At 39.2% G+C, this 72,089-nt stretch overlaps 1 protein-coding gene and 1 non-coding gene across 5 annotated transcripts; both read left to right on the forward strand.

Moving 5' to 3' along the window:
• Positions 1-2,543: 2,543 nt before the first annotated feature.
• On the forward strand, positions 2,544-36,234 carry FZD6 (frizzled class receptor 6). 4 transcript variants are annotated; one of them, XM_005563851.3, is made up of 7 exons: positions 2,544-2,661; positions 3,614-3,935; positions 21,975-22,171; positions 27,874-28,891; positions 31,655-31,803; positions 32,991-33,401; positions 34,695-36,234. In XM_005563851.3, exons 2-7 carry the CDS (start codon positions 3,759-3,761, stop codon positions 34,861-34,863), a joined length of 2,121 nt encoding a protein of 706 aa, XP_005563908.3. In that variant the 5' UTR covers positions 2,544-2,661; positions 3,614-3,758; the 3' UTR covers positions 34,864-36,234. The 4 variants fall into 4 exon arrangements, with proteins under 4 accessions (XP_005563908.3, XP_005563909.3, XP_073855340.1 ...); XM_005563852.4 differs by having other exon boundaries at positions 2,544-2,595; XM_073999239.1 differs by lacking the exon at positions 21,975-22,171.
• Positions 12,468-12,510, forward strand: LOC135964876 (small nucleolar RNA ZL63). Its single transcript, XR_010577620.1, has one exon. It is a non-coding gene; the product is annotated as a small nucleolar RNA ZL63 (small nucleolar RNA).
• Positions 36,235-72,089: the final 35,855 nt, after the last annotated feature.

Below are 72,089 nucleotides of genomic sequence, written 5' to 3' on the forward strand. Positions count from 1 at the left end.
TGACAGGAATACCAGAAGGAGAAGAAATAGAGACAGGAACAGAAGAAATATTTGAAGCAACAGTGACTGAAAATTTCCCCAAATTAATGTCAGTCACCAACAATGTTAGACCACCTCTCTAAAATCTCTTCCAGAAGATAGAAACAGAGGGAATACTTCCTAGCAGCATTGCCCTAATACCAGAACCAGACAAAAACATTACTAGCAAAGAAAACTATAAACCAATACATCTCTAGAACAAAGATGTAAAAATCCTCAACAAAATATTAGCTAGTAGAATCCAGCAATGCATAAAAAGAATTGTACAGCATAACCAAGATTTATCCCAGGTATGAAAGGCTGGTCCAGTATTTGAAAATTCATTCATGTAATCTACCATATGAATAGACTCAAGAAGAAAAATCACATGATCACATCAATAGATGCAGAAAATGCATTTGACAAAATCCAACATATTTTCATGATAAAAACTTTCAGCAAACTAGGGACAGAGTGGGGAACTTCCTCATTTGCTAAAGAACATCTACAAAAACCCTAAGGTAACATCATACTTAATGATGTGGAACCTACCTATAGAGGAATAAAAATAAAGAATGACATCCAACTTCTCAGAAACCATGTAGACAAGAAGAGAGGTGGAGTAAAACTGTTGAGAGAAAAAAACTACTAACCTATAATTCTGTACCTTGCAAAATTAGCCTTCAAAAGTAAAAGTCTGTTTCTTCTACTTTTGGTCACCACTGTCCCCTAGCATCAGCCCAGAGGAACAATGCAAAGAGAAAGAGAAGGAAAATGAGGAAAACTGTCAGATAGTTATTTACAGATGAAGAAACTAAAGAGGATCTGAATAATTTGCTCAAGTTCATACAGCAAGTAAGTGCTGGAGCTAGGTTTTGAACCCAGGGGTTTTGAACTCCAAAGTTTGTGTTCTTAATCTCGTACCATTGGGATGAAATTTGTACAGTGAAAGACAAGCAACGATATAGATGATTGCCTAAGTATTCCAAATCCATCCTGACAAAAAAATTAATAATTCCAGTTAATCATTGCTCACTATATAATTAAATACAATTAAAAATAAAACAGGCTTTATTTCTGTATAAATCAACTTACTACAATTTTTCCTTCCAAATCATGGAACAAGTATTCACTTGAATTACAAAAGTATCGTTTTCAAATGATACTTTAAAAGTGTCGTTTGTAAATGATACTTTAAAAAGTATCGTTTTAAAATACTTTTAAAAGTATTGTTTTTAAATGATACTTTTAGTGATACCTCACTGCCTGGTAATTACTACTTTTAGCGATATTTCACTGCCTAGTAGTCACTAGAGCCTGATTACAAAAAGATTCATTAAGTTCGTAGAAATTGGAGAGAAAGAGTCTTCCGATGTAGAAACTTAGAAATTTAGGGGGAAATACTCTTCCTACATAGAAATTTACTCTGCAAGACATCAACTATCCAGCTCTTAATGATATTAATATTGCTTCATCACTACCTGTCTCCCAACATCAGTCTTAAGCTTTTGATAAAACTGGGGAGGAATTCCCCTTTCCAAGTTCAAGCCTTTCACCCACAGATTTCAAAACTCTTACTCTGGTTGTTCAGTGTTGTCCTTCTAGGTATGGCAATATGACATTCCTTTTCTGCAACAGGATGATTTATCTGACAAGAATAGCCTCCATTTACAAGTTACTTTGCATTTTTCAAAGTACTTCTACAAGTTCATTTGCTTCTCATACAATTCTGTTTCATAGGAGGGTCTTACAGGATAGGTGTAAACACTTGTAACGAACTTGGCACTATTTGACTTACAGCCAGGGCTCAATTAACGTTAACCATCACTACAACTATTGTCATTCCCATATTGTGAGGAAACTATGTCCCTGAAAGATTAAGGTAATTTATCTAACATCTATGACAGTGTTGGTACCCCAAACTAGGTTGATTTCTACGGCAGTTCAACTTCCTATTAGGGTTTGTATCAATAAAACTGTAGGACCCGCCAGGGCTGGAATCCCACTGCTACCTGAGCATACAGTTGGTGACCAGACTCCCCGAATTAATAAAAGGATTTGTTGTTGTTGTTTTTATAGCAGTTGTCCAGGAAGTATCTCCTTTCGAACTCAGGTCACTGGGCAACTGACTTTACAGAGCAAATTGGCCCCGTTTAAGGATTCTTGGCTCCTGAAATCCGCAAGGAAGTGGGTTCTTTTAGAGGGAGCGCCAAGAGCTTCAAAAAAAATCCTTCTAAAGTGAACCCCTCTGGACCCGGATAGTGAGACAGGGCTCAGCCTTGTGCCTCGGGGGCAGTAACAGACGGCAAGGTGGAGGGGGCTTCCCGGGCCCACAGCCGGACCTCGGCACCCCGAGCGCGTTCACCGGGGCCGGGTCCCGGCGGGCCGCGGAGTCAGGCCGGGCGGCGCAGCTCAGGCGGTGCCCGGGCGCAGGGCCAGTCCCACCGCCGCCGCCGCCGCGAGCCCGGACCTGCCCGCCCGACCTGGCGGCTCAGTCTCGCGGGATCGCTCAGCTCTCGCTCCCCGTGCGGCTCTCAAGGCAGCTTCAGTCCCGGACGCTCCCCGGAGCCGTCTCAGGTCGCTGGGGGGACGGTGGGCTAGACGGGGACGGGAAGGGAGAGCGGCCTTCGACCGCTGCCCGAGGTGGGGCTCCCACGGCCGGGACTGGGCAGGGGCCGGGCGGGTGCCGGGGGAAGCGGGGCGGGCCTCGAGGGGCGCGAGGGGCCGCGGCTGGGTGAGGCGCGCCGGGAGCCGCAGGTGCTGGGGAGGGGTGGCGGGACGGCCCGCACCCGAGTTTCCTCGGAAACGGGAGCCGGCTCTGAAAGGCTGGCTGTGCCGGGGCCCGGCGGCACCGCGCAGGCCAGGAACGCGCTGTCTGGCTCTAGGCCTGGGGCAGGTGCCCGGGTGTGGGGCGCTGGCAGACCGGCCATCAGTGTGTGTTGGGGCGCGGGTAATTCGTAATCCGGGGCCCACAGCCTTCCTCCCCCAGGGGACTGCCTTCGCCCTTCCCGCGGGACGGATTTGCGCACTTTCCTTTCGACGGCAGCGCTACACCCTCCTAGCCAGTGAAAACTGCAATGTTGCTCCTCCGCTGGAGGAATCCTAAAAGTCTCTCTCTAGTTGGCCTTTTGAAAAACGAGAAAACTAAGACTGCTACAAAAATTGACTCTTTAGAGTCTTTTACAAGTTTAAGAACTCTTTGGGTCTTAAGGAATTTCCCAGGGCCTTAGTTTTCTTGTACTTAATAAGCTTTCCAACAGGGGCCCTTAGATTGTATGCTTATATTAATCTTTTATGATTTACTCCGAATCACCAGCGTTCCTTTTTTCCTCCATCTCACTCTTGCCATTCCCCCTTTTAACCCTGTGTTCCATACAGCAGCAACCTCCTAGCATCGGTTTCCTAGAGGTGCAGCTTCCTTAGCAAATGATGCATTCCATGCTAAGGCAGGTGGAAGAGTATCTCGCTAGGACAGAATTTTCCGTTGTTTTTCCAGTGTTTGTTACCTGGGATGAAAATCTTAACTCTGCACTTTGACTCCACATTTGAGTTTATGACAAATGTTGCTGATACACCCTCTTGTTTGTTTTTACAGTAATTGACCCATTTTTAGGTTTTCCTGAAAATGAATAAAATCGTGAAATGAGGAATTTGAATATTTTATCTTTGGATGGGGATCTTCTGAGGATGCAAAGAGTGATTCATCCAAGCCATGTGGTAGAATCAGGAATTTGAAGAAAATGGAAATGTTTACATTTTTGTTGACGTGTATTTTTCTACCCCTCATAAGAGGGCACAGTCTCTTCACCTGTGAACCAATTACTGTTCCCAGATGTATGAAAATGGCCTACAACATGACATTTTTCCCTAATCTGATGGGTCATTATGACCAGAGTATTGCCGCCGTGGAAATGGAGGTGAGTAGTGCTTCATACCTTTATTGAAAAGTAGTTTATGCTCTGTTCTAGAAACTAGTAATGTGACTTATTTTTAAACACAGCCGATTTCTTCAAGTTGTGTACAAGTCGTGTTTTGAAAAGTCCTTTTGAAAATTAAATCCCTCTACTGACTTTTGTTTTATGTACATTTGCGGCCCGGTTTAGTAGACTCGTTTAAATAGGGTTCATTTTATATAATGAAGTATGGTGACAAATGATTTCTAAATACCTTGTACCTGGAAAATATTTTGCTTTCCTGAATCAAGTATGATAGTTCCTCTAAATGGGAATTCTGAATATTTTTCTAATTCAGTGAACATGTAATATTTATTGCCTGGACTAAAAGTGAAGAAATCTACATGTTTTTATAAGTAGTTGTAATATTCACTTGATACAGTTTTTCTGAAATAAATTATCAGAATATTTTGTTGCTGTAGACTGTATTTTAAGGTTATCACAAAGTCTCTGAAAAGTGACTTTGTTTTCTAAGCATAACACATATATGTTCTTTATAAGATACTTGTTAAAAGAAACCACTTGGGAGGAGTACAGTGACACTAAAGATTGCCTTAGGTGCCTTAGTTACCTGTCTCTGGTTTAGAGATATGCAAATTACTAGGGAGTGTGGGAAGAAAGCTACCTGTACAGACAGGAACCTGCCTTCCCATGCAGATTTGTTAGGTTGTTAAGTCTCCTGAAGGGAACTGGACACATGTATTGTTTTTGTAGTTTTTCTCCAGAAAAACTGAGAATAGTAAAGGCTTTTTCCCCTCAGATTGTTGCTAAGAGAAGAAATCCCTACAAATTTAATATATATACTCTTTTTGAAATTGATTAGATTTGATTTTGCAGCTTTGAAAGTTTTCTATTGTTGTTCAATTGAATAGTCGTCTGACTGCCTCATTGTGGACTCATGTCTGGAATAGGAAAGCTTATAAATACTAAGTAGATGTTATTTAAAAGGATAATACAGATTGTATTATTGTTATCTTTCAGTGTTTTTTTTCCAAATCGATGCAAGATGTCCTTTTGAACACTGAACAAATGAGGCACTGAGACTTTCATTAATCAGAACCATTTTGATGGTTCAGTCTGATTCAATATAAAGTGTATAAAGTATATAGTGAGAACACTGTGAAGCAATAATTACTTCATTCATTCACTTTTTCTCTGATGATGTTTTGTAGTGTTCATGTTTTGATAGTGTTCCTAAATTTTTTTAATCTGATTTCCTTTGTATGTGGTAACTACATACATTTTAAGGTTTTTGTTTTTTCTTTTAGAGATGCGGTCTCACTATGTTGCCCAGGCTGGTCTTGTACTCCTAGGCTCAAGTGATCCGTCCTGCCTCAGCATCCCAAAGTGCTAAGATTACAGGCATGAGCCACTGCACCTGGCCGACCATTTTAAGTTTGAATGCTAGAAGTGACCTTATAAATTCATATCATCTAGACTCAAGAGAGATACATCCCTGCTATTAAATGCCTATAATTATAAGATAGTAGCAACTAGCTTTGTTCTACACATGTAGAACCAATTGTTTTTTACTTTCAAAAAAAAAAAAAGTTACTTTTTAATTTACATAGCTTCTTTCCCAAGTGGTTTTGTGCCTGGATATTATTAAGAAGGCTTTTGGTTCTTACCTCTTTTATGTGATTGCTAACACTACCAATCTCTTCATTATATAATTTTCCACATGTAAGTAACTTTTCTCATAGCCTTTGCTAATGAAGGTTTTTTTTTTTTTTTTTTTTTTTTTGCTATAAATCTTACTTCAGTAAGTTTAAGGATACACAAGAAGAAAGCCCTCAAGCAGTCACAATACCAGCATTAACCTAAGTCTACAGAAGAAAGGAAAGAGAAGTGAAAAGGCAATAATATTGTCAACTTAGGTCAGGCTTTTAATCTCTATACGTAATATTTTAGTCTATACTGTTGTGTTTTTCCTACCACCCCATTCCTATTTTTCCTTATACAATAGTATTCTCTTTTAGTTACTGTATTTGAATGTCCAAAATCCTATAATTTGAGAGTTGTAAGTGACCCTAAAGATCACTTCTTAGCCTTTTTTATAAGCTTCTTAGCCTTTTTTGTGCCATTAACCCCTTCTCAGAATAAGTTTTAATATTTAAATAAATAAAATGGGTAGGATTACAAAGAAAACAAATTAGATTGAAATATACTTATAGCTCAGGTAAAGAACCCCTGAACCCTTCATTATACAGATGAAAAAACTGAAACCCAGAAAAGTTATGATTTGTCCAAGGTTCAGGCACTCCAATCTGATAGTCTTCTCTGTCTACATGGACCATAATGTCATCTTTAACTGTTTTTTTTTTTTAAGGCTCTCGTCCTTATTGGATAAACAAGATAATATTTCTTATGCTTTAGAATGCAATGTGTAAATTTCACACTTTGCTACTTCTTTGCAAACTTCATTTAGATAAAAATTAAACTGGGTGATTGTTTTACCTCTGTTTAGCTCTGTCTGTCTTTTTCCTTCTTACAAGTACCTTGAATACAAAGTCTTATTAGAGCAAAAATAAAATCTCTGTGTCACACACCTGTAGTCCCATCTACTCTGGAGGCTGAGGTGGGAGGATCACTTAAGCCCAAGAGTTGGAGGCTGCAGTGAGCTATGATCATTCCATTGCACTCCAGTCTGGGCAACAGAGTGAGACTTTAACTCACCAAAACAAAATGAAAACAATAACAACAAAAACAAAGCAAAAGTTAACTCCCTAATCTTCAGTCTCTCTAGTGGTGCCACAGTGATTTTACTATAATTCAAATTTGTGCAGTCCACTTTAGGGTTAAAATCCTTCATCATTTTCCCTAAAGCTGGGGAAATAAAGACCTGATTCTTGAGCACCCCAGGCCCTTCATGTGAGTCTCTGGCTTCTTGTCTAGTCTCCCATCTTGTACCATCCCACATTGCACACACTGCTTTAGCCAACTGACCTGTTTGGAGAATTCAAATCCATATTACTCTCCATCACCTCTGTATCTTTACACACACTGTATCCTCTGGTGAGCTGTCTGTCTACCTAGCTTTCTTCACCTGCTCAGTTCCTTCAGGTCTCAGTTAAAGCAATAACTGTTTTTAGTGAAGCCTTCTTTCACCTTTCTCCTGAGCATATTTAATCAGCCCACTCTACACCCTTACAGTACTTATAATGTACATTTGTTCTTATACTTATCATGCTGTTTTACAGTGATCTACATGTCTCTAGATTGAGAGTTAGTTGAAGGTAGGGATGGTGGGTTTGTTTTGGGTTTTTTTTCCATTTCTATCCCTAATACTAAGTACAATGCCTCTGAGCATGGTAGAGGCTCCATAGAAGCTAAATAAAGAAAAAGGTAGGATTTTATGTCCCAGTAAGTCAGCAAAGGGAATTTTCCCTCAAAATGTTTACCTTCCACTTCTATCATCTATAGTGTCCAAATCAAAGACATACTAATATTTTTAGGTGGTTTACATACCATTCTTTTTCATCCTGTCTGAGCCTAGCTTTAATGAAATTTATCAGTTGACATCCTCTGTTTTGTTTCCCACATTAGCTCTACACATACTCATTAGAATTTGTTTAAAAAATTTGATTTTTAACCATTTCTAGTTATTTGTATGAAGTAAAGGAATTCAACTTTTGATTGGACTGTTGGATTATAAGCTATATGCGTCTTTTTTTTCCCCAAACATTGTACTTTAGTCCTGAAGTGTATATTCCAATTGAGTACTAAAGTATAGCTGCTTGTAACTTGGCTTTTACTAAAAATGTGTTTTATAGCTTCTCTAAAGATCAGTTTAGGTTTTACACCTCCAACCCAATTGCCTTTAGTTTCTGCTGGTTCCTATTGAATTTCCAGGATTCACTGTGTATTAGTGTTAGGATGAGGGGCTGAAGCTGATGGCTGTGGCAATGAATTGTACTCTGTTAGCCACCAAGAATCCCATATAAGTCAAGAGATCTATCTCATTCCTTTTTTGTTCCTAGTTTTCATTTTGTAACAGCTAGCCTGTTCTATAGAATGTAAGCATTTATGGTCATTTTTAATCTGTGATTATATGAGATGGTTTAGAGCAATGGTTCTTAAACTTTAGTTCATAGACCAGCAGCTTGTGAGCTTGTTCGAAATGCAAGTTCACAGACTGCTACCCCAACCTACTGAATCATGATTGCTGAAGATGGAGCCCAGCTGTGGTTTCACAAGCTGCGCAGGTGTTTCTTATGAGTGTTAAAGTTCAAGACCCACTGGTTTAGAAGTTTGGATTGCAGATTTTTACTGTAAAAGACAAAATTATTTTGGTTTTCCAGACCATACAGTCTCTGTCACAGCTATTCAACTTTGAAATTGTAGCACAGAAGCAGTCACAGACAATATGCCAACAAATGAGTGTAGCTGTGTTTCAATAAAACTTTATTTACAAAAACAGGCAGTGTTCAATAAAACTTTATTTACAAAAACAGGCAGTGGGCTATATTTGAACCAGGAGCTACAGTTTGCTGAACCTTGGTTTAAAGTATTTGAAAATGTTTTAAGGATAGTGTAGAATGTAATAAGTGGACATTATGTGCATTCTTATGTTAATACATTACCTAAGTTTTATGTTACTTTCCGCATAAATTTTTTTAAGTAAAATTTATCACAAACAAAAAGGATCTCACTGGGATATGTTGGTTCTTTAATTTTGTTTCGGAGATTGCTTAAAATTAGGGACTTCAGTTTTTTCCTTATTTTATTATGTGAACCTGAAATCATTTGTATTACAAAGAGTTAATTTACAATTCTGCATAGTAACTGGGCTTTGTAATGAAAAGGATGTACAGTCTAACTCTCCCAAGTGGAAAAACAAATGGCTGCTGCTTTTCCATTGTGTCCCTTTTGTTTCATATCTAGAGCATTGTTTCACATATTGTGAGATTGAGGTCCCTTGAGAGACTGATTTCATCCCGAAAGAGCTGAGACTGATGTAGGGAAAATGGAAACAAGAATGTTGTATTTTTCTATTTCAATTGCCTTCATTGAGGTCTAGGCAAAAGCCAGGTCACATATTGTGTTTGGAACAGCAAGTGGTCATTCCCCTTTTAAACAGTCTAAAGGGAAGTGAGCCAAAAAAAAAAAACAAAAAACTTTCCTTTCCACCTGTTAATATGTGCTGTTAGAATGTCTCTATTCAGTTAAAAATAAATGGAGAAAAACTGGATAGACAGACTTTTAAGGAAAATATCTATTTCTGTTGCATAGTAGCTTTTAAGCATTTTTATTTTCCTGCTTTTCGAAGAGTCCAGTCCCTTCCTGCTTTCACCTTTCTTCCATATTCTCTACCCTTGTATGTCCATACACAAAGAAAGAAAATGTTTAGTGAGATTAACCTGTTTGTTTTTCAGGAAAGACTATCTGAAAATAACTGTAGCTATTCTGAAAGTAAGATATTAATCATATAAAATGAAATAAATACTGAGAAGTGTGCCAAGCCAGTTGCGTGTATAATGACTACTGTTGTGTTTTAAAGGTAGAAACCTTCCTTCATGATGTTGCATTGCAGTAGCAGGAAAAGTCCCTTGACTCCTTCTTTTGAATCTGCAGAATAAGGGCAGGCCTGTATGTGAAGAGAAAGGATATTTCTCCTGGGAGGCTCTGCTGAGAAGCACAAGGTTCCTAGCCCATTCCTTAGTATTCCACGGGAAGACTGTTGTGATTATTTCCTTTCCCCAAGAACGTGGCATGTAAAATGAAACTTTATTACTCTAGGTTATATATTTGTCATGTGTTCGTTCATTCATATTTATTGAATATGTACCTGAATATATAGCTTTCCCAGAATTGTAGTTTTTCAAGTTCTAAGGTTTACATTAAAAAAATAATTGATTCTAGATCAATTCCTTTGTAGTATCAATCAGTTAATATGTACATTTGTCTAATTTCCAAAGGAAATCTCTTTTGGAGAAATGATTTAAATTTTCTAATGGTCCCTCACAAGAAATAGTTTTAAAATAACAAGTTTTCCATTATGGAAATAATGTAAATTCCTGCTTTTTATTCTCTTGTATTCCAGGCTCCACTTTACATTTTTTAAAGAAGGTGACTTGCCTGGGATTGATCACATTCATGAAAATAAGTAACAAAATTTGCATCACTTTCCTATACAGTAGTCCATTGGCATTCTCAAAGAATTTACTCGAGACTTTTATAACCACTTTAACAGTATTTGCCCAGTGAAGTGTAACTGAAAACATTTAAGGGCCCCTTTACACTTTAGTGAGCCTGTTGTTTTGCTAAGGTTCATCACTTTTTTTCAACCACATTTTAAATTTCTTTCACTCAGTTTTCATCACCATCACTGTAAATCGACTTTGTTTTTGGTGCCAATTTAGAGCAAGAAATATAACTTTTCTCACTACATGGGAGTTATTGTGTATGTCACCATGAGTAGAAAGCACAAATCCTGAGCTTAGGATCAGATGCTTTGGAGTCACTTGGTCTTGTTCACTGTTGATGTGGCTTGCTTCCATGTACCAGTGGGATTCTGATTCATGCTTCAGAAAAGTGACAAACGTTTATATATCCCATATTTTCAGTACTCAGGGAAGCAAGGCACTGCCAAGATACTGCCACAGGACCACTCTGCTTAGGTTATGCTTTATATATTTTTAAGAAACCAAACAGTTCCTTCTTTTGATCCCTCTCAATTAAAATGCTAGCCCAGACTTTCCATTCAGAATCTTACAGTGCCACCTACCCCAGGCCCATATTATGGTTCCTTCCATTATGATATTATTATAGCATCAGGAGCTAGCTGGTCCTTTCCCTGTATATTTCACTGAGACCAGCTGGTATTTATTCATTCAACAAATATTTGAATGCCTAAATAAATAAATATTTGAGGCACTGTTCAGGTACTTGACATACAGTAATGCACAAACAGACCTCACAGAATTTATATTCTGGTGGAGGGAATGTAAAACAACCTGTTTTTGTCATTGTACCTTCAGTTCTACTTTTTGACAAAGGCTTATTTTCTTAGATTACTTTTTTGCCCTTGTTTACTCATTTCCAAAAAATACTTATAGACTTATTTTAATATTATTTTGCCCTGGTCATTTCTTCACTGGTTTTATATAGCTCTTAATTCTTTTAACTCTGAAAAAGGAGCCTCCTTTCCTTGTGTTCTAAGGTTTTTGGTTTTGTTTGTTTGTTTGTTTGTTTTTATTTTTATGTCCTTTCCACCTTAGATAGGGTACCCAGACTGGTTAAGCAGAAAAGGAATTGATTATAAGAGTAGCAGGTAGCTCATAGAATCAACAGGTGGGCTAGAATTCAAGCTCAGGCTGTAAGAAAACATGCTACAGCTAAGATGCTGGCACAGGTATAGTCTACTTGGGAACTTATAAGCAGGGGATTTCAGTGAGGACGAGTCTTGGATAGAAAAGATCCAGGATACTTAACCTGACACTAGATAGTTGGTTGATCCTGCTGGGACATGATACCATATTGAGGGCTTAAGATTGGTTACTGCTCTGCTTCTGGCAAATGAGCTACTCAGCAATAGCCAGATGACCCCAAGAAGGAGAAGTCTATGCTATTGGATCTGGGCACTCTTCTGCCACCATGACCAGTTTGTTCCTGAGCCTATTAAGCCTATACTGGTGTAACTAGAGAAAAGGCTGATTGACATCCACAGAGTAGATTATTTAGTCTACACATTTAAGAGCCTCCTCTGTCTTGGGACCTTTGGGTTTGCATTCACATGCAAAAAAAAAATTTTATTTTTGAGATTATAGGCCCATTTTGGAGAAGTCCAGTCACATACTGCTTTTCTGGACTCCTAATACCAGTTCTCTAGAACTCTTCCAAGCTCTTGTTGCTTGCAGGTCCCTATCTTGTTATACCATTAGCTATAGCCCATGAATCAATGTAACTTCTTACCTGAGACCATCTTTCTACTGATAACATAGACAGTGATTGAAGTTCTGCCTGCTGGGGTCACCTCTGAATGGAGTTATAATCCTATAGTAGCTCACTCTTGGCTGGGGCTAGCTATTGTAAGCCAGGCTGTAATTGTTTCGTCATGAGTCATTTGGTCAGAGGGAACTCTCCTTGAAGCCATAGGTGTGTTTTAAGGAAAGGATTGTAATATGGCAGAAGCAGGCATTCTGAGAATGTGCTACTTTCCCATATCTTTGAGAACTACCCGGCCACTTGAAGATGAATGCAACTGGTCCCTGACATCATGAGTTGGTGAGTTCAGTAACACTCAATTCATGAGAGGTAACTTGACTTGATGATCTCTAGATGTTCTCTCCTGTTTAGTTTCTATGAGGAACTAGTAGCAAAAGCCAAGTCCCTTTTAATTATGGAGGGTTAATCTCCTCATCTGCACTTGTGTCTTACTATGGCATCTAGAGTACATGTCTATGGCCTCATCATCTTTATGTCTTCGATAAGATAGATTAGTGTGATGTCCTGTGAAGTCGGTGATATGTTTCACTGACTGAATTTGAGGCACAGAGTTGAAGAGCTGATGTTCCCCTAAGGCTGAAGCTCTTAAACTTTGGTGTGCATCAGAATCATCTGAAGGACTTGTTAAAACACAGATCACTGGCTCCACCCCTGAGTCCCTGAATCAATAGGTCTGGGATGGGGTGGAAAAATTCCACATCTAACAAGTTCCTAGGGGATGCTGATGCTGCTCACTCAGGGGCCACTTGTTGGGAACCACTGCTCTAAGGCAAGTTGGCAAAGATATGCTGCTGTCCCTGCTGGGTGAGAACAAATTGCTTTTGTAGAAGAAAAAACTGGCTAGCTTAGAGAGGCATACAAGGTGCCTGAGCTTTACTATTTGCTACAGGAAAGAGACCACATCTGGAGAATCACCTTAGCCAATTGAGTTGAGGTTGCTTAAGACAATCCACTGGAAAGTTGAAATGAGCAGGTGGTGGGAACTGTTACCCCGAGTGTGTTTCTAGTGGTGTTGCCAATCTCTGAAAGTCCCCTTAATCTGCAGTATGGTTTTTGATTTTCTATCATGGTAGGGAGGGAGACCCTAATGGTTTTTGTTTGGTCCCTACCATAATAACATTTACCCAGGAAACAAATATGATGATTGTGCTTTTGCTAAATACAGCTATTTTAAGTGTACATACATGAACTTGGAAAATTGCAGTGGGTTGGATTTAGGTCTCACTGAACCCTTGTCAAAAGCCCATTTATCATCTTACCTCCAAAAGCCCAGTCTCTGAAGCTAGCACAATGAATCTAGAATCTCTGAGAAATAACCCTGTATCAGTATGTCTTAGCCCCATCTAAAATTGTATTATTTCCTCCTCAATTTGTAACCCTCAGAAACCAATATAAATTACAGTCTTACAACTAGTTTGTAGGTCTTTTTTTCAGATTCGATTTTGACTTGATGCTCCTAAGGCATGCTGGGGTGAAACTCTCGTTATAGGTTGAGACATCGAAGACTGGTGGGATGGGGCAGGGGGCTATTTATTTTCTTCTTACAGAAAGGGTCTACCTTGAGAACTGCAGGTTCTGAGCACTCTGTGATATCCTGAGCCTTGTCATGTGTCCCCACTACAGAACTCTAGGTCTCACTGTTTCCTAGTTACAATATCACCAGGTCTCTTACATGAATGGGAAGCACATTAAACTGATATAATTTAGCCACCTGCAGATCAAACTGCTTGGTTTTCAACTCCTTAAGCCTTAAGTCCTTTTAGTCCTTGTGTGTGTGTGTGTTTCATTTTTTTTTTAAAGACAGGGTCTCACTCTGTTGCCTGGGCTGGAGTGCAGTGGCACAATCATAGCTCAGTGCAACCTGGAACTCCTGGGCTCAAGTGAGCCTCAGGCCTCAGCCCCAGAGGCAGCTGGGACTATAGGGCTGTGTGCATCCAGAACCTGCTAATTTTTTTTTTTTAAGAGACAGGGTCTTGCTGTGTTGCCCCGGCTGGTCTTGAACTTCTGGCATAAAGCAGTCCTTCCACCTTGGTCTTCCAAAGTGCTGAGATTACAGGTGTGAGCCTCCGTGCCCAGCCTAGTATTTTGCTCCCCACCTTGAGTCAAAAATTCAGAGATGCCAGTTTGTTCTTCTCTTCCTAAACCAAGCAGTACCGTTAGAAGTCAACACCCTACCCTACAATCTGAATAACTCATGCTTTTTATATTATTTTCTGGTTCTCTGGCAGCAGCCACTCATTTGATCTCCCATAGCCTCATGTTCACGGGGCACATCACTCTAATATGTACAGAGAAGCTAAGCGAAAACCAAGCTAAGTGCTTACAAGGATAACTTAATTCACTTTGCCATGCATTGCCAGATTTCCATCTTTAAATACTAACAGGATGCTCACTGCCTTTGGCCTCAGACCAGAAACCCAGTTCTAGAGTTCCTCCTGTTTTGCTGAGATCACTTGCAAACCATTCTGTATGTTTTTTTTCTGTACTGGTTGGTCTTCTTGATTACAAACAACAGAAACCAATTCTGAATAAGGAGAAAATAGATAGATATTGGACAGCTTGTAAGATTAATGGGAAGGCAGGAGAACCAGGTTCAAAATGTAAGGAGGAGCAAAGGGAACTGGGGCATAGCTAAGGTCATACCACAGGATTAGTTTGTCACCAGTGCCAATACCATTGGATACTTCCTGAGCCATTGTCACTGGACACTTATTTGGCCACTGCAAGAATTACTGATCGCATTGCAGCTTCCTCAAATAATCTGACTATATCTGTTCTTTTGCATAACCCTCTCCCCAGGAATCACAATACCCAGAGTATACAAATGGCCAAGCTTAGGTCAGGAGCCTATGTTTTCATTGCCAGGTTGTATCCCTGAATCCCTCTTAGCTTCCATGGTGTCTTACCTACTTTTGGATTCCCCCAAATAGTAAATATTCACTCTAGAGCACAGTGCAAAACAGTGTTACTCTCTGGGAACAGTGATTCATACTTGTAATCCCAGAATTTTGGGAGGCTGAGGCAGGAGAATCACTTGAGCTCAGGAGTTCAAGACCAGTCTGGGCAACACAGACTCTCTCTACTTGGGAGGCTGAGGCCTGAGGCTCACCTGAGCCCAGGAACGGGAGGCTGCAGTGAACTATGATTGTGCCACTGCACTCCAGCCTAGGCCACAGAGTGAGAACCTATCTCTTAAAAAAAAAAAAAAAAAAAAAAAAGTGTTCCTTACCAAGGAGAAAATTTCACTGTAGCACCTACAGTTGTTGTGAAATTGATCTCCAGTTCTTCTACTCAATTCTTTGTTACCCTCTTCCTAAACTTTTGAGCCATAAATCTCCTTAGTGGTCATCTAGTTCATCACTCTCACTTTACTGATGGATACTCTGAGACTCAGAAACAGAAAACTACCTGCCAAAGGAAGCACAGGTAGTTAAATTAAATAGTTAGAATTAAAGTATTAGAATTAAAGAAGAGTTAGAACCTAGTTAGAGTTAAAATGCTGGCATTATTTCCAACGAAGGATTATATAAAATACTCCATGTATTTTGATTTTGATTCTCATTTTTCATTTTTCTTACTGTTGGCTCAGGCTGTTTTTCACGATAGAGATGTGAATTGCCTTCTCAGATGTCCTCTTCTTTCTCATCTCTGCCAGTACTAATAGTAACTGCTGTTTCCAGGGATTTCTGCCAGGGACTGACCATTTCCTTAAAGGAGCTGACCTTTTATTTCTTGAGTTTTGAAACTGTAGTAAATAGCACTGTTTTGGTTATTGAATGGTAGAATCTCAGAACCAACACTGATAGTTATTAGATGAGTTTTTTTGAGAATGAAATTTGAAAGGAGGAGTTTATAAGTGAGATCATGAAGGCACTGGGTTACTAAGAGTTGAAGAAGGTGGTATCACTAAAGGGGAGTAAAAGGAACAGACTGATGTGACCAGGTTTGATATCTACTCAATTCATGGATTTGCACTTTAATTCATGAGTTTAATTCACAGGTTTGGCACTTACCATGCTAAATGCTAGTTTAATAACATGATGAAATTCATAGCATAAAATTAAGGACATAAGAAATATCTCAATGTGTCATGTTAGATTTGGTTTCTGAGAATGGTACCCAGGACATTTTGAGGAAGAACATAAAATATTTCGATCATGATTTTTACTTCAAAAGACTGCAAATATGTTCCTCCTAGTTATGTTTCAACAGATTGGTATAACGAGTTCAATACTAGGCTGACTACCCATTATTTAAAGTGCTGTGATTTGTTCTGAAAGTATTCTATATGATGGAATACTTGCTTTTGCTTCACGAGATACATCATCATCTGGAATGTAATCAACATAGCTTGAGGTTTTATAGTGTTTGATATGTATCCTGTGAACATTAATTTTTTTAAACTGAAGAGTTTCTTTCATGTGGAAGAGTCCCAATCCTCTTGATATATTTTCTTCCCTTCATCCTCATTGGCATTTTTGCCTGTCGCTGTGCTTTGGGAAAGGGTAATTTTCAGGGAGAAACGGACAGCAGCACAGAGTGAAGGTTAAAGAGGACATACTCTGGAGTCATAGGGACATTAGTCCTAGTTCTGCTTCTTACTACTATTGTGACTATACAAGTTCCTTAACCTCTCAGAGTCTCAGTTGCCTCAGCTGCAAGGTGGAGAGAACAAGTTGTAATAAAGGAAAATGGTATATGAAAAAGCCCAGTGCCTGGTTTTTGGTAAGTACCAAATGAGCCAAAGCTCTGATTTATTATTAGTAGCCATAGAATTGGTAAAAGTAGCACTCAATCAGGAATAAAGATACCTAGCTTCTAATTCAGAGTACATTTTGGAATGTGAGTAACAATTTTAATAAGAAATTGGCTTCAGTTTTCTCACTTGATCCAAGGGCTTAGATTAGGTCAGTGGTTTTTCATCTGTGATCTCTGGAGGTACTTTGAGGTCACTGGTAGCAAAGGGGAATGGTGAGAGGTATCTCAGCAGGGAGAGCTTCCTTTTCAGCCCAAGAAACTGTGCTTTTATTTGTTTAGTATATCGGCCTCCTTTTAACTTCTTATTTAAGGAAAATGTTTCTTGGCAAAATGTGTATGTGTGCATGCACAGACACACATACACTTCGAAAATAATTAACTTAAAGGTTTTCTCTCAAGTCCCTTCCAAGTCTAAAATTCTTTAAGGCTCTTCATCTGCAACTGAACTTGGAAGTTGGTGGCCCACACTGGATCTGAACTGAGACTTGATTTTTCTGTGTGTGTGTGTGTGGTGGGGAGGGAGAGGGGGTCCTGTTTCAAATGTGTAAAGTACCAAAATCTAAAATTTGAGAAATTACACATAACAATCTAAGTTCTGTTTTCTTGGGAAAAATGGATATACCTGACAATTCTATGCCCCCATTTCCAAATAATAGTCTGCTGGGGTTGAGTAGCACTGCTTCTCAAATATTCTCTATCGTCTTACAGGCATTTGAGTTTACCTGGCTGGCCTCTGAAGGTATCTGAGTTTTCAGCATTCAGTTTATCCTCCACACAGTGCAGGAATATCAACGTTATTGGATTAGCCAACTTTGGCACTGTAGAAGAATTAAATTAGGGAAGTGACTTGTGTTTTCCATGTAAGAAAAGTGTTTTAGTATAACAAAAGTACATGTATTGCATTCATTTTGTCTGCCCTTGAACTAGATAATTACTTCTTAAGTGCTGACCACCAGTTAATCATGGCTTCTGAGTTAGAAGAACTAAATAAACACAGTGTGTTTTAATTCTTTCCACCAAAGGATCTGATTACCAGATAGTCAAAAAATTTAGGAACTAGGCTTTTTTGGGACAGTAAACAAAGAGTTTACTAGAGTTTACTAGTTGCCCGCAGCTCCCCTTCTGCTACCTCAGGTTCAGAGGAGGATTTGCACACCGTCTGGGCACTCTCTCCCCCTCACGATGGAGGAAACTGAGAAAAGTACCATGCTGTTTGCACTCCAAGTTCCTGTGAGGTGACAAAGGATCCAATCTCAGAGCATCATTCAAATAAAAGCAATAACATATGTCAACGGTGGCAACCCTGTCTCTGCTTAGTCACTTTGCCCTATCAGGACAGGAGAACTTCCCACTGGTCTGACATCCTCCATAGCTATTGTCCTCTAATTGTTGGGTGTGGGTTCTGTATATGCCCTTTAAGTCAGACTTAATTGTTAATTGTAGTCTATAATCAAAGCTTATATTTACCTATTAATTTTTGTCTGCTTGACCGTTCATTTACTGAAGAAGATATATTGAAATTTCTCATGACCGTGGAATTGTCCATTTCTCCCTATAGTTTTATTGCTTTTTGTTTATATGTTTTAAGTCTAGTTTTAAGATGTGTACAGTGCTCAGTAATGCATTTTAAAGTATATTTGTTGCACTTTATCCAGAACCTGAATGTTTTGTGGCAGGAGATATTTAATTGGCCATACTGATGAAAGAAGTTGTCATTCCTTTTTTTTATATTTCAAAAATTTCCCAAAGCTTATAGGGAGCCCTTTCCTTATTTTTTTAAATGCAGTTATAGATTTTGTTTTTTACCTTTAAACCTTTTCTTTCATTTCAATGGCATTTCTAGTGGAAGGACATGCTAATATATAGTCAGTGCATTTCCCTTGAATCAGAATTTTCATCTTCTCTCACTCTACTTGTTCTCCTTAGGTAGTTTCAGCCAATTATTTCAATTACCACTTTTATACTGATGACTTTTAAATCCATATCCTTAATTTAAAGTCTCACCTCTATATAGCTTTATTTAACCACCTGCTAGTAGATATTCCATACTCAAATGTCCCATGGGCACTTCAGACTGTCCATCAACTGGTAAATTGTTAAGAAAAGTATGGTACAGCCATACAGTGGAATATTACTCAGCAATTAAAAGGAATGAACTACAGATGCATCAAACGACATGACTGAATCACAAAACAATGATGCTGAGTAAAAGAAGCCAGACAAAAAAGAAAACATATTATATGATTCCACTTATGTAAAATTATAGAAAATACCACTCTGCAGTGACAGCAGGCAGATCAGTTGTCAGGCGTGAGAGTTACTGAGGGGCTGAGGAGAATGGAAGGGCGGGAGGGATGACAAGGGAGCCAGAGGAAACTTCTGATGGTGAGGGATATATTTATTACCTTGACTGTGATAATCATTTCAAAACCTATCAAATTGTATACTTTATACATGTTCAGTTTATCATACATCAGCTGTACCTGAATAAAGCTGGAAAAGAAAACCCTCAATACTAAAAGGCTTTGAACAGAAAAATAATAGTCCTTACCCACCTTTTCTATCCACATCCCAGTCCTGCCCTTGAGAGGCAGCCTCTTTGAACTCTTTTAGGTGTTCCTCTGGTATGCAGGCCACATTCTAACTAACAGGTTTACTCTGTTGGTTATAGATTAATCAGTTTAGAACTTCAGGCTGTTTCTGTTTATTCTTTCCTATTAGGGTAGTTGATAATTCATTTCTCTTACCCTGCCGCTTTTACTTCTCCTAATACAGTTTTTGATTAAATGAATAGTCACTGATAACCTTACTAGAAATATTAAATATTGCATACTGCTGAGTCAGGTAGTATACTTTGAGTACATTTATGTTTTTAATACCCTCCAGACAATTAACACAGTAGCTGTATTTTGCTTTGTTTTTTATGTAACAATGTCTGACTGTTTTTAGATATCCTAACAGACTTGTCATACACCTGGCAGCAATTTTCCTAGTGCTCAAAATAACATATAATCTGTCAATCTCAATCCCCACTCCTTTCCCTTGGAGACCTTTCTTCCTCAGCCATCTGCCCTTCTGTGAAATGTGCTCTGATTGCTTCTGGACTAGATTTGTAGTTGTCACACGGAGAATTTCTCTTGTCATTCTTCACTGTTGAATCAGCTAATTCCTGGGTCCCATATTATCTTCCTTCCTGGTTTATTCATATATTCCTTCAATTTATTTCAGGAATATTACATCTTCTAGTTGCTTCCTAAACAGGGATGCTTGAAAGTTTAAATTTTGTATTCCTTACAGCGCCAAAAATGTCAGTAGTCTACCCTCTAAATGTTTGAGTGGATCTAGAATTCTAGGTTGAAATGCATTTTTCTTTATAATTTTATAGTTATTTTTTCATTTTTTTCTAACTTCTGATATTATCAAATATTCACAGTTTAATTTAGTTACATGTATTCTGTTTTTTTCCCCCCTCTGGAAACATTTATGATCTTCTCTGTCTTGATGCTCTGAAATGTTTTATTGATATGCTTTTTTAGTGTTCATTTATTGTTTTGGAGAATCATGTATTTATTCTGTAATTATAGAAAAATGGCCATGTAGCAGACACTGTTTTAGGCACTGGAGCTAGAGCAGTGAGCAAAATAGAAAAAATCCTTTCCCTTTTAGAATTTACATTCTAGTGGTGAAGGCAAAAATTAAATAAACTAGTGCATAATGAAATGTCAGATAGTGATAAGGGCTTAAAAGAAATGCAAACCAGGGTAATGAGAAAGATAAGAACAGGATAATTTTAGATAGGATGGGCAGGAATGCCTTTTTGAGGTGAATTGAGCAGAGACTCAAATGCTCAAATGAGGGCACAAGACTCACTATCTGGGTGAAGAGGTGAGGGGAACAGCCAGTGCAAAGACTCTGAGACAGAAACACATGTGAAACTATGAAAAGCAAAAGTCCAGTTTAGTGGCAATGGAGTAAATAAGAGACAAAGTGGCCAGAAATGAAACTGGAGACATAGCGAGAAACCGGAAATTTAAGGGCTCCTGGGAATTGGAAAAGACTTTGGAATTTATTTTATTGGAGTCTTTGAACAAGGATACACTTACATTTTAAAGAATCACATTGGTTGGGAAATTGACTGTAAGATTAGCAAGTGTGGGAAGTAGTGAGACCTGTTAGGAGGCCAGTTTAGTAGTTGAGGTGAAAGACAATAGTGGCTTAGATTGGGTGGTAATAGTGAGAAATGGTCAGATTTGGAATATACTTTAAAGGGAGAGTCAACAGGATTTGCTGATGGGTTGGAGATGGGATGAAAGAAGAGAGGAGTAAAGAACGAGTTGTAAGACCAGCCTGGCCAACATGGTGAAACCTCGTCTCTACTAAAAATACAAAAATTAGCTGGGTGTGGTGGTATGCGCCTATAGTCCTAGCTGCTTGGGAGGCTGAGGCAGGAGAATTGCTTGAACCTGGGCGGCAGAGGTTGTGGTGAGCCGAGATTATGCCACTGCACTCCAGCCTGGGCAACAGAGCAATACTCCATCTCAAAAAAAAAAGAAAAAAAGAAGAAAAGAAAAGAAAAAGAAAGAAAAAAGTAAGTTGTAAGATTCTCGGCCTGAGCAACTTGGTGAATGGTGGCATTATTTACTGAGATGGAGAATACTAAGGGAGTGTTTGGGAGGCAGAGATAGGGTGAGATTGAGTTGTATTTTGCATACTTTGGGTTCGAGATGCCCATTAACAGCCAAATGGGGTTGTCCCAGAGCAGATGCTCATTCAAGTCTATGGTTCACGGTAGAGATGGAGGCTGGATGAGTTTCCCCTGAGAGTCAGTAGAGATAGAGAAGAGGTCTTGGGGACTGAGCTCTGGAGCATTTCAGTGATCATAATTGGGAAATGGAAGAGGACCAGAAAAGGAACAGCCAATGAGACAGCTAGAAGTCCAAGAGAATTTGTGTCCTAGAAGACAAGTGCAAAAGGGGCCTCAAGAGGAAGCTAGGAGCCACTGTGTCGATTGCTGTTAAGAGTTGAGTAGAAGGAACATTCAGAATTTACCATCAGATTTGACAATGTGGAGTTTCTTGGTGACTCTGACAAGTGATTTCCCTGGAATAATCCATGTCTTCTTGAAAAATATATGATTGAATAAAATTGTGTATGAAGAGTTCATAAGTCTGGTAGAGGGAGATTTAAAGATTCTTTTGGAGTATAAGTGAAAAAGTATATACTTTAAACAGTAAATATATTAATTTTATTCATCTATTATTAAAATGTTTTCTAACTGTATCTTGATGTCTTTAATAGCATTTTCTTCCTCTTGCAAATCTGGAATGTTCACCAAACATTGAAACTTTCCTCTGCAAGGCATTTGTACCAACCTGCACAGAGCAAATTCATGTGGTTCCACCTTGTCGTAAACTTTGTGAGAAAGTATATTCTGATTGCAAAAAATTAATTGACACTTTTGGGATCCGATGGCCTGAGGAGCTTGAATGTGACAGGTAAATTATGTTTTTCATGGAAAGCTACTAATGGTATTTTACTACTGGTACTAGCTCTCTGGGATGTTAGTGACAGGCTTTCATTATTTAATTCCATAAATGTTTATTACACACTTAATATATGCCAGGCACTATAGTGCTAAGTGTTGTGGACACAAAGGTGAGCAAAAAACAGACTCGGTTCTTGTTCTCAGGGAACTTACAGTGAGGTGAGAGGAACAGGCAGTAATCAAATAATTATGCAAATAAGTACAAAATTATGACTGTGATAGATACAACAACGGAAAGGTAGATAGTTCTATGAGAATATATAATGATAGCTTTGACCTAAACTGGGGAAAAGCGAAGGAAATGACTGTTGAGCTAAAGTATGAAGGGTAAGGGTAAGACAGAGGTAACTAGGCAATGAGAGGAGGGAAGAGCATTTTGGGCAGTGGGAATAGCTTATTCAGAGACCCTGCAGAGCCTGAACAGGGAGTGAGGGAGCATGGCATATACAGGGAATTAAAAAACTAGTATAGCTGGAGTGATGAGAGTAAGAAAGAATATGGTGCAAGATAAGGAAGGAGAGAGAAGCAGCAGTCAGACCATCCAGGGCCCATCTTGCATATTTTTATGCTGAAAGCAATGAGGTCTTCAATATTTTAGATAGGAATGGGTAGCACGATCCTGTGAGCTTCTGTATAGAGCATGGCACCTGTGTCAGTCTCCTGAGGGTTGGGCAGCACTCTGTGGCAGTTTCTGTTAGGAATCCAGGACACTTCCATCCTGCAACTCTGTCAGCCAGGTGGATGGGAGAGAGAAGGTAGAGAACCCACACCTTTTCTTGAGTGCCTCAGATGGGAAGTGTTACACCTTTTCCACATGCATTCCTGTTGGCAAGATGTCAGTCATGTGGTTATAACTGAAACAAATAATAAATGTGTGTCCCGAAGGAAAAAAGTATTCAAGGCAGAGGACATGTCAGGTGCTGCCAGTCAAAAAGAATATTACACTATGCTATTTCACTAGAGTGATTGGGGCAAAGGACAGATCACAGTAGGTGAAGGAGTGAGGAGAAAGTGAAGCCAGAAACAGAGTTCTTAGGGAAGTTGGCTATAAAAGAGGAAAGTTTATCAGTTTAATGGGAAATAACTATTTTAAGAATTACTAGGAAAAAGGAAGAGGCAAGCATATATGGGGTAGAAGAGGTCTTCAATAGTAGTTTTCTAAGAAGGAGGTAGGATCCCAAGCATAGATGACATTTTGACCGTGGATGGGAGGAACATCTGTTGTACCAGTAGGAAAGGATAGGACGGCTGTGGATATAGGTAGGTTTGTGTGTTTTGTAAGAGTTGTTGCAAGAATTTCTTTCTGATGGTTTCTATTTCCATTGTGACATAATAAGAGTCAAGGAGGTCCTCTGTTGTGAGTCTGGAAAAGAAGGATATGTGTTCAAGAGAAGTGGTCATTATGGAGCATAGGAGAATGAGTCAACTAGAGAGGCTTCATAACATTTCAGGTAAATCAGGCGATCCTGAATTTGTGGATCTCATCTGGCCTATTGAGAACTTCTCCAGCTGTGGTGGGATGCTTGGGACTAAGCACAGAGAAGGCAAATAGTTGTGGTTGGGGTTTTGTCAGATGGATTCAGTGCAAAGATAAAGATGCACTAAAAAATGAAGGATAATGAGAAGGGTGTTACTGAAACAATAGCCTATGAAAGTCTAAATGGATGGGGAGCGAAATGAAGAGAGAAAAGAACTAATGTATGGAGACAAGCTGGAGGAGATCTATCCCAATGAGGTTTGTTTTTTTTTTTAAGGCATAATGAGAATTTTTAAAAAAATGAATTGCAAGGATAGGAACTTGCAGACGAAGGGCAGGATGCTTGAGTTGATTTTTGGAGATAGTATGTACTTGCAGGTTGTGGCAGGGTTCCCTGTGTGACTTTGATTACGGGTGGCCACTGTGGGTTAGGGATAGTCACTGGAGATGAGGAGGCTAAATAGCAGAGAAGCCAGAGTGTGGATGGCTTGTTCTTGGTCAAGTCACCAAGGATGATGACAGCAAAAGCAAAGGAGAGAAAACTGATGATTCATTTAACTCATATTTCTTGCACTCTTACTGTGTGCCAGGACTGTTCTAGGCACTAGAGTTATAACAGGCAAAAATTTCTGCCATCATGAACCTTACATTTTAGTGGAGGGAAGAAGATTCAGTAAGTAAGTTATATTTATATGAGAAGATGGCGAGGCCTATGGAGAAAATACTTGCTCTTTCATTATAAGATTGCCTACTCAGTTTCAAAGCAGGGGAGGTTATAACTTGAAAAAATTTACGCTGGCATCTATGCTTAGTTTCTAACTCTGTTGGAGTTTTGGTCTTTGTAACTTGATTTTTTGAGAAACAGATAATTTTTAAATAATTAAACTAAATCAAATTTATTCATGTTTGAGAATGCTTGATACATTGAATTGGGAAGTAGAATTCATTTTTTAAAATTGTTTAAGCCCTACATTAAACCATATCCCATTAATATAAAGCAAACCCATAAACATCCTTTTATACAATGTTACTTGGGTCAGTTGCACATAAAAATAATTCTAGTATGGCCTATACTGGAGAATATTTTTTCATTTCTATAAATAAGACCTTCAGGCTTTTGTGGCGTCTTATTTACTTTGAAAACACACACAAAGAAAGAGGGGAACCTCTGATTAAAACATAAAATCTAGCTCATTGAAAGATTTCTAGCATAATGAAAGATTTAACATAACTGTGGTAAAAACATGAAGGCCGCATCTATTATTTGAGAAACAGCAGAACTGTGTGGTTATGACATGCCTTAGGCTCTTGGTTCCCCAGGAGAATGCCTTTGCCTTGGAAGAAAAAGGTGCGTTCATTCTTTGAGGTCTGTAGTTTCCTCAGCTCATCAGAGCACAGACACATTCTTTTCTACGTGAAGAGTTTTGTAAACTGAACTTTGTTTTCACTTCCAGCTCCAGCCATCCTCGGGTAGCTTGCCAATAGATGAATTCCACTCATTTGACCCATAGTGCTCCTTCTCTTCATTTCTCCCTCTTTCCTCACAGCAGTGCATGTCCACCATACCACCTGAGAGTCTGTGGAACCTTAGTTTCTGTTATACTTGTTTCCTTACACTCATTTTCCTGTCTTTATTATGATAGTCAAACTTTTTCTCCTCAAAGGTATAGCTGACTTGATTTCATGAAAACCACTTTCCTAATATGATTTATCAGAGGCCTTTCCATACCTCAGCCACTATGCTATGACAGATTTTATAATTAATAAGTGCATTTCAAAGTGAAAACGTTACAAACATGCTTAACAGATGTTTTTATAACATGAAATATTCTACTGCGTTAAGATCAAAATGCTGACTGTACTTGTTCCATATACCTTCAGACCAGTGTTAATGTAATATTTTGGCAAGGTGAATCGTCTTTTTTGGATATAAAACTCTTAGCATAAGCCAGGAATGGTGTTGCACAGCTGTATTCTCAGCTATTTAAGAGGATTGCTTGAGTCCAGGAAATCAAGACCAGCCTGGGTAACACAGCGAGACCCAGTCTCCATTAAAAAAAAAAAAAAAAAAAAAAAGAATCTCAGGCATATACAGGCATATATTTAAGAGAAATATTCTATCTGGATTTTTCTATGATAGTGAATAAACATGATGAATACTGACGGACTTGATTGTTTGCAATTAGAGTTCATGTGGAGAAAATAAGATTTTAAGCACAATTAACTTGTGAATGAATGTATCCATTCACTGACTGACCTTTTCCACATTAGTCTTGATTAATAATTTTTTTTCCTGTTCTCTAGACAGTGGAGGCTGGTAATTTATTCTACTGATACAGTGAGACCTCATATAATAAATTGGGGAGAGAAACTGGTTAGCTTTTTGTTTTATTTTTAGACTGAAGAAACTATAGAACCTATGTGGAACTTATACACTTCTGGTAGATACATAATCATTTTCAGGAACAACTTAGTAATATATAGTAAAATGGCAGATGCTTAACCCTGCATCCTAGGAAATCCCCTTCCATAGAAACTCTTACACAGAGAGTCGTGCACAAGAATATTGATTGTATATTCTTCCTAATTCTTTTAATGGGAAAAAATCTAAAAGTCCATTATAGAAGAATGATTAGTAAATTGTGATATACTTAGACACTGGAATACCACCATACAGTTGATAAAATGAATAAAGTTGACCCACATCTGTCAACATGGATAAATCTAGAAAATATAGTGTTAAATTTTAAAACGTAAGTTATAGCATGCTATATACAGCATGATGTCATTTATATAAAGTTCAAAACTTGAAAAACAATACTTTATAAGGTTATGGTTAGTAAATAATGTAATAAAAAATATTTTTTAAAATGCTTGAGAGTAAAAACTGAATTTGTGGTAATGAATACTTCTGAGGAGAGAGAGAAGGAAATAAGACCAGAAAGGGGTCCCCACTGTATCTATAGTGTTATATTACTTTATTTTAAAATGTATAAAGCAAAATTGACATAATATTATGTTTTAATAAAGCTGGTAGATGATTTTTTTGTATTTCATTTTATGGGCATATGTTTTAGTCTGTTCTTTCTAAGGTATATTTAAAATGCTTTCTCATTTAAAACCTCCAATACTTTTTTTTTTTTTTCCTTGAGACAGAGTCTCCCTCTGTCTCCCAGGCTGGAGTGCAATGGCTCGGTCTTGGCTCACTGCAACCTCCGCCTCCCAGGTTCAAGTGATTCTCCTGCCTCAGCTTCCCAAGTCGCTGGGATTACTGGCACCTGTCACCAATTTTCGTATTTTTAGTAGAGACAGGGTTTCACCATGTTAGCCAGGCTGGTCTTGAACTCCTGACCTCAAGTTATCCGCCTGCCTCGGCCTCCCAAAGTGCTGGGTTTACAAGCGTGAGCCACCGTGCCTGGCCAAAACCTCCAATACTTTTTAAACCATTATAGATCCCCCAAAATAATACTGGTATATGCAAACTCAACTTAGTGATAAAGTTCTGTACGAGATGGAAATATCTCCATCTATCACTCAGGACTGTCCATAAACAAGGGAGGCAAAGAGCCCGACCTGAACAAAATGGTGATCTTCATTCAGCTGGTCCTCAGCCTACCTCTTGCTGGTATACTTGCCTTTCTTTAAAACTTGAACTCTATCCTGTCAATCCAGAGAAGGATCTCGTTTCAGTCATTTTAGTTATCATCGCCTTAGTTATATGGTTGCTTCACTTTTCTTATGGGCATGAGAAAATAAAAGTGAATAGACAAGACAGTTCATATGATATAAAGACATACTTCATATGCTATAAAGAGACAAGCCAGTACTTCTCTGGAAGCTACCAATTAAGATAAATTCTTAAATATTTAGCCTTAAAAACCGAAATTATTTTAAAACTGTTAACTGGCTAATTTTTTCCAAGGAAGTGCCTTTTCATGTTCACCTGCTTTGTATTTAATATAAATTATTGTGTTGAGGCCCCATTAACAGCCACAAGTTTTTAGTCAACTTCAAAAATTTCTACTCAACTCTTATCTGTAATCCATTTAGGTTTGTATCTCTTCCCATCAATCATGAATACATAAGGTAATATTTTATAGTTGGAAAGCATAGCTTAAAATAGTGAATCAATAAAAATGTTGATTTCGTATATTTAATTTTTATAATCTTTACAGATTACAATACTGTGATGAGACTGTTCCTGTAACTTTTGATCCACACACAGAATTTCTTGGTCCTCAGAAGAAAACAGAACAAGTCCAAAGAGACATTGGATTTTGGTGTCCAAGACATCTTAAGACTTCTGGGGGACAAGGATATAAGTTTCTGGGAATTGACCAATGTGCGCCTCCGTGCCCCAACATGTATTTTCAAAGCGATGAGCTAGAGTTTGCAAAAAGTTTTATTGGAATAGTTTCAATATTTTGTCTTTGTGCAACTCTGTTCACATTCCTTACTTTTTTAATTGATGTTAGAAGATTCAGATACCCAGAGAGACCGATTATATATTACTCTGTCTGTTACAGCATTGTATCTCTTATGTACTTCATTGGATTTTTGCTAGGCGATAGCACAGCCTGCAATAAGGCAGATGAGAAGCTAGAACTTGGTGACACTGTTGTCCTAGGGTCTCAAAATAAGGCTTGCACCATTTTGTTCATGCTTTTGTATTTTTTCACAATGGCTGGCACTGTGTGGTGGGTGATTCTTACCATTACTTGGTTCTTAGCTGCAGGAAGAAAATGGAGTTGTGAAGCCATCGAACAAAAAGCAGTGTGGTTTCATGCTGTTGCATGGGGAACACCAGGTTTCCTGACTGTTATGCTTCTTGCTATGAACAAAGTTGAAGGAGACAACATTAGTGGAGTTTGCTTTGTAGGCCTTTATGACCTGGATGCTTCTCGCTACTTTGTACTCTTGCCACTGTGCCTTTGTGTGTTTGTTGGGCTCTCTCTTCTTTTAGCTGGCATTATTTCCTTAAATCATGTTCGACAAGTCATACAACATGATGGCCGGAACCAAGAAAAACTAAAGAAATTTATGATTCGAATTGGAGTCTTCAGCGGCTTGTATCTTGTGCCATTAGTGACACTTCTCGGATGTTACGTCTATGAGCAAGTGAACAGGATTACCTGGGAGATAACTTGGGTCTCTGATCATTGTCGTCAGTACCATATCCCATGTCCTTATCAGGTAAAAGCTATCACTTGGATTATGTCTATATTTACATTTAATGTGGAAAATGTTCCATGGAAATATACTTGTATTAGTCATGGATGTAAAAGTTGATTTCAGGTGAGAAAATACAAGAGCCATAGGTAAGGATTTCCTACACATCAACTGAAACTGGGGTGAATGTTTCATGACTTCCTTCCTCAAGCTTTAGCTTCAGTTGTGTAGTAAAGCACTTCCTTTATTCTCTGAAAAATTAAATTAAGCTGCAAAGGCAGATTAATAGCAATAAAGAGCAGAGTCAAAAGAACAGACCTTGACATTGGGAGGAAAACAGAAGTCACTTTTTGCCGCATTGGCAATTGTTTTTAATTTTTTAGTTAGTAGTAAAAAATCTTATTTGGATATATTTAATTTGATCATATTATCTTACAGCTTTTTACATAGTATATACTTACAAAAACAGAATTTGCTTTTTGCCTGACTCATTTGTCATTTCTCAATTGAAAAAAACACAGTTGTAACAAAATATGTTTTATCTATTTCTGATTCTTATGATTAGTATAAGGGTGGTGTTTTTAAAATTAATAAAAGTAAATTTCTGAAAATACAAAATTTCTTAAAGCTTTTTAGTTGAAGTTTTGTAAATATAAATTTGGTTTTGTTTTAATAGATTTTAGACGTTATTCCTGACTCTGTGTGGTATTAAGTGCGTTGAATAAGAGCACTGCCAACACAGTATATCAAATTATGCAATGGAAAGGTCAAACTATTTCATATAATAGGTTATATTTCAGAAAGTTACTGCTTTATAACATTGTGGAACCTATTTTTTATGTTGGTATGTGGGGATGCTAGTTTTACTTGCCTTATACCTTGTCCATAATCTGTTACCCATAGTTTGTTTTTACTATATACCTAATAAGAGGGCTGTGTCTTAATGTGATCCTGCTATATTAATAATGACTCCTAGGTTCCTCAGTCTTTTTGGCAAGGTTTGGGAGAGGAAATTATTACATACTGCTAAAAAGTTTAAGATCTATGGTTTTTAAGTTTAAGATCTATGTTTCTTATATTATGTTTTATGTAAGAAATTATAAAATATAATAGGATATAATTAGAAAATTATAATCTTCAAGTGGAGAAGGATATAATATTCTTGTAGTTATAGAAATTACAAAAGATTGCTAAATTTGACTAAGTAAAAAAATTTTTTTTAAAATTCTGTGTGACAAAACAAAAACAACAACCAATCCATAATCAATGTCAAAAGACCAACTGGGAAAGTTTATTTGCATATGACATCATAGTTGAAGAGCTAATTTCTCTAATTTATAAAGAGTTGCTACAGATCAATAAGAAAAAAACCATCCATCTGATATAAAAATGAGAAAAGAGGAGGGAAAAGATTCACAGAAAATAAAAATGAAAAAACTATTCTTAAACATGTGAAAAAAGTTATAGTAAAATAACTTAAATTATATTTCCATGTATGATATGGCAAACATCTAAAGGTGTCCTGACCACTGTGTGGTGAGACAATAGCAAAATACATATTTTCAGACTTTGCTATTAGGAGCTATTTCAACCTTCTCTTGAAGCAATTTCACAGTATGTATAGATTTATAATGTGTGTACGATGATCCTGCCCTTCTGGGAATTTATAGACAGATTTGCTTACAAATATGAGAAATTAAATAATACCAAGATAGTCACTACAATATTATTTGCAAATGACAATAGATTGGAAGTAAATATCTATTAATAGGGATAGTAGAATAAGTTATGGTTCACTCACACAATGGAACAGCCTTTACAAAGAATAAAGAGCTCTGGCTGGGCACGGTGGCTCACGCCTGTAATCCTAGCATTTGGGGAGGCTGAGGAGGGCGGATTGCCTGAGCTCAGGAGTTCAAGACTAGCCTGGGCAACACGGTAAAACCCCGTCTCTACTAAAATACAACAAATTAGCCGGGCATGGCTGTGTGCGCTTGTAGTCCCAGGTACTCGGGAGGCTGAGGTGGGAGAATTGCTTGAACCGGGAGGCGGAGGTTGCAGTGAGCCGAGATCACGCCACTGCACTCCAGCCTGGGTGACAGAGTGAGACTCCCATCTCAAAAAATAAAAATAAAAATATAAAATAAAATAAAGAGTTCTGTTTGTACTGATACAGAATGGTCTCCAAGAAATATTAGTAAGTCAAAAAGGCAAGAAATGCAGAGTATGTAATATCTTGACCCTTGTGCAATGTTTAAGGTTAGAATTTCAAAGTTTATGCCTAAAAGAAAAGTATAATTTCAATTCTTAGGAAATTTTCACATTTTACTTAATTTACTTTAACCAAGTTTTTATAATATAAATATTAATAATGTATAAAAGCTGTAAAATATTTGTTGTTATGATGAGTTTAAATGAATTTTTGTGGTAGACTGTAGTGGGGGGAAATAGGTAAATATTTAGAGGCAAATATTCTGGCAATTATAAGAGGCTACTGTATCTATCAAGAAAAAAATGTGAGGAAATCATGCCAAGATTTAGGAGATTATTCTTAAATATATTTCCGTATTTTCCCCTTTCTAGAGTTTTGGTTCATAAAGCTTCTTTGTTCAGCATTTAGATAAAAAATGTATTGCACTTAGAGCATGCTTCATTATATCATTTCAAACTTTTTTAGTGAAACAGTTGAAGATTTATAATTTTCGTTCGTTTTATATTGATAATATAGACTTCTTTCCACTTTAAGTGCATCACTGAAAATATTATTATTCACTGTTTTTTTTGTAGGCAAAAGCAAAAGCTCGACCAGAATTGGCTTTATTTATGATAAAATACCTGATGACATTAATTGTTGGCATCTCTGCTGTCTTCTGGGTTGGAAGCAAAAAGACATGCACAGAATGGGCTGGGTTTTTTAAACGAAACCGCAAGAGAGAGTAAGAAACTATTGAATTGTCTGACATGATTTTTAAATAAGCAGATCAAAATACCAAGGAACCAAAATACCAATGTACTAGAGTTTCATTATATCAACTATTATTTCAATTTGATTAGCCAACTGAAGTTTGGAAATTTTTTTCATGAAAGAGACATGCTTTATTTTTGCATTTGTTATACTAGTCTTTGACATATACTATTCTATTTGAAATATAAATGAAAGATTTATGAAAGGCATATTTTCTTTTCATGATTTATAGTATATCCAATATTATTACTGCTGTCATTGGATTCATTATTTTGGGTACAGCATTTTAAATAATTTTATCCTTTTTATCAATGATAAAAGATTAAATAAGACTATATATAAAGAAACCTATAAAGTATGATTCAAATATAAGTGATATGTTATGGCCATTATTTACTACCTTTAAATCTTATTACACACAGCTATGACCTATTTTCACTTATTTATCTTGCTTAAGATGTTAAAAATTCAAACTTATAGAATATTCTATAACAATATTGATTTATATTTATGAGTAATTCATCTTAGTTATATATATATAATATATATACTCGTGTGTACACACACACTATATACAATGTACTATAGCTTTTTAAAAATTGTCCCCCACTGGTTTGATTAACTTATTTCAGAACTGTAGACCTGAAGAATCATATTAAACTGGATTTTTTTTGCACTATTATTATATGTCTATCTCATATTTATGTACTCACACTAATTTCAGTGTAACTTGCTAATTTTTAATGTTAGAAAGGAAAGAGTTATATTTAAATGAAGACCATTAATTGTATTCTCTATCCTTTTCTTCTGGTTTACTTTTATATTACGTATTTATGTACAATACAAATACAGTATTATGTATAGTACATTTATGCTGTTTTGAGTCTCCTTGCCCTCATCCTTTGATTCTTGCCTTTTTAATTTCTTACCAGTTTACTATTTATACTGACAAAAGCGACTTAGAGTGTATACCCAAAAGATTTTATAAAATCAATTTATGTCCTAGTATTTATAATCTCAGATTTTATAATAATACAAACCATAGAATTTTCAACCTTAGTTACTAAGGATTTTTGGCAAAAGATACGTGATATCCTTTAGAGCCTCTACTGTAACACTTGTAATTTGAGTAAATCCTCTCCTTCAATTTTCTTACAGTCCAATCAGTGAAAGTCGAAGAGTACTACAGGAATCATGTGAGTTTTTCTTAAAGCACAATTCTAAAGTTAAACACAAAAAGAAGCACTATAAACCAAGTTCACACAAGCTGAAGGTCATTTCCAAATCCATGGGAACCAGCACAGGAGCTACAGCAAATCATGGCACTTCTGCAGTAGCAATTACTAGCCATGATTACCTAGGACAAGAAACTTTGACAGAAATCCAAACCTCACCAGAAACATCAATGAGAGAGGTGAGAGCGGACGGAGCTAGCACCCCCAGGTTAAGAGAACAGGATTGTGGTGAACCTGCCTCGCCAGCAGCATCCAGCTCCAGACTCTCTGGGGAACAGGTCAACAAGAAGGGCCAGGCAGGCAGTGTATCTGAAGGTGCACGGAGCGAAGGAAGGTGAGATTTGATTTTATGTAAAATCATCACTATTTTAAATACTGCATTACACATTTTTTATTAAAGCATAACACATCTGGAAAGCATTTTGTGATATATTATGTCTGTACTCCTACCCGAAGGAAGTTTGGGTTCAGCCTATAAATAATGCTATTTAGTAGTTTAATTCTTAGCTTTGAGAACAGCTTTAATATATGTTGTTCAAGTAGGAATGTTCATTTCTGTGGTAATCGTTAAGAGTTACTTGTACATTTAAGTAAATGCAATTTACCTGAAATACAGGCTAAGTTTTAATTAATACTGCATTTTAATTCTGTCTAAAAGGTGTCACCCTATACAAAATTATAATGTGTCATTTTATCTAAAATTATTTTATTTTCTGAACATGAAATGATATTGACATTATCTTTAATGAGTTTTCTCAATGGCCATAGGTGACCAAAACACAGGTAAGCCAGAATGCAAACAGCTAATTGCATTAAGATCTCAAAGTTATCTTACCTAACCCTCTCAGACTAGGCTAAATGCACCTTCTCTGTGTTCCTATGGCAGCTTTCATATATTTGGATTGGAATTAGATACATGCTTTATCTTCTAGTAGATTTGTAACCTTCTCAAAGGGAAAGCTGAAGTCTTACTCATCTTTATGTTCCCAATTTCTTACACAGTACTGATCTATGGTGGAAAATCAATAAAACATTTGTTAAACTGAGGACAGGAATCCTGCCTTATTAATTCTATTCCCCATGAGACTCCATGTTCAGCCTATATACGGGTAGTGCTTGATGAAATTTCTGAAGTCAGTGAATATTATATTTTTAAAAATTATTTGGCCAGGCATGGTGGCTCACACCTGTAATCCCAGCACTTTGGGAGGCCAAGGTGGGCAGATCACAAGGTCAGGAGATTGAGACCATTCTGGCTAACACGGTGAAACCCCATCTCTACTAAAAATACAAAAAATTAGCCGGGTATGGTGGCACCCACCTGTAGTCCCAGCTACTTGGGAGGCTGAGGCAGGAGAATCTCTTGAAACCAGGAGGCGGAGGTTGCAGTGAGCCGAGATCGCGCTACTGCAGTCCAGCCTGGGCAACAGAGTGAGAGTCCATCTCAAAAAAAAAAAAAATAAAAACAAAAATTATTTGTATTTTGAAGTGTTAAAGTACACCTAAAGACGTTTAACTACTTATTCTCTGATAAAGGTGGACACTGGTAAGGGGTTAAACTCATGAAAAATGGCATCATATTTGTGCTTGTGGATGTGTGTGCGTCAATGTTTTTTCTTTTATCTAGGATTAGTCCAAAGAGTGATATTACTGACACTGGCCTGGCACAGAGCAACAGTTTGCAGGTCCCCAGTTCTTCAGAACCAAGCAGCCTCAAAGGTTCCACATCTCTACTTGTTCACCCGGTTTCAGGAGTGAGAAAAGAGCAGGGAGGTGGTTGTCATTCAGATACTTGAAGAACATTTCTCTCATTACTCAGAAGCAAATTTGTGTTACACTGGAAGTGACCTATGCACTGTTTTGTAAGAACCACTGTTACATTCTTCTTTTGCACTTCAAGCTGCATTGCCTACTGTTATACTGGAAAAAATAGAGTTCAAGAATAATATGACTCATTTCACACAAAGGTTAATGACAACAGTATACCTGAAAACAGAAATGTGCAGGTTAATAATATTTTTTTAATGGTGTGGGAGGACAGAGTTAGAGGAATCTTCCTTTTCTATTTATGAAGATTCTACTCTTGTTAAGAGTATTTTAAGATATACTATGCTATTTTACTTTTTTGATATAAAATCAAGATATTTCTTTGCTGAGGCATTTAAAACTTATCCTTGTATCTTTTTATACATATTTAGAAATAAGCTTATATGTATTTGAACTTTTTTGAAATCCTATTCAAGTATTGTTATCATGCTATTGTGATATTTTAGCACTTTGGTAGCTTTTACACTGAATTTCTAAGAAAATTGTAAAATAGTACTATTTTATACTATAAAAAAAGATATACCAAAAAGTCTTTTAATAGGAATTTAACTTTAAAAACCCACTTATTGATACCTTACCATCTAAAATGTGTGAATTTTATAGTCTCATTGTTTGAGGAATTTCACGGATCTAAATTACGTAACTGAAATAAGGTGCTTACTCAGAGTGTCCACTATTGATTGTGTTATGCTGCTCACTGATCCTTCTGCTTATTTCAAATAAAATGTCCTAAAGGGTTAGTAGATAAAATGTTAGTCTTTTGTATATTAGGCCAAGTGCAATTGATTTTCTTTTTTTAATGTTTCATGACCACCCATTGATTGCATTATAACCACTGACAGTTGCTTATACTTTTTCTTTGTTTTAACTTTTGTTTTTCAACATTTAGAATATTAAATTTTGTATCGTACAAATGTAAAATTTGTATCCTTCTCAGACATTTTGTAGAATTCATTTCGGCAGCTCACTAGGATTTTGCTGAACATTAAAGAGTGTGATAGCGATATTAATGCCAATCAAATGGAAAAAAGGTAGTCCCAATAAACAAGACACAATGTTTTTATACAACATACTTAAAAATATTAAGGAGTTTTCTTAATTTTGTTGCCTATTACGTATTATTCTCTGAACAAGGTTTTCTGATGCTTTTGGTTTTCTCTCCATTTAGCATTTGCTCTCAGTTTTTTTCTCTATTTAGCATTCTGTTAAGGTATAAAAACTATGTACTGTATGGAAAATGTTGTAAATATTACCTTTTCCACATTTTAAACAGATAACTTTGAATACAAAAACTTTGTTTGTGTGATCTTTTCATTAATAAAATTATCTTTGTATAAGAATTATGGAGTATTCTGTGGTTAGGTATAGTAGTTCTGGCCAAGGAAGTAGTGTAATTGTTTAGATTAGTCACTCCATGACTGATAAGTCAGAAGCTTCTTTTTAACTTTGAAGGAGAATACAGTCAAGACTCTTGTTTTTTGTCACGATTTCTCTCCAAAAATGTAAATAATACAGCTATATTAAGTGTAACTTTTTAAAGCCAGTAGGAAAGATCTGGGGTGTGGGGTGTGAAGCAAAAGGAACCCCAGGACCCTGTTTTCCTCCTAACAGTGATTAGGTGATACAGACAAACCTCCCAAAAAAGAAGGCTAAAATATATGGATGAAATAAAACAGTAGGCAGATTTCTGTGATGGGGAAAAAAAGAAGTAAAATAATATTACCCCCAAACATTAAAAAACTAATAAGATAGTGAGGAATTGCCAGGTTAAGATCTGGGAAAAGAGAGAAATTCTCACTATGAAGCCCAACATTTGGAGCTGCTTTTGCCCAGGAGCATTTGATTACTTGGAAAGGGTGGCTGAGAAGTGGAACAGTGCTATTGACAGCCTCAAAGGGCTGGAAGACAAGGGGTCTGCAGCCACCCTACACTTAGAATTTTGACCTCAAAGGGCTGGATCCTAAAAGTACATGTGAGTTGTACATAAAGCAGCCCTGCTTCAAGTTGTCTGGGTAGATAGAAAAAGCTCAAACCCTGACATTAGATTAAGGTAGCTCTGGATTAGTAATACCCTCAAGCACCAGGTAAATGAAAACCTTCTCTGGAGGAAGAAAATGTTATTTTATATACTCTAAAAGTACCACAGTGCTCATCATACAATCAAACAATCAGGTATGCCAGAAAGACAATTTTTGTTCATTAAAACGTGAACAAGAATTGGCACAAGCAAGAGAAGAAGATCCCCAGGTACTGCTGATGTATTACTAGACATACATTATGTAAATTAAAAGTACAAGCAAGGAAAACAATAAGATACTACACACATATAAGAATGGGCAGCACATAGTGACTTCCTTCCAAAGAATCCAAGTACAGGTGGTACAGGGAGAGTAGCATTTGCAGTGGAGAAACCTGACAAACTCTCAGCGAGAGGTACCTCACTACTCAGAAGGCGAACAAAGTCAAGAGTGGTAAGTCATGTTGAGAGTGTTACCTTTCATATGATGTGATGAAAATTGCAGTTTACCTCTGATCTTCCCAAAACCTATAATCTCATTCTAGTTGTGAAATATGAGATGAATCTCAGCAGATGGACATTTTACAAGATAGCTGACCAGTCCTCCTCAAAAGGAGTTAAAATCCTCAAGAACAAGGAAAGTTTGGGAAACTATCACAGCCAAGAGGAGCTGAAGGAGACATGACCACTAAACGTAATGTGGTATCTTGGAAAAGAAAAAAGCACATTAGATAAAACCTAAGGAAATTCGAATAAAGCTTAGTCATCCAAGTCAGCTAAATGTTCTTTAATTGTGTGTGATAATTTTCTTCCTTCTGCTTGCTTTTTCCACCTTTTAGTCAGATATTGAACTCCTTGATGAATCCTTTAATTTTCTCATCTTTCCTCTTCTTTTGCCGATCTCTTTGGATTTTTTTCTTTGAAACTTTATTAAATGTATTTTTAAATTTTTGTTTGAAGTTTTTTTGGCTATAATTTTTTAATTTCACAACATTTAAAAAATTGTGTTCTTTTTAAGTACCTTTCTGTTTTATGATTATTTCATATATGCTGTATTTCAAGATACACAATTTACTTCTTAAAGGTCATATGGGAAACATTAATTTATAATATTTATTTTGTAGCAGGTGACTTTATTAAAGTCCCTCAGTCCCTCTAATAATTTTGCAGTTGATTTTTCCTGGATTTTCTAGGTGGATGATCTTTTCCTCTCAAATAATGATAATTTTATTTCTCAGATGTAAGCTGGAACTTCTAGCCAGTTAACATTAATAGTAGTAGCAGTAGACATCCTTGTCTTGTTTCTTTATTTTAAAGAAAATGCCTATAGTACTTCATCATGAAGAACAATGTTGGCATTCAACATAAGATAGGTATTTCTTAACGAGTTAAAAGAATCCTATTCCATCTTATAATTTTTTTTTAATGAGCAATATGTACCGAATTTTATCAAATGCCCTTTTGCTACCAGGATTAGTCAGTATGAGGCTAACTTCTGTAACAATCCTCAAAATCGTAGTAGCTTTAGAAACTTATTCATGTGACAGGTGTGAATGTTCTTGAGGTAGCCTTCCAAATTCAAGCAACCACCACTTCCATCTTATGGCTCTGCCATCTCTCTCACTGAGTGAGAAAGAGAGAAAGTAAATGATTGCACAGAAAAATGTTTCATGAGCTAGAGTTGAAAGTGACATGCAACATTTCCAGCTGCATTTCATTTACCAGAACTCAGGCATAAATCTAGATGTCTTCCTGACAGGGAGGAGAAACAGACTTACTGAGCCATTGGCCAGCATGTCAGTCTACTAATGTGATGTGTTAAATAAATTTCCTAACATAATGCCATCCTTTCATTCCTTGAATAACCCTGCTTGATCATGATGTATCATTTAATACTTCTGGATTTGATTTGTTAGTGATTTATTTAGGAGTTTTTAAATGTGCATCTATATCTACCTATATTGTAAATGATTTACCAGCCCCAGGCAATATTACAATTTTTTTTTTTTTTTTTTTTTTTGAGATGGAGTCTCGCTCTGTCGCCCAGGCTGGAGTGCAGTGGCGCGATCTCGGCTCACTGCAAGCTCCGCCTCCCGGGTCCACGCCATTCTCCTGCCTCAGCCTCCCGAGTAGCTGGGACTACAGGCGCCCACAACCGCGCCCGGCTAATTTTTTGTATTTTTAGTAGAGACGGGGTTTCACCGTGGTCTCGATCTCCTGACCTGTGATTCGCCCGCCTCGGCCTCCCAAAGTGCTGGGATTACAGGCGTGAGCCACCGCGCCCGGCCAACAATATTTGTAATAAGTAAACTTGAATTTTAAAAGTATTTATTTTTAATAGCAAAATTCAAAAGCATTATTTAATTTTTTAAAAAAGCAGTTTTTCTTTTTCATGTCACCAGAGTCTTTGAGGCCCCCCCCAAAAAATAAAGCCTGCTGTCGACCAGCCTGACAAACGTGGTGAAACCTTGTCTCTACTAAAAATACAAAAATTAGCTGGGCATGGTGGCGGGCGCCTGTAGTCCCAGCTACTCAAGAGGCTGAGGCAGGAGAATTGCCTGAACCCAGAAGGCGGAGATTGCAGTGAGCCAAGATTGCGCCATTGCACTCCAGCCTGGGTGACAGAGCAAGACTCCATCTCAAAAAAAAAAAAAAAAAAAAAAAAAAAAAAAAAAGGTCTGCTGTCTCAGAAAAAAAGGTGAAGTTAATTTTTATAAGAATTACATAGCAGTTTTCAGCCAAGAAAGTTGACTTAAATTACATAATGCATTTACATTTACAGTAACAAAATTGGCACGAGCACTGTGCAGCTAAACCCAACAGCAGCAAAGTCTGCTAGAAACCCTCACTTTGAAAGTCTGCTACAAACCTTCAACAAAATTTCATGAAATGCCATGTTTCAAAAAGACTCAGAACACACACTGGGATCCACCACTGCTATGCTGTTCATGGTTCTGAAGAAATCTTCCCTACACTCTCTTAATCAAACTAGACTGAAAACAGATCATAATTGCCAGCCATCATCAAAATCACAGTTTTAGTGCTTTCTTACTCTTTCATCTTCTCAGAAACGTACCACAGGTAGGTGTTTCCAGTTCCTACTGCTGGAAAGTTTTAACCTTGCCAAGCAGGCAGTTACTCTCAGGAAATGAAAGATATGATTTGTAATAACCACAAGAAGTCCTGCAGTTGCTTTTCTGCATGGAAAGCATGATATTTAATACCTCACTGCCCACTGCACAAGTCAGATACTTAAATTCCAAGTTTTAACCATGGCCCCTGTGATCTGTCATGTGCAGAAGAATAAAAACTTTCATTAACTCACAGTGAAAATGTGTCCACAAAGAGCGAGAAAAAATTAAAAGTTTAATCCAAAATGATCAAAGACATTGGGATCCAGAGCCAGGCAGTAGTGGAGAGCAGCATAGTAAAGTTCATTATGAATATTACTGCAGGATGGTAGCCAAATGGAAGCAGTATGCAAAGAAATACATTGAAATGAAAAGGAGAAAAGACTTGTAAATATAAAAACAGATGGAAAATTATTGCTAAGGTGAGTCAGTTTAGCAGCCAGTTCTGAGGTTTGCATTTTCTATCCCTAGAAGAAAAAAAGAGCCAGAGAAAACGTTGAAGAAAAAAGGTTTTCTAATTTTCCGCCACAAAAAGAAAAAAAGACATGAAGGAGGATGAACCTACTTAAGACTTGATAGAAACATCTTAGAGAAAGTTTTCAAATAAATTATTTTCTAAACACATGCCATAGTTCATCTTCATTAATACTGAACACACTTTAAGTATTTTCTACTATTTCACTTAGATTAGGTTTTAACAAACATACCTAGTGTAGAATCTATTAAAGCTTACATTTAATACCTATGTTTATATACTATTCATTATAATAATTATAATGATCATAATACATTTAGAATATGTTGCAAAGAGAGGCACAAAATCAATAGAGATTAAGAAAAAAATTTTTCTAAAGTTGCACGAAAATGAAATATCTGAATATCTTTTTTCCCAAGTGCTAACTAGAGTAAAACTGTCTAGTTTGTGGGTTTATTTCCTTAGGGACCTATTCCTTAGGGACCTATTCACTGTCAGGAAATACATAAGTCTGAATATACATACTACACATTATCTAGAGAAACTGACCAGCAAGGTAAGAGCTTCCCTCATGGCTTTAGTCCTTCCCAACTGTCAGCCCAGTGTCCCCTCATGAGAATTCTCATAAAACAGAAACCTTCAGACTTGTAAACAAAGCTGACCACTGGCAAAACCCTTACTGGCATTTCCAGCCTCTTAACCGCCACCTCTATTAGTGCAGGCTCCATGTGAAAAAGAATGACATACTGTGTTTCTGGAGCTGACCTTGTTGGCAGGCTGTGGGCAAATAAAAGGTACAGTAAAACAAAACAGGAGGGCTGTGTTTCCTCGACTGACAGGCATCACTGCCTCCTTGTCACACATCCTCAGGCTCTGGGGAGGCCTTTGCAGGCTTACCACATGGACACTGAGCAGTCCAGAGGTGTTCTTTTATGAAAGCAAAGACCATGAACGTGGCATACAACACAACCCAAAGTGGGGGGAGGGTGCCTCGGGGCACTGTAGACAAGGCAGAGTCTGGCTACCTGGACACTCTGAAGAGACCAAACACAATATAAAAACACAGCCTCAACTCAGTAAGAGTACAGAGTGACAGGGGAGACTGCATTCACCCTTGCAAGGGGGACAAACATCTAAAGAACTAGCAGGTAATCCATATGAAATCTACCTGCATGGACTTGGAAGATTCTTGTATTAGTCTGTTCTCACACTGCTCATAAAGACATACCCAAGATTGGGAAACTTATAAAGAAAAGAAGTTTAATTGACTCACAGTTCCACGTGGCTGGGGAGGCCTCACAATCACGGCAGAAGGCGAAGGGGAAGCAAAACATATCTTACGCAGCAGCAGGCAAGGGGGCATGTGCGGGGTAACTCTCATCATCAGATCTCGTGAGACTTATCACCATAACAAGAAAAACCTGCCCCCATGATTCAGTTACCTCCCACTGTGTCCCTCCCATGACATGAAGGGATTATTACAATTCAAGGTGAGATTTGGATGGGGACATAGAGCCAAACCATATCAATTCCCAAAATATTTTCAAGCACAAAAAAACTTGCAAAATTATACTTACACAATAATACCATGTATGTAAACAACCTCCACCCCACAAAACCACACTAATACTTTCTATTATTACTTACACAGGTATCTACATGCACAATGATACCATGTGTGTTAACAACCTTCACCCCATAGAATAATACTATATGTTTTCTATGGTTACATGTAAATAAATGCATATGGGAAGTTGAGGAAAATATAGAAACATGGGTTATCTCTGTGGAGAGGGTCAGTATTGTAAGTGATGATCAAAGCAGACTTTAGCCTGATCTGTAGTGTAAGGGGACTCTATTAACGTATCATATGTAATCATTAAGAATCTCCTTATTTATTTATTTATTTACTTATTTATTTTGAAACAGAGTCTTGCTTTGTTACCTAGGCTGGAGTGCAGTGGTGCAACCTTTGCTCACTGCAACCTCCGCCTCCTGGGTTCAACTGATTCTCCTGCCTCAGCCTACCGAGTAGCTGGGATTACAGGTGCCTGCCACCACGTCCAGCTAATTTTTGTATTTTTAATAGAGACAAGGTTTCACCATGTTGGCCAGGCTGGTCTTGAATTCCTGACCTCAAATGATCCGCCTGCCTTGGCCTCTCAAAGTGCTGGGATTACAGGCGTGAGCCACCGCACGCAGCCAAGAATCTGCATTTTTAAAAAGAAAATCCACTAAGCACAGATCTAGCTAATTCGTGGGTTCAGTCACAACTGCCTGAGTCTGGGCCTGATGCAGCCATTGTTTCTGTGGATGTGGGCCACACACCTGCAGGCCAGGGAGGGGCAGCCCACACCGCTGAGGTCAGGAAAAGCCACCGGTGCATCCAGTTCAAACTCCCCTTGGCTCCTCGATCCTGTGCTTCTCCTTTCTCTGGAACCACATTCTCTTTAGTTGGCAATCACCACGTTTATTGGGAACCTCTGTGCCTGCTTCTTTCTCTTCAGTGCCTTCCCCAGATTTGACTCCCACCCCCACAAATAAAGCACAGACCTGGTAATTTGTTCCCCCACCGGGAAGATGGAGGAGCCTCCCAGGGTGAGACATCAGGGACAAGGCAAAGGAGACAAAGCTGAGGTAGGCTGCGTTCAGTAGAACACCCACTAGGACCGATTCCTCCTGTCCACACCCTAGTGCACACACCACCAGTACCTCAAGTGCTGCCAGCAGCAGGCAACTCATCACCACAATTTTTCTTCTGTGTGCCTCAACCTCAAGTTGCGAAACTGCTCAAAAGTGCGATCTGAGGTTAGGGAGAATGTAAGGCATTCGTGGCTTTCTGCAGAAGATAAACCCCTGTTCTTCTCTGGAAACTCCAGCAATATATTCACCCATGTCCCTTAGAGCCATGCAGTTGACCCAGGCCCTTGAGTTCTGGACAGTGGAACAGGAACCCATGGAGCTGAAAAAGTTGGCTGTTTACAGCTCGCCTTGTCCTAGTAGCCATGGCTAGGTGTTCATGGGGACCACCGAATTTTGATCAGCAGTTCCCAGCTTGCTGGATAGTTCCTACATAGGCTGAACTGCGAAGGGCCTAAGTTTCTTGTCTGTACTTGCCTACTGCCTAAGCTGCTAAGAGATTAGGTTTTGATTTTAGAATTTAACCTAGTCCCTTCCCTCTAGGTCAGATGAGTCAACTTTTCCTCTTAACATGTTTGCCAATAGCAAAAATAACTTTCCTAACCATCTGACACTTAAACCAAAGAGTCATTATTTTTAAGCAAGAGGACAAAATGTTCCAATAAGAATACTTAATACATCAGTGAAAGATAAACCCCGGTTGTGGCCTGGGAGACCACTAGAGCCTCCCAAAGATATTCTTCTATCACTGCTGGATCTGCCAATCAACCTGTAGAATATAGCCAAGAAGAAAGAGCATATTATATTTTGACAAGATAACATACACACTATAGACCCTGAACTCAGTGACTCTCAAGAGTTTTTTTCTGTCTTTAAAATTTTTGTTTTGTTTTGTTTTGTTTTGTTTTGTTTTGAGATGGAGTCTTGCTCTGTCACCCAGGCTGGAGTGCAGTGGTGTGATCTCATCTCACTGCAACCTCCGCCTCCTGGTTTCAAGCAATTCTCCTGCCTCAGCCTCCCAAGTAGCCGGGACTAAAGGCATGCGCCACTACACCCAGCTAATTTTTGTATTTTTAGTAGAGACAGGGTTTCACTGTGTTGGTTGGCCAGGATGGTCTTGATCTCTTGACCTTGTGGTCTGCCCGCCTCGGCCTCCCAAAGTGCTGGGATTACAGACATGAGCCACTGCGCCCAGCCAAAAGTTTTTTAAAATTTTTTAATTGACACATAATAATTGTACATATTTGTGGGATACACAACAACATTTCAATACATATATAGTGATCACATCAGGGTTTGGGTTGATTTTATGGTTTTTTGCAGAACTAGAGGCTGGTATTCAGACTGGGATGCATGTTACAGTTCCTCCTCCTCATTGTCTGGAAGTGGGAGGAGGTGATAAAGTCTACTGTCATCTGTACTTCAAGCTCTAGACCAGGTCCTCATGGCACAGAACTCGAGATATACCAAGGAGTTAAGATTATATCTCATACATAGAACAGAGACCCATGGGAATAATGGAACCTTATGGTTTTTTAAATATTTTACTAAGACCCTTCTTCCATATTTCTCTGGATCTGGAAACAGGACCATTTATTGGTTATAAAGCCCTGTTTACTAAGGCAAACTAAAGGGTGTAATTGGCATCCTAGGTTTTAAAATTTATAAATATTAAGTGCATGTCTGTGTGTGTGTGTGTGTGTGTGTGTGTGTGAAGCTTTTGGAACACCACTTAAGAACTCCTAAGAAAACCCCACGTCAAGCCTCCGTCACACACACTCAGGTAAATGGGTCTGCTCTGAAGACCAAATTTTGCCTTGAGTGATGTGTTCTAAGATCTAATCTTGGGAGGATCAGGAGGCCAGGAACACAAGCAAACCCATTTGACTCTCACAATAAGCCACATTCTCCAGTGGCAGGTTTAACATCAACATACATTCTCAAAAATCAGGGGGAGGTATAACTAAATGAGCACTCACTCAGACAAACTACAGAGGTATTTGGTAAATCTATTTGTAAATAAAGTGAAAAAGAAGAGGCTCTGCTTTCTTCTCAACCCTGTGTTGCTAATTAGTTAGGGAAAAAATTGAAAGAGGTCATATGCACAATCCTGTGTCAAAATAAGAATTCCTATTACCATGGAACAATACTTTGGTTTCTCACTTATATGAACTCTTACACAATAGTTGGTCCAGAAACAATTCAACTCATCGAAAAATGAATAGCAATTTTAAAGTGGAACTGAGGACCTATGCAATAAAGCTACAAGAAAAAGAAAAGAAACAAGACAAACAAATGGCAGACACAGAACACCTCCCAGAAAATATTGTTATAGGGCAGATAAAATGTTTGACAAAACATATCATTTTTACAAGTTTTAGAAATCAGTGAAACAATCAACACTGTAAAAGAAATAAACAACATAAGAGCTTGAAGATGACATGGGGAAAAGATACAAGGAGGCAAAACATGAATTACCACCAAAACTCAGTAAAGAAATAGAAAAGAATTGGAAGCAGCACAGAGGATAACAAGCATTTCCTATAACAGCAATGGACATAGAGAAGAGGACCGAAAATAGTAAAATAAATAAAAATGACTAAGAGTTAAAGACATTGAAAGAGAACATGGTAGTTCTAGAAGACAAAGGACATTAGTATTTCTATAACTAGTGACCCCAAAGAAGATAACTAAAATAACAGAACATATAATATCTAATAAGAGGCCAGGCATGGTGGCTCGTGCCTGTAATCCTGCACTTTGGGAGGCCCAGGCAGGTGGATCACTTGAGGCCAGGAATTTGATACCTGGCCAGCATGGCAAAACTCCATCTCTACTAAAAATACAAAAATCAGCCAGGCATGGTGGTACATGCCTGTAGTCCCAGCTACTCGGGAGGCTGAGGCAGGAGAATCACTTGAACCTGGGAGGCGGACGTTGCAGTGAGCTGAGATCGCACCACTGCACTCCTTGGAAAACTGTGGCAACTCAACAAATACAGGGCCACCAAGGCCCTAATCGTTTAGAAATGACAGTTTGGGTCTTCACTTGGAAAAAAGTCTCCAACCAAATGAAAGGCTGGTGGACGAAGAGGGAAACGTGGGGTGGGTAAGGGAAGAGGCAGCTATAGGATATGAGCTTAGGCCTCAGAACTTCCCCCCTTTCTGACACTACCTAGATGAAAGCATTGGTTTGTTGCTGATTTAAGTTTTATTTCAGGAGCATAAGCACTACCCTACAGTAGTCATGGTGATATTTAAAGGATTTTGTTACTTTTATCCAAAAGAAAAAATAAATATTTTAAAGTTTTTTTGTTTTGCTTTGGTTTTTGAGTCTCGCTCTGTTGCCCAGGCTGCAGTTCAGTGGCACGATCTTGGCTCACTGCAGCTTTCACCTCCGGGGTTCAAGCGACTATCCTGCCTCAGACTCCCAAGAAGCTGAGATTACAGGCACAGGCCACCACGCCTGGTTAATTTTTGTATTTTTAGTAGAGATGAGGTTTTGCCATGTTGACCAGGTGGTCTCGAACTTCTGGCCTCAAGTGATCCCCCTGCCTCAGCCTCCCAAATGCTGGGATTACAGGCATGAGCCACCACACCCAGCTTAAAGTATTTTTATATCAAATAATTCTTGCTGTGCAGCTCCCAATACATTGGATCAATGAAGGGCATTCACCCCCTCAGGAGAACATCAGATACAGCCAAGAGCACAGGGGTCAGGGGATGTGAGTGACTAAATGTGTCCTGGCCCCATACAGCCAGATCGGTTGCAAAGAAGAAAGGTGCCAGGGTGGGTGTGGGATTCCTGAGACCTAAACTGGATCCTGGCTTTCAGACTGGAAAGATCCCAAGGCATCAGACTATCCAAAAAGAGAACTGCTTGGGCAGGAAGGAGCTCTAAGGGCTGAATGTGGGATGAGGCAGGGAGAGGGCCAGAGGCAGCCACCTCTCTAGAGTGCCCCTTGACTCCCTGCTTCATTGATGGACTCTAGAAATAGCCAAGTGCTCCCAGAAATAACCACAAATTATGGTATCTGTCAGGTACCATCTCACGGATAAGGATCTAATGGAAAACGCTAAAGGTCCTTGCTCTCATGAAACTTACATTCCAGGAGGTATCAGAAAATAAGCAGGTTATTGAATAAACAAACAAGGTCAATTCATATAGGGAAGGTATTAAATACTGGAATATTACTCAATGATGTTAACCAAAACATCATTTATAACAGAAGCTGAAGTGTCTACAAATATGCAACTGGTTATATACTTTATTCCATTCCATGGAATACTGTGAAAATACTAAATTAATTAAAAGACAAGGAAGAACGGTAAGTGTTCATAGGGACAGATGCCCAGGATTCACTGTTAGTGAAAAAAGCAGTTTATAGCATAATATGTATATGATAATCCTGTTTGGTTTATATTCTAATGCAGTTGTATATGTATAATGACTAGAAATATATGTACCAAACTACAGACAATGGTTATTTTAGAGGAGTGAGATTATGGTGGGGGTCAATAGCAGGGAAAACTTTTACTTTCTGCACTGTGTACTTCTACATTGTTTGATTTCAAAATAAGTACATGCTATTCCCCACCTACCTCCAAAATAGGGGTGGAGGAAGAGAGTGGTAGCTCAAAGTGGTAAGAAAGAACAGCCTGTTTTGCAAACTTCTATTACTTGTTTAACTAATTTGACGCTTCAGGTAAATTGAGGCATATTGCAGTTCAAGCTACATATCAAGATATAAATGAAAATAAGCAACTTTATGAATTTAATTATCTTAAACACTATTCTAGAAGTTTCCAAATTATTTATTACCAAATAAACATTTTTTTTTTCAATTTTGTAAAAGATAAAATATGCTTGTTTCTGGAACACAACCTGTAAAATTTCATTGATTCTATATATGATATTAATGTATAAAATGCAAAGTTGGTTTTTACCTTCTACTGTAACTTGGTTTAGAACTTGACTTTGATGAGTGTCCTGTGTCTCTCGATAGACATCTTAGAAATATTTGATGTGTTTTAGTCCTATACAGAATTCTAAGTTAAATATTTCAAGATGACTTTGGTCAGCCAAGCCTGACTGCTGGTATGCAGACATGAGCAAATCACTAAGAAAAATAATTAAAACCCTTACTTTGGATAGGCAGCTTGGAAACCAGCATATCTGTTGAACGTATTAACAATGACTCATAACCACATGAGTTAAATATACTGAGGAACTAAGTGTTTAGCTCATAGTTCTGGGTGTCCTGAGGTCTGGGATTACTATAACTCCAACAGAAAATAGTGATTGGATTAGATACTGGACTCGACTCCCAACTTCAAGGCCAAGAGTTTGCTAATAATGTACCCTGTAGGACTCAGACAGGAGGGGAACCTCCCTGCCTCCTTCTGCCTTCTATTTTCCAGGACTCTGTCAGGCAAGAGGGGGAAAATATCTTTGCAGCAGGCCGTGGTGTGACTTGGATTATTGCTTCAGATGCAAAGTCCAAAAATCTCAGAACAAAAGTAGTTCTGGTGACAAGTTGTAATGAGAAAGAAAGCTGTAGGTGACAAGTTGTAAGGAGAAAGAAAGTTGTATTTCCTTGCCATCTTAGGGGATCCCCAGGAGCGCTCAGGACAATGCAACTTGTATCTGGGCCTCCTCCAGCAGGGAAAGCAGCAGACGGGTGTCTGCTGGCAATCTGTCACCTTCTCTTTCTGCGTGCTCCTGACCTTGGGAGTCACAGCTCTGCAAAGGGAACACTCCAGAGCTCTGGGCCTCCCAGGGACAAACTACGCTCTTGAAAGGAGCTGATGCACTTGCTTACCTCAAACTGTAAATGCTGTTGGGGTGTAAATCTTCCCAGATACATGAGAAAAAAACTGTAGAATTTTGCTGAGTGAGAAAAAGAATAAACAACTAATACACGCAACAATGGATGAATCTCAAAAACATTACACTGAGCAAAGGAAACCAGACACAATGCGCACACAAAAAGCACATCGTCCAGAAGTGGGCGAGAGACAGGTTAGCCTGGGAAGGGTCATACAGTTGTATAGGCATGTCTATTATCTCTCCATAAAATGTGTGGGCCTATGTCATCTATTTGGGCTTCATCCAAAGTTCTGAGGAAAAAGGAACAGTCATCTTTAACATATCTGTGTCCTCAACCAAAAGCTGCCAATTGCCAACTCAATATCCATTTCCCCCATTCTTTTTCATTGCAAAACTCCAATTTACTTAAGTAGCAATTCTATTCTACATAGGGAAATTAGTCCCAGGAGTTTCTCCTTGATTTGCCTGAGTCTATTGTGGTTATCTCATTCACAGGATTAAGGATTATTTTAGGGTTAAGTATGTGGCCTCCTTCTGGCCAATGAGATGTGTATAGAGCAGGGGCCCCTGAGAAAGATTCTCTTCCTCAAGAAAGAAATAATGCAAGAGATGGTCCTCTTCTTCCTCTAGGCGTTGTTGCATCTATCAGGGACACCTGAGTGAGCTGTCTCCCAGGGAGGATGATACTGTGAGGACAAAGCCAGAATCTTAAAATGCAGAACCTAAAGATGGAAAAAAACTTGAATCTTTGATGATGTGGTTGAACTCTGAATTAATTCAACCCAGAGCAGCCCTCCTTCTGAACTTCTTATTAAAATAGAAAATAAATTTCCTTCTTGTTTAAGTCATACTGAGTTGGAGTTGATATTACACGCTGCTGATAGCACCTTAACTGATTTAACAATCAACTTTTTGGGGGGTGATGCATATTTCCCAATATAGTGTCTATCACATAAAAGACACTCAGTCAATGTTTGCTGAAATATTATAAGAAATGTATACGGCTTGGCATGGTGGCTCACGCTTGTAATCCCAGCACTTTGGGAGGCCGAGGCAGGCAGATCACTTGAGGTCAGGTGCTCCAGACCAGCCTGGTCAACATGGTGAAACCCCTTCTCTACTAAAAATGTAAAAATTAGGCAGGCATGGCGGTGCAAACCTGTAATCCCAGCTACTTGGGAGGCTGAGGCAGAAGAATTGCTTGAACCTGGGAGACAGAGGTTGCAGTGAGCTGAAATAGCTCAACTGCACTCCAGCCTGGGTGACAGAGTGAGAATCTACCAAAAAAAAAAAAAAAAAAAAAAAAAAGCAGGTATATATCAGACACTTTGATAACTACAGACACATCATTCCATCCAAATAAGTCTGAATTTGAGCTTATTTATACTGCAAAATGAGTAGAAAAGTAAGAGGACATGTAGGATTTATGTGGAGTGAGGCCATCTGGGAATCACTGATGGTCAAGCATATCAGAGAGCTGGGCACAGTGGCTCATGCCAGTAGTATCAGCTACTCAGGAGGTGAAAGGAGAAGATAGCGTGAGCCCAGGAGTTTGAGGCTGCACTGAGCTATGATCACGCCATTCCACTCCAGCCTGGGCGACAGAGAGAGACTCTGTCTCTAGATAGATAGATAGATAGATAGATAGATAGATAGATAGATAGATAGATAGATAGACAGACAGACAGACAGACAGACAGACAGACAGACAGATAGATAGATAGATAGATAGATAGATAGATAGATAGATAGATAGATAGATAGATAGATAAATGTAGCGGGGAAAGCAACAGTAACCATCTGGCTGGGGAAATGTGATTTACAACTACAGGAACTTCAACCTTCAGTATGAAATCCTTGAAAATTCTGCTATAAACATGAGGGAATGATGGCAAGGCAGAATAAGTGACAAGCTGCAAGTTTTTCTAAATCTGAAGGCTGGTTAAGATTAATCAAACAGATACTGAGCCTCTAGAACAAAAGGTTGGAAGCTTTCTGTTACACCCTGAGTTCCTCTACTCTTCGGTACTTAGATAAATCTTCGGTACTTAGATAGATCCATACAGATCTGCTTTGCATATTGCCACAGCCAAAGCAATTTTTACAATGAAGGTGATGGCAATTCCAGGAAGCCTTTGTTCAAAAGATTACCCAGAGCCATGGTTTCGTGTGGACCTTAATCAACACTGTACTATTCCATCCAATCATCCCTATTGATTTAAAATGGACTTTATTTTTTTAGAGCAATTTTAGGTTCACAGCAAAATTGAGCAGAAGATGCAGAGAATTTCCAAATCCTCCCTTCCCCCTACTGTCAACATCCGCCACCAGGGTGGGGCATGTGTAGCAAGTGATGAGCCTATATTGATGCATCATTATCATCCAAAACCCATAGTTTACATGAGGGTTTACTCTTCATGCACTTGACAAATGTATAATGACATATATCCACCATTGTTGTATGGTACCAAGTAGGTTGTTTTTTTTTTTTTTTTTTTTTTTTTTTTGGTGAGACGGAGTCTCGCTCTGTCGCCCGGGCTGGAGTGCAGTGGCTGGATCTCGGCTCACTGCAAGCTCCGCCTCCCAGGTTTACGCCATTCTCCTGCCTCAGCCTCCCGTGTAGCTGGGACTACAGGCGCCCGCCACCTCGCCCGGCTAGTTTTTTGTATTTTTTAGTAGAGACGGGGTTTCACCGTGTTAGCCAGGATGGTCTTGATCTCCCGACCTCGTGATCCGCCCGTCTCGGCCTCCCAAAGTGCTGGGATTACAGGCTTGAGCCACCGCGCCCGGCCGGTACCAAGTAGTTTTTATGTCTTCTTTATAAGCTTATAAACTGCATATGCATTTCATTTTTACTGATGTCACTAGAGCAGGCAGAATAGAAGAGAGAATGGAACAATCACCTTACACCTCTTTCAAACAGATAAACTGGTGGAGGACTCTGTAAGTGAAGATTTATCACAAGAATTGAGACTTTCTTTTTTGGTGCAGAAACAAAGAACACACCACTGGAAATAAAGACCAGTGTGGAAACAAGTAGTGAACCGAAGTGCAATAATGATGATTATTATAGAGGTATGGTAGCAATCATGAAGAGCAATTTGAAATAAATGCCTAATAATTGAGTTTCTGCTAAAGAACCAATACTCCAGGAACTTAAAGACATACTGAGTCTAGGAAAAGAATCTGAGCGTTGTGAGAATCTGAGACTAAGTTTCATCTGAGGAATTAGCAAGAGATACAAACTGCTTGTGGAAATGACTAACCAGAAAATCCAGTGTGTCAGTGACATTTTCCAGACATACACAAGGCTTCTTTAGTAAGAGGGGCCCCACACATGATCCTCCAAAGAGGAAAAAAAGCACATTCCATCAAGACTATTGTGGAATCCTGGGAGACAGGAAGCAAGCATAATATGGACAATCCACTGAGTAAGTGAGGAAGTTTGCAAAGTTTCTTGGATTTTGCATAAAACATTTATAAAAATCTTCTCTGGAACATCCATTGCAACTACAAATAAGCTGAGGCTACTTACCTAAAAACAGAGCTGGGTTCTGTGATTAGCTTTTGTGTGCTAGAAAAACTACTGGTACAAGAGGGTGGGTATCATGGGTTAACATCTATGAATGGCTCTTGATGATACATCCTTCAAACTTGGGTACTTATTTCCCCTGGTACTTTATCCTAAGCCCAACTCCTGGAGATCTCTCATTTCCAAAAGATAACTAGAACTGAAATAACTGGTAGGAGGTTGGGTAAACAAGCCAAAGACTTTGCTGTGGTTGACAGGAAGGGGAAAATGGTAAGAGGGTCACTACTAAGTAAGACTGTGTTCTGTGGCAGACATTCTTATGTTGTGTGCTCAGCAGTCAATCACCACACCACCACTCACTCTTCTTTTTTGCTATAGAACCCAAATGTTGTTCATTATCTCCCAGGTGGCCGTGTCCTTCAGGGGAGACACTGTCTCTTTCTAGCCTCATGGGGTTAATATCCCTTGCCAAGTGACTTGTTTTAGGAAACAGGCATGTGAGACAATCCTGGCCAATGAGACAGGAGGGAAGCCTGCAGGAAGGACTCTGGGAAGAATTTTCCCGCTTTTGAAAGGGAACACACAAAGGATCTTTTCATGTGTGGGAAGGTCAGGAAGGAGGAAATGCATGCTGTGGACAAAGGCTAACGGCAAGGAGATGAGCGGGAGAAGAACAGCACCAGGGTGCCAAGAAAATCAACGAGCTCCAAAGCCCAAGAGATCACCAAAGATTCAGGAGACGATGCAGTGCCAAAGTCTCAGGCTGAGGAACAGAATCAATAGTCCTAGAATCTGGGAAGACAAACGGGTGCTTCACAGGGTGACACTTACTTCTGATCTCATACTAAGGATATTTGTTCTCTGTTGTGCAGTTTAACTCCTTTGCACAGGTGTGTGTGGGCTCAGCCGTGTGTGTGAGGTAAAAGAGAATCTGAGTTACTCCCACGTGGGTGGATCTTGGTCACAGCACAGACTAAGGTTCTGCTCCTATTACAGGGCCCTCTCCCGGTTTTTGTCCTACTTCTCTGGCCTCTTCAATGGAGCTCTTTCCTTCTTCTGCCCATCTCATAGTCATCTGTTCTCAAAATATGGTCCAGGAACCCTTGGGGGTCCCTTGGGCACTTTCAGGGAGAATGTGACAATTAAAACTATTTTCATAATAATACCAAGGTGTTATTTTCTATTTTCACTCTCCTCCTCTTACATATCCAATAGTGGAATTTCCAAGAGATATGATGGGACTTTTTTTTGTTTTGAGAATATAGCTTTTTAAATTAAAACTTGTTATTTATTCTAAAATATAATGGGTTAATTACTGCTGTCTTAAAATGAACTAAAAAAGAATTTTTAAATTTCTCTGTTTCAAATTCTAATGTATGGTTCCTTGACTAGCACCATCAGAGCTTATTAGAAATGCAGCATCTTGAGCCAGGTGCAGTGACATGCACCTGCAGTCCCAGCAATTGGGGAAGCTGAGGCAAGAGCATCACTGAAGCCCCGGAGTTTGCGGCTGTAGTCTGCTATGATTGCAACTGTGAATAGCCATCGCACTCCAGCCTGGGCAACATAAATAGACCTTGTTTCTTAAAATAAAAAAAAATAAGGAAATGCAGATTCTTGGGCCCCTTCCCAGAACTATTAACTCAGAAGCCCTGGGGGTGGGGCCCAGCACTCCTGTTTCACAAGCCCTCTGGGGGATGCTCATGCACATGGAAGTTTAAGAAACTCTGCTGTCATACACCAGTCCCCCAACATTTCTCCACGGTGAGCAGAAACACATTCCTGAGTCTTCTGAACACAAGTGCCCAAGAGGCCGTGGCTCCCACATGGGTTATGCACCTGTGTTAGGATACTAGGGCTGTCATAACAAAATACCTCAGACTGGGTGGCTTAAACAACAGAAATTTCTTTCCTTACAGTTCTGGATGCTCAAACTCTGAGATGAAGGTGTCAGCAGGTTTGGTATTCCCTGAAGCCTCTCTCGTTGGCTTGCAGGCGACTGCCTTCTCCCTGGAGCATCACGTGGTTTTATCTCTGTGCGGGTGCATCTCTGGTGTTTCTCTGTGTGTCCAAATTTCCTCTTCTTACTAGAACACCAGTCATATTGGACTAGGCCCACCCTAATGACCTCATTCTAACTGAATCATCGCTTTAAAGGCCCCGTCTCCAAATACAATCATGCTCTGAGGTTCTGGGGGTTAGAGCTTTAACATATCCACTTTTGAGGAGACACAATTAAGCCCATAGCAGCATCTAACTGTCAATAACTTCATTTACGCTATTGGTGGGGGAGCATCCAAGAAAGCTGGTAGGCTCTAGAAACTGAGGCTTCAGAAACATCCTGCTCAGAAATTGCTCTCCTGTCTAGTCACAGAGTGCTTAGGTTTACTGTTTGCCATGTTAAAATTCAAATATTCCTAGGAAGCATTCACTGAAACACCAACTGCTTTCCCCATATAATCATGTTGCCTTCTCTCTGACTGAGATTAGGTCTAAGGAACTAGGAATTCAGGCCTGGTATGAGCTGTAAAGTACAACGAAGTCAGTAATCCATGATAGCAATTTGGAGATGGGTGGAGAGACGCAGATGCTATGGAGGGGATCCCTGGGGGAAAGTGGGAAAACCTCCGTGGGTCTATTTGGGCTCATTGCTTAGATCATTGTGCAGCAAGAGAAAGGGGAGCAGTGAAGGGCAGTTGGCTTGGATTTTTTTATTGTTTCTGCAGAAGGGGAAGGAGAGTGAGAGCAGGCACATAATGAATGGCTACAATAGGCCTTCAGAAGGAGAGATCGAGGGGAAAGTGAGTGTTATGTGCAGTGATGGCCCCTACTATCATTGGCAGGGTCAAGTAATCACCCTGCTCCCAGATCCTAAAACTGATGGGAAGAAAATGTCAGTTTATTAATGGTAAAGCAGGCTTATAGAATGCAGCTTGGACAAAAGCCAGCCTCCTGAAGCACCTGCTGCTCCCAAACATTGCTGCAAACCCAGCCTCAATATGTCAGATAACTGGCCAAACCCGCTGGAAATGATGGTGACAGGAGCCCAATAATTAGGCCCAAATCTTCACCATCTGCTCTGCCACTTCATTGCAGTCCTTCTCCGTGGACAGACTACTAGATTTCCTTTCTTGCACCTCCAACTCCTTTCTCCACAAAAGATGCTTGAACCAGGCCCTGCATGTCTCCAAGCACCACAGTTCTAGCATAGAGTTGAACATTACACAACATGTGCATTTCCAGACAAGACTAGGCCTTGAAGCCCAAAGGTTTTTGTTGTTGTTGTTGTTGTTGTTGTTGTTGTTGTTTGAGACGGAGTTTTGCTCTTGTTGCTTAGACTGGAGTGCAATGGCACGATCTCGACTCAGGTTCCCAGGTTCAAGCGATTCTCCTGCCTCAGCCCCCAAAGTAGCTGGGATTTCAGGCATGCACCACCATGCCTGGCTAATTTTGTATTTTTAGGAGAGATGAGGTTTCTCCATGTTGGTCAGGCTGGTCTTGAACTCCTGACGTCACGTGATCTGCCCGCCTGGGCCTCCCAAAGTGCTGGGATTACAGACATGAGCCACTGTGCCTGGCCGAAGCCCAAAGGTTTTCAACATCCATTACTCATTGCCATTGCATCTGTAAACACATTTACTAAACTTCCCTCATCCCAGAACTATAGCATAATTTGCACATTGGTTTGCATCCATACTAAAATACCACACTTCTATATTTGGGTATCCGCCCTCTAGGATGAGACATAAGAAATAAGTCAGGCTACTTAGCCTCAGTGTACCTTCCGGCCCTGTCTTCCTCAGCTACCTTGGCTTGGTGGTCATCTCTATGTTGATGAGTCCTCCACCAAGCTTCAGAACTGTCTTTCCAACTGCCTGTAGGACAGCTCTCTCAGATGTCACTCAGGCACATTCAACCGCAAAGGTCCAAGATTGCATTTGTTTATTTATGCCCTGAAAATTGTTTCTTTTGCTATACTTTATATCCCAGTTTATGATCACAATCCATGGATTGTCCCCTAAGCTAGAAATCCAGAGAGGGGAGAAGAATCACTGTGGTCTTCTCACTCTGGTTGCATTCCCTAGATTTTTCTCACCACCCAGCTCAGTTCCTTGCCATCTCTAACCTCTACCAGTGGGCCCCAATCTCTTTTCTCCCAAGAAACAAATATTCATGTATCATCACAACAGATGTGTGCAGGACACTCTATGGCCATCAACATGCAGCACTGATGAAACAGGCTTCAGGGTAGCTTCCAGGATAGCTTCCAGGCCCTGTAGGAACCAGAGACCATCCTCAGACTGATCAGACACAGCACTGTGGCTCCCTCAAGTCCTGCCTCTCCATGCAGCCAAAAGTTTCTGCCTAAACAAACCTGACCAGGCCAGTCCTAGTTAACAACCACCCAAAGTTTCCCAGAGACTCCAGGACAAAACCAGTCACCTTCCCAGGAAACACAGAGTTCACCATGCACTGACCCCCGCTAGCCCCCTCCAGCCTCACTTCTGGACACGCTCTGCCTTGCACCATAAGCTCTGACAACCCCAGCTGTACAGCTTCTTAAATGTGGGGCTGTTCCCTGCCAGTCCTCATACTGCCACCTTAACCAAATGCTCTTCCTTTCATTACTCTTCATGTTGATTTCCCCAAATCCCAGTATCTGCCCTTTGCCTGGCTAACTCCAACCTGCTCTTTATAATGGCCAGGTATTACCTCCTCTAGGAAGCCTTCCATGGCCTCTTCCTCTCTTCAATCTCCCCACCTCTGGCAACCTGTACTCACTTTTACCAGGGCACCAATCACCCTGTTCTGCGCTCACCACATTAGAAATCTTTCTTTCTAAGCATAGAGTTCTTTGAGGACAGAGATTATGTCTTTTTCTTATCATCTTTCCTCAGTGTCTAGCAGGAACCTAATTCATAGCAGGTGCTCCATAAATGTTAGCTGAGTGAATGAATGAATGACTTCCAGGAATAACGGAGAAACCTCATGTGACAGAGTTAACAGGGCACCATATATTAGAGGCAGTCCAAAGTGCAAGAGGTGATTTACACCGTTGTCAGGTGAGGCAGGGCTGGGGGTGGGGGGAGGGGTGTGGGATGTCCTCACAATGCAAAGTCCTGCGATAAAGTTGAGAAAAAAGTGGAGTGTCTAATCTCTGCTTTTTAAAGTATGGGGTCTGTCCCCCACAGCCTTGCCACTCTTAAACTGTCTGTGATTCAAGACTGTTTTGAGACTAGGCATCCCATCTCAGTCTCTGAGACATGTACTACCTACCAAGCTCAATTTCCGGGAGTTAAACATTGCCCTCTCATATCCTTTTTCTAGAATATAATCTTTGTCTACCAAGATCAACCACAATTGCCATATGCAAACTACCCTCAAATAGGGGGCCTCACAGGGGTACCACTGCACATTTAGACAGTACCTGTGTTCCTGCCTGCTCACCACCAGGGCAACTGGACTATTATCACAATGCAAACATCAGCCCAAAAGGCTCGTTTCCACTCTTGGCACTCCCTGGAACGCAGCAGATCATCTCAGGAAGGTTACACCATCCCCTTGAGCACAATAGACCAAGGCTTTCCTCTCCCTTCTGTGACAGGCCTTCAGGTTTTTGCATTTTGTTCCCTTAGCTAGGCTTCTCCATGTTTTCAACAATTCCTTCTTTTGAGATGGTTTCTAAACCCCTTCACAATCATGCTCACTTTACTTAGGAGCATTCCTCTGCTGTATTCACAAAATGTTGCTCTTAAACTGTGTTGTCTGGAGTAGAACCCAGTACTGGAGAGGTGTTCTTAAGCATGCACAACAGTTGACATCTGTCAGTGCACTTATTTCTTATAGTGGTTATAATGCCACTAAAATGGCCTTGGTTTTCAGTAGCCATATCAGCCCATCCTTGATAATTGTAAAATATGGAGCAATATAATGATAATTAAGCCAGGCGCGGTGGCACACACCTGTAATCCCAGAACTTTGGGAGGCCAAGGCCGGCAGATCACCTGAGGTCAGGAGTTTGAGACCAACCTGGCTAACACGGTGAAACCCTGTCTCTACTTAAAAAATACAAAAATTAGCTGGGCATGTTGGTGTGCACCTGTAGTCCCAGCTATTCAGGAGGCTGAGGCACGAGAATCGCTTGAACCAGGAGGCAGAGGTTGTAGTGAGCTGAGATTATGCTACTATACTCCAGCCTGGGCAACAGACTGAGACCCCATCTCAAAAAAAAAAAAAAGATAATTAGAATAGAAATGGAAATGCACGATTTTGTATTTGTCTATGTGCATGAATATGGGGTGGGAAGGCAGGGTGACTTGTAGGTAGCCCAGGAATGTTATATTCCAGCCATAACCTTGAAATCTTGTCAGATGCTTAATACAGGGTTACCAAGATGCAGAGGTTCCTGGAGACATATTGAGCAGATGCTGAGGATATAGCCTGGCTCTTAGAAGAATTCTACCTAAAAGAAAAGGTAGAAAGGAGTAAGGTAAGGGTGCAAATTTCCTGTGATACCCAAGGGAGCAATCACCTTAACAATTAAGGCCCATGCCAAGCACTCCAGTTATCTGATGAAAAAATTTTACAGTGAAACCATGAAGGGGTAGAGCCCCAGGTCATCCCTTCTTATCCCTAGCATGAGAGTCACACACAACTGACAGTAGCATCTAACCTGGTGCATTTAAACCCCAAAAGAAAATTCGTATATAGCTGGGATTAGTAGAAGTGTATATCTGCTTAATAGATACACGAGAATTTTTGTTATCTCTCATTTTTCAATTTCCGGTGATTTTCTTCTGTATGAGAATTCATTGGTTTTCACTTAGCTAGTGAGTAATTCAATATCTGCATGCTTCCCCCTCCCCATTATACCCTCATCTATTCAGCTGATATTTTTCTTGCTTTGGAGCATGCAGCTAGAGCATTATATTAGCTATCTCTTCTAGCTTTGGGTCATCTATAAATTTTGAAGCATGCTTTTCTATACAGTCCATAAATCAAGGGGTCAACAGTGTCCACAAAAATAGGAATCACTGGCCATGTGCCATGGCTCTCATCTGTAATCTCAGCACTTTGGGAGACTGAGGCAGGCAGATCACTTGAACTCAGGAGTTCAAGACCAGCCTGGGTAACACTATGAAACCCCATGTCTACCCAAAAATAATTACAAAATTTAACCAGCATGGTGGTATGTGCCTGTGGTCCCAGGTACTTGGGTGGCTGAGGTGGGAGGATTGCTTGAGCCCAGGGGGAGAAGATTGCAGTGAGTCGTGATTGCACCTCTGCAGTCCAGCCTGGGCAACAGAGTGAGACCCTATCTCAAAAAAAAAAAAAAAAAAAAAAAAAGTAGGAATCATTAACTAGCCAAGAATTAGAAGGAAAAGGTGATAGGAGGATGTTTCTGATAACTCTGATAATACTACCATAGCATCTGATAATATTGCCAACTGATTATTTTCAAATCACAGTAAAGAACACGGGAAGGCAGTTTGGCCGGATCTCAGTTCACTGCAAGCTCCGCCTCCCGGGTTTACGCCATTCTCCTGCCTCAGCCTCCCGAGTAGCTGGGACTACAGGCGCCCACCACCTCGCCCGGCTAGTTTTTTGTATTTTTTAGTAGAGACGGGGTTTCACTGGGTTAGCCAGGATGGTCTCGATCTCCTGACCTCGTGATCCACCTGGCCTAGACTTAATTTTAATTTTCTACACAGTGGTTAGCAAGTCTTAAGAACCAGTAATCTCTTTGCCATATTGACAATGAATTATTCCATTATCTCTTGTTTTGTACTTAGAATAGTTACCAATTTATTGTTTTGTATGTGAATTAGTCCATTCTCACACTGCTGGAAATACCTGAAACTGGGTAATTTATAAAGAAAAAAGGCTTAATTGGCTCATGGTTCCACAGGCTATACAGGAAGCATGGCTGGGTTGGCCTCAGGAAACTTACAATCATGGTGGAAGGGGAAGCAGGCATGTCCTACATGGCCAGAGCAGGAGGAAAAGAGTAAAGGAGGAAAAGCTACACACTTGTATTAAACAACCAGATCTCTTGAGAACTCACTCACTATCACCAGAACAGCAACAGGACAATCCGCCCCCATGATCCAATCACCTCCCACCAGGATCCTCCTCCAGAATTGGCGGTTAACAGTTCAACATGAGGTTTGGGAGGGGGCACAAAGCCAAACCATATCAGTATCCAAACCTCTTAATGTTTCTCTCTCCTGTCACCCATCAGTTGCATTTTTTCACTTTTTAGCATTCTTTATTGGATAGTTTAGGGAGAGGTGAAACTGTATTCAGCTTGCTTTGTCATTTACTAAAAGCCCTGTGAAGTGAGGGAGAAGATTAAAATTATTGGCTTATTTCAATTTCCACTACAATAACATGACTTTATACCAACAATGCAATTGCATCTCTAACAGAGGAGCTGGAGAAGAATAACAAGAAATCATAGTGCAGCTGATGGAGTTGGAGATTTGTGGAAGGAGACTGGAGAAGTGGACATATTTTTTAAACATAAGTGTTTTGAGATGCAGTTTTAAAACTTCTGCTTACTTTGGCTTCCTTTTATCAAAAACAGGTGGTTCATTGTACTTTGAAAGAGACAAACAGGCTGCAAAGAGTCATCTGAACTGCCGAGAAATGTCTTTAATCTTGACCATTTTCAAACACCGATCTCCACAGTGCACAGTTTTCTGAGGAATTCTTACAAAGCAGAGTCTGTTCGGAGGATGCTGATTTTAAAAACCTCTGTACACACAGCATAATGAAGAGGGGAAGAAAGTGCATGGCTTCAGGTAACTTAATAAAAAGGGATAAAATTTGACCGGAAATGAAAGACTACCCACGTTGAAAGCATATAGTATGCTATGATTCAGAATAAATGAAATATAATTCTTCCAGGTCCAAGAAACCAGAGCTTCCGCCCAAGCACTGGTGTTAGCTTGCAGTTGTATAAATATGCAGAAATAAAAAAGGATGCAGGTAAAATGTACTTATCCATAAATGCAGGCCAGGGACTTTCGGTCATCTTTCACCAATAATTTAGGTTGTATGATTTTCCATCAACTTGTATTCTTTAGAACTACAAAAATTCCAATCACTCATAAACTGGTAAGGATGGCGTATATTTAATGTCTATCAGTACAGAGTGTGGGTAGGTTAACCATTTAATACCAATACAAACAGCCTGGTAATCTAGGTGTTTAGGAATGTGGGTGAAGATGCCACACTGTTGGATTTTATGGCTATTCGTGTGCATGTGAACATGAGCCAGTGGAGGAAGAAATTCAGTAACCTCCTTCCGGGACTGATTGGTGCTGTTTGCCTTCAGATCTATTCTTTGAGCTTCCCTGGCTCTGCTCCAACCTCTGCAGGCTGTTTCCCAGGCTCCTGCTTCATAGGCCTTCAGTTGGGCATAGCCAATCAAAGATTGGAGGATAGAAATAAGAGAGAAGCCAAAATATTCCTCATCTGACTTCTCTGCTACAGGTGGCTCTTCTGGCAGTGGCTTCTTTTTCATGGCTCCAGCTTCCAACGGACAAGCCCAACATGATTCCAACTTTGATTGGACACCTTAAGTCTCTCCATCTTAGGGGTGGTAGCAGTTTACAAGCTACCGCCAATCTGGGGTGGAGGTGCCTAACCATGCTCTGTTTAGCTTGTAGTCTGTGTGGATGATCCATTTCTCACATTAAATTTACTCTTTAAAAATAATCAGAGTTGTTTCTGTTTCCCAGATGGACCCTGAATGATAAAACTGATGTATAGGTTAGGTGTTTTCCACTGAATCATGACTTCCTTTAATCTAGATGGAATCCCCTAATTAACTAACTAAAGTAACAATAGCTAATATGTCTCGAGCACTTTTTTTTTTTTGAAACTGAGTCTTGATCTATTGTCCAGGCTGGAGTGCGGTAGTGTGATCTCGGCTCACTGCAACCTCCGCCTCCCGGGTTCAAGCAATCCTCCTGCCTCAACCTCCTGAGTAACTGGGATTACAGGTGCGCACCACTACATCTGGCTAATTTTTGTATTTTTAGTAGAGACAGGGTTTTGCCATGTTGGCCAGGCTAGTTTCGAACTCCTGACCTCTTGATCCACCCATCTCGGCCTCCCAAAGTGCTGGGATTATAGGCATGAGCCACCACGCCTGGCCTCCAAGTTGGTCTTCACATAATAATTGTATGAAGAAGGTACTAACACTAACCTCATTTGAGGAACTTGAAATTCAATTAGATTTTAGGTAACTTGTCCAAGATCATGCTCATTAAGTGGCTGAGTCAGAATGTAATCATCGTTTTTATAACCAAGGTCCAGTGTTCTCACTTTTAATCACTGTATTATGTTGTCTTTAAACATATTGTACTTATAAAAAATGTAGCTAGGCTGGGTATGGTGGCTGACACCTATAATCCCAGCACTTTGGGAGGTCAAGGCAGGAGAATCACTTAAGGCCAGGAGTTTGAGACCAGCCTGGGCAACATAGCCAGACCTTGTCTCTACAAAAATAAAAAATAAAAAATTAGCCAGGTATGGTGGTACGTACCTGTCATCCTAGCTACTTGGGAGGCTGGGATAGGATTGCTAGAGCCCAGGAGTTTGAGGCTGCAGTAAGCTATGATCACGCACGGCACTCTAGCTTGGGCAACAGAGAAAGACCTTGTCTCAAAAAAATTTAAAAAGTGGATAAAAGTCAAGTATCTTACAATTAAAACAAACTCACATTACAGAAAATAAAAGAACTTATGGAATCATATAACTGAAAAGTACCAGCTCACTTCAAGACAGGGCCCAAACGATGTTTTGGGTCTTTATGTCTTTCTTTCTCTCTGTCTCTTGGAAGAGCTCTCTCCAGTAGCAGACAAAACAGCAACTGGCAGCCCAAACTCATACTCTGCCAGCTTAGGAAGGCCAGCAGAAAGAGCCAGCTTTTGCTGCAAATGGCTTTAAAAATAAAAAATCCCAGGGAGAGCCCTGATTAGTCTGGTTAAGGTCATCTGCTCATCTCTGAACCAATTACTGTGGCTAAGTGAATGGGGCCCTGAAGTTGTTGGGGCCTGGATAACACGCCCCCTCTCAGTGGTGGTGGGTCAAAGCAAAGCCCTACTTGACCTACAGAGAATGAGAATGGGTTCCTTACTCTAAAGAAGAATTCTGTCACCAGAAGAAACCAAAGAAGTGGTTTTAAAAACACAAAGGCAAAGGCTGTTCAACAGAGGAGAGTTCACATTCCTTCCCAACCTGAGAAATATGATGAATTCCCTAGACATTTCCCACTCTTGGTGGGTTATTTTCTATTGTTTTCAACTGAAAGCCCTCCCTCTATACCCTGCTCTGAAATGCTAGGTCTAGAGGCTAAAAACTACATCTCCCAGATGTTCTTACCAGCTGGCTTCCTGTTACAGTCTAATGATTGGATAATTGGAGGCACTAGAAAAACATAACAAGGCACAAGGAGAGAAAAAGTAACTCACTTCCTGTTACAGATTTCTGCTAGCTCCACAATGACAGCAAAGCCTAGTCCAGCTTCTCTCACCGCTTCCAGTGCCAGCTGTGCTTTGCCCCCGTTGATGGTTCAATCCCTGTGCACTTGCTGCTCCAGGGAGAAGTCTAAGAACTGAGCCAGAGTAGGGGTGGACCTTCTTCTAAGTTCAAGCTTCTAGGACCTCCTCGCAGACACTTCCACCCTTTTGTTTCTCCAGCCCTGCAGATGGTAGCCACTTCCATCAGTACCCATCTGGCTTACCTCAGCATCCTGGTTTTCCAACAGCTAGGTAATCAATTTCCTGTATTGTGTCTACTCTGGTTGAAATATCTAGCATGATTTATGCTACTCTGACTAAACAGGTTCTTCTTATCTTCGTTCCAGTGACTGTCCCATTGATGCTAAAAAATTGGCACTTGCAGCCCATTTATATCTCTATTTCAGCTATACAAAGTTTATGAGCTCTTATCATTAATATCACTACTTTTTAATTATTTTCTTTTTATAAAATAGGAATGTACAAAATAGTCGAACAATTGCACGAATACCACTATATAAGGATAGACGTGCTGTTGGAACCTAACTTTTGACTGGCAGGCAGTAATCACATGATACTTTGAAATGTTGATCATTGGCTGATACATGAAAGATACACTTGGTACAAGGATGACTGAGAATCATGTGACCACTTAACATTTTAAAAGTTGAGAACTGCTTGTATTTGCTTTCCTGCAAAGGAAATATAAAAACTTTAGTGGCCACCTACGGCCACTAGCATAATTAGAACATTTTTATTAACCATCTTCATCTTCTTGAGCAAGCCCGATACAATTTTGTGCCTTAAGGAGACAAGTGATGAAAATCAAAAACTTCTAACCATAGCTAATCACCTCATACAGTAGGCAGAGTTCTAAGATGACCCCCAAAATTCCTGTCTTCTTGTAGACAAGTCCTGTATAATCCCCTCCCTTGGGTGTGAGTGAACCTGTGACTATGATCTATGTCACTGTCATGATTATATTATATTATATTATATTATATTATATTATATTATATTATATTATACAGCAGAAGGATTTTCCAGGTATAATTAAGGTCCCCAATCAGTTGTCTTTAACTTAAAAGGGAGATTATCCTTGGTGAGACTGACTTAATTGTGTGAGCCCTCAAAAGGGACAAAATCCTTCCTGAAGTCAGACATTTAAGACTTGAGATAGAGCTCCTTTAAAGGGGGCCACATGGCAGGAATCTGAAACCAATTTCTGGTACCTGAGAATGATCCCTAACCCACAGAGAGCAAAAGAATGGGAACATCAGTCATACAGCCATAAGGAAATAAATCCTTCCAACATTCTGAAGAAGCTTGGAGGGGACTTTTTTTTTCTTTACCCTGGTTGAGCTTCCAAATGAGGATGCACCTGGTGAACACCTTGACTTCAGCCTAGGATAATACTGAGCAGAGGACCTAGGTAGACATGCTGAACTCCTGACTCACAAAAATGGTGAGATAGTAAATTTATGTTATGTTAAGCCACTACATTTGAGGCAACTTGTTACAAGTAATAGAAATGTAATGTAATATATAGGGGGGTGGGAATTCCTTTTGCAATAGCAGCAAAATTTATAATAGTCACAATAAGAAAAGGGCACAGTGGCTCATACCTGTAATCTCAGCACTTTGGGAGGCCAAGGTGGGCAGGTTCAAGACCAGCCTGTGCAACACGATGAGACCACATCTCTACAAAAAAATACAAGCCAAGTGTGGTAGTGTCTGCCTGTAGTACCAGATATTCAGGAGGCTGAGGTGAAAGGACTGCTTGAGCTTGGGAGGCTAAGTTTGCAGTGAGCCATGATCATGCCACTGCATTCCAGCCTGGGCAACAGAGTAAGAGTCTGCCAAAAAAAAAAAAAAAAAAAAAAAGAAATGCATAAGCTAAATTTTAAAAATTATAAAACTTCACAGATCAATAAAAGGGGATTTAGAAAAATGGGGAGACATATTATGTCCCTATGAGGAAAGATTAAGTGTTTTAAATACATCAGTATTTAAAGAATTTTTATGTCCAATAAAAATGCATTAATAGCCCAATAGAAAAAAAAGTGAAGAACTTGAACAGAAATGTTGGAAGACTTGGAAATAGCCAATAAACTTGGAAATTATCAATAAATATGGTCAATTTTAAAGTGGCAAAAATTTCAAATACAATAATATTTAAAGTTGAGGGTGTAAGAGATGTGTGCCCTCATCACTGCAATGGGTGTATCAAGTGGTATAATTTTTATAAAATATAATTTTATATTGCATATCAAGAGTCTTTAAAAAGTTCATCCTCTTTGATTTAGTAATTTCACTTCTAGTATTCTATCCATAGGATATAATGACGTGTGCTAAATGATTTTGTAGAATGATATTCAATGCAGTGTTTTTTATAAGTTGAAAATAGCCTATGATAGCAAAATTTCCAGCATCTATTCCACTTCAAATGATTGAACTAAGTCAAACTACACTCATTCCCCTGGATAATAATTGGTTAGGAAACTGACGTGTGGTCTGATCCTGGCTGAAGACATGACCAAGTTCTGTAACATGACTTTGGAGGAGATTCCTTGTCCCTAACAATGACAGAGAGAGGAAACTATAGCTCATCTTTTCTGGATATTCTGTGCCTGAATGTGGTGTCTAAGACCATCTGATTATCAGGAGTGGAGAAAGCCAGAGGGTAAAACTGACCCACTGAAGATGACAGAACAGAATGATGGAAAGACGTGGGCATTCTCTTGCCTCAGGGGCTTTGCGTTGGGATACCCACTGCCTGGAATGGTCTTCTCAAAGATACCTGCAAAGCTTACTTACTTCCCTACCTTCAAGCCTTTGCTCAAATGCCACCTACTTATGAGACCAAGCCTGACCACTCTATGCAAAATTACAATTGGCTTCCTCTATACTACCACTAACACTTTTAGTTCCTCTTCCATCTTCTATTATATTCCATAGAATTTATCACCGAACATACTTATATAATGTAATGCATTTATTATATCTATTGTTTACTGCCTGTCATGACAAACTAACTTGTAAGCCCTTTGAAGGCTGGGACGTTTATTGTTATTATTTATTGATAAATTCCTGTACCCTTGAACAGGGCTGAGAACATAGTAGGACTTTGATAAACATTTGTTCAATGAATGAATGAATGAATCCAGCAGTAGTGATGGATTCAAGATTCAAAACTTGGATCTACTGACTTCAAATTTCACAACTGCCCCCCTTGATGGTGTGCTGCTTTCAAACAGAAGAAAGGTTATTAAGGGCACAAGTGAATGGACTTGCTATGCATAGTTTTAGAAAGCAAAACCAGGGCATATGGATCAAAACTACATGCAGCTTCTTAAGGGAACACTTTCTTCGGCTAATCCCAACCCACATTCTCCAGAGTACAGCTCGCTGCTAACTCTAGTTTTACCATTCCCTTGGGGTCCTTTCACTTTAATCCCTTTTTGTTCATATGACAGCTGAGTCCAAAGCCACTTTTTTGCCTTTGTTTCTTGTTTTTGTTTTTTAGAGACAGGGTCTCATTCTGTCACCCAGGCTGGAGCGCAGTGGTGTGATCATAGCTCACTGCAGCCTCCAACTCCTAGGTTCAAGCAATGCTCCTTCCTCAGCCTCCCAAGTAGCTGGGAGTATCAGCACACAACACCATGTCCAGCTAATCTTTTTATTTTTTGTAGAGTTGAGGAGTTCACTATGCTGCCCAGGTTGATCTTGAACTCCTGACCTCAAATGATCCTCCTACCTCAGCCTCCCAAAGTGCTGGGATTACAGGCATAAGCCACCATGTCTGGTTTGCTTTGCCTTTAAGCCTTTCAACCTTTGGCTCAAGTGTACACAATTCTTTCCTCAATCTCCAGTAGTCACACTGTGGAAGCCTACAATATTCAAAAGGAATATTATTAAATACTGTACATGAACTAAGAATTCTCCAACCTTAATACAACCCTGCTTTGACGCTTTGACCTTTAGAAAGTTCTTTGAGCTCTCTGAGTTGCCTTTAATTATGTGCATCAATCGTAAAATAAATGGATTGAATTAGATTATCTCTAAAACTCTTGCGAACTCTCAAAGCCTATGATTCTACTCTACCAAAGAATTAGAACTTGCATCACATGAACTAAATCGTGATAAACTACACCCAACAGTATTAATTAACCCATTCATTTCTCTTTTCAATTCCTTTCAATGGAGAGTTTTTTTGTTGTTGTTTGTTTGTTTTTTGGTTGGAAATGGGCATTATATGTGCATGAAAAATACTACTTGAAGCTACTTCTAATTATTAACTACTTAAGTATTTAAATTTAGAAATCAAGTTTTTCTTAAGTTTTTAAGCTCAACATGGAAGATTCAGGTTCAACTGACTCACTTATTTAAAAGATTCAATTTACCTAAAATGTAGCTATATTTAAAAACTGAGTTAAATTATTTTACACATTTTAAACGGCACTTACAAATTTAATATATCTAATTTTCTCAAATGCCAAATGCCTATCAGGGCAAACTTTAAAATCTAATGAGAAAGCCTGGCACGATGGTGCTGTAGTTAGTCCAGCTACTCTGGAGGGTAAGGTGGGAGGATTGTTGACCAGGAGTTCTAGACCAGCCTGGACAACATGGTGAGACCCTGCCTCAAAAACTAAAAAATAATTTTTTAAAAATCTAGTACGAAGAATAATTTAAAACACCCAAGCTCTTCTTTTAAATCTAATAATCAAGCTTATAAATGTAGTAGTAAAGTTTTATCAAACATTTAAAACCTTTACAAGCTTGATTAAATTTTGTTATTCATTTCAAATTAATATCAGAAATCTAATGTGTTACATGTTCTTAAATGTCTCAAATGTTTCAATAACATTAGAATGTTAATGTTTAACTAAAACATGTCATCATAATTGTTAAAAGACTTATTCCTAAAATTAGGCTTCAAAATTAGAATCTACAAAAGGCTGTTTGTTAATTTGTGGTTCAGAAAGGGTCACTCTGGAAATAGCCTTCATGACACAAAAATAACCCATAATCTCTAAACAGAACTAAAATCTATAAAGGTAGAATGAGCTCAAGTTTTAGACCAAGAAAACTCAGCTGGACTGAGAGAGTATATTCCAGGGATGGAAAGATAAATGCCTTTGTAAACCCGTAGAAGTATAAAAGTAAGCATAGAGACAGTGTAGTTAATAAAACCATAGTGGTATACTTTTGTGCTAATTTTAGGACCTCGGAGACAGGATATGTGAAAATCCTCTTTATGCTGTAAAGCATTTATACGTTATTATATATTATCTTTAAATTCAAGATATCTGGCTTACTTTACATTGTAATTTGGTCAATTCTGAGAATGTATAGTTTAAAAATGCCTGGATGTTAATGCAGGGCTAGCGTTTTGCTGAAACCCAATCTGGACCCTACATTTACACAGAGCGACCATCTGATGTCAGTGGGTGATAGTTGCAGCAACAGCAACAGCAGGCACTGGAACTGGAATTGGCTAAAAGACAGACTCTTTGGTGGTTCCCTGCTCTCCTTTCCAGCCCGGAGACTGCTGCCATCACAGTGGTTTGGCTGCTAAAAGGCAACAGCTGGGACTTTGTTCAGTTTTATACAGGGCCAGTTTCTTTTCTTTTTCTTTTCCTTTTTTTTTTTTTTTTTTTTTGATACTTTAAGTTCCCGGAACTTATACGGGCTTCTTTTTGGTTCCATATGAAGTTTAAGTTCCAGGAACTTAAAGTATCACGTACAGAACGTGCTTAAAGTGTACATGTGCAGAACGTGCAGGTTTGTTACATAGGTATACACGTGCCATGGTGGTCTGCTGCACCCATCAACCTGTCACCTACATTAGGTATTTTTCCTAATGTTATCCCTCCCCTAACTCCCCCTCCCAACAGGCCCCGGTGTGTGATGTTCCCCTCCCTGTGTCCATGTATTCTCATTGTTCAACTCCCACTTATGAGTGAGAATATGTGGTGTACGGTTTTCTGTTCCTGTTAGTTTACTGAGAATGATGGTTTCCAGCTTCATCCATCTCCCTGCAAAGGACATAAACTTATCCTTTTATATGGCTGCATAGTATTCCATGATGTATATATGCTACAGTTTTTTATCCAGTCTATTATTGATGGGCATTTGGGTTGGTTCCAAGTCTTTGGTACTGTGAATAGTGCTGCAATAAACATACATAAACATACATATTCATGTGCCTTTACAGTAGAATGATTTATAATTCTTTGGGTATATACCCAGTAATGGGATTGCTGGGTCAAATGGTATTTCTGGTTCTAGATCCTTGAGGAATCACCACACTGTCTCCCACAATGGTTGAAGTAATTTACACTCCCACTAACAGTGTAAAAGCATTCCTAAATCTCCACATCCTCTCCAGCATCTGTTGTTTCCTGACTTTCTAATGACTGTCATTCTAAGTGGTGTGAAATGGTATCTCATTGTGGTTTTGATTTGCATTTCTCTAATGACCAGTGATGATGAGATTTTTTCCATATGATTGTTGGCCACATAAATGTCTTCTTTTGATAAGGTCTGTTCATATCCTTTGCCCATTTTATGATGAGTCATTTGTTTTTTTCTTGTAAATTTGTTTGAGTGCCTTGTAGATTCTGGATATTAGCCCTTTGTCAGATGGATAGATTGCAAAAATTTTCTCCCATTCTGTAGGTTGCCTGTTCACTCTGATGATAGTTTCTTTTGCTGTGCAGAAGCGCTTTAGTTTAATTAGATCCCATTTGTCAATTTTGACTTTTGTTCCCGTTGCTTTTAGCGTTTTAGTAATGAAGTTTTTGCCCATGCCTATGACCTGTGGTATTGCCTAGGTTTTCTTCTATGGTTTTTTTATGGTTTTAGGTTTAATGTTTAATTCTTTAATCCAACTTGAGTTAATTTTTGTATAAGGTGTAAGGAAGGGGTCCAGTTTCAGTTTTCTGCTTCTGGCTAGCCAGTTTTCCCAATACCATTTATTAAATAGGTAATCCTTTCCCCATTGCTTGTTTGTGTCAGGTTTGTCAAAGATAAGATGGTTGGAGATGTGTGGTATTACTTCTGAGGCCTCTGTTCTGTTCCATTGGTCTATATCTCTGTTTTGGTACCAGTACCATGCTGTTTTGGTTACTGTAGCCTTGTAGCATAGTTTGAAGTCAGGTAGTGTGATGCCTCCAGCTTTGTTCTTTTTGCCCAGGATTGTCTTGGCTATATACGGGCTTCTTTTTGGTTCCATATGAAGTTTAAAGTAGTTTTTTTCTAATTCTGTGAAGAAAGTCAATGGTAGCTTGATGGGAATAGCATTGAATCTATAAATTAGTTTGAGCAGTATGGCCATTTTCACAATATTGATTATTCCTATCCATGAGCATGGAATGTTTTTCAATTTGTTTGTGTCCTCTCTTATTTCCTTGAGCAGTGGTTTGTAGTTCTCCCTGAAAAGGTCCTTCATATCCCGTGTAAGTTGGATTCCTAGGTATTTTATTCTCTTTGTAGCAATTGTGGATGGGAGTTGACTCATGATTTGGCTCTCTGTTGGTCTGTTTTTGGTGTATAGGAATGCTTGTGATTTTTGCACATTGATTTTGTTTCCTGAGACTTGCTAAAATTGCTTATCAGCTTAAGGAGATTTTAGGCTGAGAAGATGGGGTTTTCTAAATATACAATCATGTCATGTGCAAACAGAGACAATTTGACTTCCTCTCTTCCTATATGAATACCCTTATTTCTTTCTCTTGTCTGATTGCCCTGGCCAGAACTTCCAATACTATGTTGAATAGGAGTGGTGAGAGGGGGCATCCTTGTCTTGTGCAGGTTGTCAAAGAGAATGTTTCCTGTTTTTGACCATTCAATATGATATTGGCTATGGGTTTGTCATAAATAGCTCTTATTATTTTGAGATAAGTTCCATCAATACCTAGTTTATTGAGATTTTTTTAGCATGAAGGGCTGTTGAATTTTGTCAAAGGCCTTTTCTGCATCTATTGAGATAATCATGTGGTTTTTGTTTTTGGTTCTGTTTATGTGATGGATTAC

Source organism: Macaca fascicularis, chromosome 8 (assembly GCF_037993035.2).
Source record: "Macaca fascicularis isolate 582-1 chromosome 8, T2T-MFA8v1.1".
Classification (NCBI taxonomy): Eukaryota; Metazoa; Chordata; class Mammalia; order Primates; family Cercopithecidae; genus Macaca; species Macaca fascicularis.

Bases quoted from the DNA above. Each gene is read 5' to 3' on its own strand.
- FZD6 (XM_005563851.3), top strand. From the start codon at position 3,759: ATGGAAATGTTTACATTTTTGTTGACGTGTATTTTTCTACCCCTCATA. The intron at 22,172-27,873 runs GTAAATTATGTT...TAATCTTTACAG, and splicing joins GAGGAGCTTGAATGTGACAG to ATTACAATACTGTGATGAGA. The intron at 33,402-34,694 runs GTGAGATTTGAT...TCTTTTATCTAG, and splicing joins GGTGCACGGAGCGAAGGAAG to GATTAGTCCAAAGAGTGATA.